Source organism: Malus domestica, chromosome 13 (genome assembly GCF_042453785.1).
Source record: "Malus domestica chromosome 13, GDT2T_hap1".
In the NCBI taxonomy this organism is placed as follows: Eukaryota; Viridiplantae; Streptophyta; class Magnoliopsida; order Rosales; family Rosaceae; genus Malus; species Malus domestica.
In genome coordinates, this window is record NC_091673.1 from 25,775,730 (window position 1) to 25,844,132 (window position 68,403).

Here is a 68,403-nt window from a genome sequence, read left to right on the forward strand (position 1 = left end):
GAATCCCCGAAACCATGAGAGTTGTTCTTCAAGATTGGAAAAACATCTTCAACCAAGTTTGAATAAATGGCATCAAGCCGTGCTAAAGGCCGAAAGTAGACAGGAAAGCGGCACCAATCTATACGACAAAGTAGGTGTTTTCATAAATTAATTTCCTATAATTTTTGTAATTATATTACATTTAATTTCATAAATTAATTTCCTTTATTTTTTGTAATAATATTTTCTAGGAACGCCAAGCAGAGCAATTATATATGGATGCCATGAAAAAACTCTTTACTCATCACAGTTGTGGGAAATTTGTAAAGGGTGTGTGTTATTTCAAGATCCACCTCAAGAAAGATTTGGTGCTACGCCGGTGTTTGGGTCAAATACAGTTGGGAATGAACAAGTATCTCTGATCATTGAAGAAACAAGGTTAGAAAATCCATCTCCGGGTCAATCTTCCATACCTAGGACTATGGGACGAAACAAGGCTTGAAAATTGAAGGAAAATGGGAAGGCAAAGGAGGAGTTAGCCTTTTGAGAGGAAATGGCTTCCTCATTGCGATTAATGGCGGAGCAAATTGCCATTGCCATGGAAGAAAGGAAGTGTAGACACGAAGAACGGGCAAAACAAATACAAGAATAGATGGATGATAGGAACATGGAAAGGAACACGAGGGATTATACTTGTAATACCCTAAAAATTTAAATATATGAATTATATATTCATAATTATGAAATGTGGAGAAAATCGGAAATGAATCGATTTATGGTTATGAAGAAATTAATTGAGAACTTTTAAGTTTTGGTTTTTGGAAATTATTAAATTTTAAGTATTTTTATGATTGAGATTTTATCTTAGTTTTGAGAATTTATATTAAGTTATTTGAGTTTAGTTTTAAATTAAGCTGCTTACGAAGTTTGAAATTTGGAAAGTAATTATTTAAAATCCGTAGACCTTTCGAGGTCACAATTTATATTTTGAATAGAGCTCGATCTTACGAACGCGTAGGCGCCAACCGTTCGTGAAACGGAGTTATAACGAAGAAGTTATTAACGTTTAAAATCAGGAATATTTTGGTAATTTTAAGTTCATTTAGAAGACTCCAGAAATCTGGAGCAATATGTTATGCCACGTGTGTGGCTATGATGAATGTAAAATAAATGATGGACGGCTGAGATTGAAAGAAAATAATAGAAAGGAGGAAAAGGAAGAAGGAATTAGGGGAGGGTGACCAATGGGGAGAGAGAATCAGGGAGAGAAAGGAGGGAAAAAAGAAACGGGGGATCAGGACCTGGCCTTTGGTGACCCGACCCGATCGGCACCCTTAGCAATTTCCGATGGGTTTTCACCCATTTTTCCGGTGAATTACACTAAACAATTACTTGGAAACCCCTCCACGACCTTCCCTCTTCCTATTACATCCTAAAAATATAGGGATTTGGAATTTAAATTGGGAGAAACTGCACAGTGGGGTGGAACAAAGCCCAAACTACATCCATCTCCACCACCATTAGACTCCCCTTGAGATCTGAAACAAAGCCCAAACAATGGTAGGGATGGCGGAGCACCAGAGGTAACGAATCGAGGACACCCATTTATAGGGTTTCCGGCGGGTTCAAGGCAAATTGGAGCCTTTCTAGGCCAAATTGGACTTGGCCACAGGTATAAAGTTTGCTCTACTCTTTGAGATCTTCATTTCTGTAATTTTGAGAATTTTTAGAAATAATTGAATTTTCCAGCGAGTCGGGGCGGCTGATCGCCACCCGCGACGGCGCACGGCCAGGGAGCCGACATTTGTGTTGTTATGCGAATTTCATTATTCTAAGTTTTGTTTTTGAGATCTAATTGTTATGGTTGAATATTAATATGATTGTGGTGTATGTGGAAGTAAATGAATAGTTTCGTATTTGGTTTGAACTTTTTGAATTGTGAACTACGAAATGCTTGATCCCTATTTAGGGTACGTAGGCAGTCTAACGAGACGTTAAATGCAGCCATAAAATATGTGAGGTTAAGTAAATTCGAGAATAAAGGTTACAAAATGGAAATTGGTCCATCAAAGGAAATGGTTCTAAATTGGAAGTTAAATTGTATGTTTTGCGTAAATGAATAGTGATTATGAATTACTCGTGGGATGAAGGAATTTATTTGGACTTGTTGACGAATCCTAATGAGTTAAGTTAGTATTTTAATTGTTTGTTTTGGTATATAAAAAAATGTGGTTAGTGTTGAAAGAAAGTAAATCATTGAAGTGAAGGAACGCAACTAATAATAATAAACTAAATAAGAGTTTTATTTTGGGCCTATCACCAATACTAATATTTTCCGAAATAAAATAAATATTTCGGGGTCGGGGTGTTACAATACTCCAATGAGTAAGACATATTTTGATAGGAAAAAGAGGGAAATTATGACCCAACGTGAGTTGTCTACATTTGACTATACTCCTACAGTAGCGGATGAAGATGATGATTATAGTCTTTAAGTTTAAGTTGTAGTCCTTAAATTTAAGTAGTTGTACTCTTTAAATTTAAGTTGTACTCTTTAATATTCAAGTTGTTGTAGTGTTTAAAATTATTAAGATTACATAAAGATAAGGGCTTGTTTGGTATCCTATTTTGAAAATTTTTATTATTTCTCAAAACATTTCTTAAGAACATTTCTTGAAAACAATTTTCTTTAAGACTCAAAAATTTGATTGGTTTGAAATTTAAAATTTTTAAATCTTACAACTTAAACTAGACAAAGAGATCTAAAAAAATGGGGTCGCAGGAGAGGGAGAAAGAGGAGAGAGGAGAAAAGAAAGTAAGAGATAATTGAAGGAAAGAGAAAAAAGAAAGAGGATCAGATCAGATAGAGAGGAAGATGAGTGAGAGAAAGAATCGAGAGAATGAAGAGACGAAAAAGGTAAAAAAAGAGGAGAGGGAAAAAAGAAAAGATAGAGAGATAGATTTGGAGTGAGAGGGGAGGAGGGAGCGAAAAGAAATGAGTGAGTTTAAGTTTAAAAACTCTAAAAACTCACTTTTTATGTTTTTAGAGAATAAACTATATTTTTTAGTCAGTCTTGAGTTCCGTTTATGAAAATAATCCTACCAAACAACATTTTAAGGCCTAAAACTTAAAAATTGTTTATAATTTTAAAAAGTTGGATTCAAGTAAAGTATCAAACAGGCCCTAAGAAATCTGGAAAGTTACTCACTTTAACGACACGTGTCACTTGAAATCCTATCCAAAAAATTATTAAGATTACATAAAGATAAGAAATTTGGAGAGTTACTCACTTTAGTGACCCGTGTTACTCAAAATCATATCTGAAAAATTATTGAGATTATATAAAGATAAGAAATCCGAAGGCTTATTCATTTAGCGACAAGTGGCACTCAAAATATGTTCGAAAACCTTATTTTAATATGGTAGTTTAATTCAATTAACCATATTAATTAACTTAAAATAATAAATTATTGAGGGGGCTAAAAAAAGCCCCATTTAGTTGGACATTGTATAAAATATGACCTGACTCTATTCATTAAAAAAAATAAAATAAAATAAATTCTTGTAAACATGGCCCTTTGGCCCTCTTTCGGTTGAAGATGGCCTAATTCACCCTCCTTCTAGCTCATCGATAAGATTGAGGACGCTCCCCAATAGTCTTATAAATAAAGGTCATGGCCCCTAAAGTTTAAGGACGTTCATCAAATTCAATCTCTACAATTACAAACTTCAAGTGATTCTTCAATCAATCACTCAACTACTTTTGAGAAAAACTCAAAGCTCCTCAACTCAACCCAAAGCTTTCTTCAAAGCTTCTCTGCCTACAACCCATGAGCTCTAAAACATACACAGCTATGCTATCTTGTATTATGATTTGGTTGATGATCATTCCAACTACCCCTGATCACTTCTATGAGGTCATGTACCTTCTTTGTCAAGTTTGATACTATCGTTATCGATGGACTCTTCTTGCATTATTCTTACTAGTTTTATTAATTCCTTACATTTTGAAATGTACTTACTTTCCAGTATTTCAAGTTATGTAAAGTGTCTCATCATTCCACGAGTTTCCTTTAAACGTTTGTAGTCTTTGCTTCAACAATGAAATGATTAACTCCAGTTTTTCCTTTCTACTTTCTCTTCTATTTACTTTTCAGGCAAACATACCACATTGGATTTCAAGCTTAAATCTCCAAAATATATAATCATTGTATGTTGGTAGTCTTCAACAGTGGCACGCCTATTTGTTACTTTCTCTCAAGTCATCTCTTACCACTGAGAATTAAAGCACACATGAGACAAATCATGTGGCGACTTAAGTCGGGCTCTATCTGATTTTTAACACAATAGATGGGGGAAGGTGGGGTTGCACTTGCATATTGTGTTTGCCTATGTGACGTTCTCGTAATTTTATTTTGTGCCACCATTATATCACATTTTTGCGGTAGGGAGTGGAACATTTATAACCTAGTTAAGTCTCCTATGTTGTAGTCTATATTTAGCTGAGGGGTGCATCATGGAGAGAAAAGAGAGTGGAGAATAGACTCGAGGAATTGTGTGTTGATTCCCCAACCCTTATGCCTTTATTTATAGTAATAAGGTGGAGAGAAACTTGCTCTCCAAGTAATACAAAGTCTATTAGGAAAGATCTTCTAGATCCCAAAGGATTCCTAATCTATCTCTACTTAGGATTTACACAATCACAATATGTACTAGAATATGTCACAACACTCCCCCTTGAGTTTGCAAATGCTCAAATAGATGGCGTATCAGATCTTCAGGTAAATGTAAAAGTAGTTGATGAAGTCGTCTCGTCTAGTCGGCACAAGTAGTGAATGTGAGTCTCAAAACAAACGGAAGAATGCATGGGTGGTAAAACTCACAAAACCTCGCTATAGCAAAACCCAAGGTGGGACAAAAGCCCATAGTCAAAGGAGAAAAGTGAGAAGTTGCATTAACTCAAAACTATACGTCTTCGGGACACAAGTAGAACGTACATCAGGGTATGACCAACCGAGGATGAGTGCCTCAACCTAGTCAGGTAGAAAAAATCTAGTTGGAGAAATGCTCCTAATCGTAAGGAAAAGTAGTACATTAAGGTTAAATGAGTATACTTCTGGATACACCCCCTGAGTTTAACAGAACTTCCAAATGAAACTACAAGCATTGTAAGTGAGAAAGTTACACATATCAATTCCTTAAACGAGCTTCTAGAAGGTAGACTTCGGCAGTGACGTCGTGTAGAGGTTGGCAAGGTTGTCTGGGATCAGACTACTTGACTTCAATCTTCTGATGCTCATGTTGATGTAGACACAATATGCTTGGCGTTGACTTCTTGGATGTATCATGATCTGTTCGACACATACGACGTTGTCTTCATGGATCGATATTAGGACTCAATGATGGATGAAAATTGCATGGAGTTTGAATATACTTAACAAGAGTTCTCGAACATATCTCTCATGTGATGAGATAAGTGAGTCTTGGAACAATTCAAAGGTTTCGCAACTAAAGGTCTATATCACGGACCACCAAGATATTGCGGTGTTCCGTAATGGTAAAGACATGACCATTCAGGAACGTACCTTGTGCAGTCAGATAGATAGTCTGATTTAGTGAATCCCACAAGGTAGGCATCATTTCGAAGATCAAGAGGGTGTGATCTATTATGAGATGCACAGGGATAGATAAGCCCAAATCCGTAGTAACGGAAAAATGTCTTTAACACCAAATTTGGTGGTGGCCTGTAGGCGCAGTGTTGCTTTATGCCAAAAGATTATCAGCACATAAGATGTCTGATTCTAGTGCGTTTGAGCTAAGTATAACAAACGCCAATTGTACTTAGATATGGTTGCCTCACGTTCCAATATGGAACATTGTGCTCCATCACTTCCGTAAAGGTTTCATTTGCATCTAGCGTACAGATGATCAAGGTATACTCGGACGTAACACCTTATGGGTCTAGTTCGAGGTTTGTTGTGAGCTTGCATTTTGTCCTTCATTTTTCAAATTTTTATTCAAAATTCGATTTTTTTTTTCTTTTTACTGGGTTTCAAAAATTGATTTCTTGTAGAGAAAATTAGGGGGCTTGCATATGCATACTTAGCTTGTATTGATATTTGAGATGACAATAGTGTGTACAACAGAATGTAAAAACCAATTCACTAATGTTTTGACAATAAAAGTGTGACTTGTACCTTTCTCCTTGCCTCCCCTCCTCTCCATTTATGTATTTATGTTTTATATATCTTTCTCTCGACTTCCATATCCATTTAAATAATGAACTTGAAATCGAATGATGCAATTTATGTACGAGGCTTGTAGCTCAAGTCATTAAGAGCAGCTTACGCACTTGACGCATACCTTTTTATAATTTCATATTGTGAAATCCTTGACATTTATGTTGGTAGTTTGGACTGTATTTCTCTTCATTATTTCACTAAAGGCAATGCAACACAAGCCCACCAACATCAAAGCCCAGATAGGGCCAGCTAGCCCAGGTTGGACTACTTTCATCAAAGCATGAGCTTATCCTTCATGAGCTCTAAAGCATTCATCCCGAGTTATATCCACATAAGTGACCAGGCTTCGGGAATCTTGCAGCTTATTTAACGCTTAAGGGACACTTCATCTGGCAGGCTAAACGACAAGACAGTAATGTATGAGCGTCAGAAAGCGCAGGGTTGAGCTACCCATCACGAAATTCAGTGGTTGTCATGGATCTAAGGTTGAAATTCAGTTGTTTTCATTGATCTAAGGTCATCTCTAACCGACCTGGCCAAATAGCTATAGGCCAAAATGTAGCCTGTTTTCACACGAAAACCGTCTCCAACCGAAGACTATGCCAAATGGCTTAAGGGCTCACTCGGCAAAAAATCAGACCTCAGGCCAGCTCGCCATAATCAACCAGCCGGCTAACCCAATTCTCTCAACCCAGCCCACTTGCAACGGCTACCTGGCGTCAGCGTCACGCCAACTAGCAACGGCTAGCTGACGTCAGGTTACCGTTGAAATTTTTTTAGAGGAAATTAAAAAAAATAAAAAATTCTAATATTTTTCCTATAAATACCTAAGTCATTCCTACACCATTTCTCACATCCTTTTCACCATTCCATACTATCTTACCTCATTTTATTTCAATTCTTCACATTCTATTCTCTTACCTCTTCCAATAATCTTTCTTATAATTTTTTCAATAATTTTGAAATTGCCACATCTTCAATCAAAGGAAGGGTTTGGACCCGAAAAGAAGATGAAGCATGGGTCTCAGAAGATAGTGTGAAGGGTAGTTCTCAAACAAGTGAAGGCATTTGGACTTGTACGTCCAAAAAATACTATGAGTTCTAGGAAGGCACCACTCCATTGAATCCTCGAAACCACAAGAGTTGTTCTTCACGATGGAAAAAACATCTTCAACCAAGTTTGAATAAATAGCATCATGCAATGCTAAGCGCTGAAAGTAGACATGAAAGTGGCACCAATCTATATGAGAAAGTAAGTGTTTTCATAAATTAATTTCCTTTAATTTTTGTAATTATATTACATTTTAATTTCATAAATTAACTTCCGTAAAGGTTTCATTTGCATCTTGCGTGCAGATGATCAAGGTATACTTGGACGTAACACCTTATGGGTCTAGTTCGAGGTTTGTCATGAGCTTGCATTTTGTCCTTCATTTTTCAAATTTTTATTCAAAATTCAATTTTTTTTCTTCTTTTTACTGGGTTTCGGAAATTGATTTCTTGTGGAGAAAATTAGGGGGCTTGCATATGCATACTTAGCTTGTATTGATATTTGAGATGAGAATAGTGTATACAACAGAATGTAAAAACCAATTTGCTCATGTTTTGACAATAAAAGTGTGACTTGATCCTTTCTCTTTGCCTCCCATCCTCTCCATTTATGTATTTATGTTTTATATATCTTTCTCTCGACTTCCATATCCATTTAAATAATGAACTTGGAATTGAATGATGCAATTTATGTACGGGGCTTGTAGCTCAAGTCGTTAAGAGCAGCTTACGCACCCGACACATACCTTTTTATAATTTCATATTGTGAAATCCTTGACATTTATGTTGGTAGTTTGGACTGTATTTCTCTTCATTATTTCACTAAAGGCAATGCAACACAGGCCCACCAGCATCAAAGCCCAGATAGGGCCAGCTAGCCCAGGTTAGACTATTTTCATCAGAGCATGAACTAATCCTTCATAAGCTTTGAAGCATTCATCCCGAGTCACATCCACATAAGCGACCAGGCTTCGGGAATCCTGCAGCTCATTAAACGCCTAAGGGACACGTCATCTAGCAGGCTAAATGACAAGATAGTAACGTACAAGCATCAGAAAGCGCAAGGTTGAGCTACCCCTCACGAAATTCAATGGTTGTCATGGATCTAAGGTTGAAATTCAGTTGTTGTCATTGATTTAAGGTCATCTCTAACTAACCTGGACAAAGAGCCATAGGCCAAAAAGTAGCCTGTTTTCACACGAAAACTGTCTCCAACCAAAGGCTATGCCAAATGGCTTATGGGCTCACGGGCTCACTCGGCAAAAAATCAGAACCCAGGCCAGCGAGCTCGCCATAATCAACCAGTCAACCAACCCGATTCTCCCAGCCCAGCTCACTTGCAATGATTACTTGGTGTCAGCATCACGCCAACTAGCAACGGTTAGCTGACTTTAGGTTACCGTTGAAATTCTTTTAGAGGAAATTAAAAAAAATAAAAAATTCTAATTTTTTTCCCTATAAATACCTAACCCATTCCTACACAATTTCTCACATCATTTTCACCATTCCATACTATCTTACCTCTTCCAATAATCTTTCTTATATTTTTTTCAATAATTTTGAAATGGCCACATCTTCAATCAAAGGAAGGGCTTGGACCCAAAAAGAAGATGAAGCATGGGTCTCGGAAGATAGTGTGAAGGGTAGTTCTCAAACAAGTGAAGGCATTTGGACTCGTACGTCCAAAAAATACTATGAGTTCTAGGAAGGCACCACTCCACCGAACCCTCGAAACCATGAGAGTTGTTCTTCACGATGGAAAAAACATCTTCAACCAAGTTTGAATAAATGGCATCAAGCTGTGCTAAATGCCGAAAGTAGACATGAAAGCAGCACCAATCTATATGAGAAAGTAAGTGTTTTCATAAATTAATTTCCTTTAATTTTTGTAATTATATTACATTTTAATTTCATAAATTAACTTCCTTTAATTTTTGTAATAATATTTTCTAGGAATGCAAAGCAAAGCAATTATATATGGATGACATGAAAAAACCCTTTACTCATCACGGTTGTTGAAAAATTTGTAAATGGTGGGTGTTATTTCAAGATCCACCTCACGAAAGATTTGGTCCTACGCCGGTGTTTGGGTCAAATATAGTTGGGAATGAACAAGTATCTCCTATCATTAAAGAAACAAGGGTAGAATCCATCTCCGGGTCAATCTTCCATACCTAGGGTTATGAGACAAAATACGGCTAGAAAATTGAAGGAAAATGGGAGGCAAAGGAGGAGTTAGCCTTTTGAGAGGAAATGGCCTCCTCATTGCGATTAATAGCGGAGCAAAATCCCATTTCCATGGAAGAAAGGAAGAGTAGACACTAAGAACATGCAAAACAAATACAAGAAGAGATGGATGATAGGAACATTGAAAGGAACACTAGGGATTATACTCCAATGAGTAAGACATATTTTGATAGGAAAAAGAAGGAAAATATAGCCTAACATGAGTTGTTTACATCCGGTTATACTCCTACAATGGCGGATGAAGATGATGATTATAGTCTTGAAGTTTAAGTTGTAGTCTTTAAATTTAAGTTGTTGTGTCTTTAAATTTAAGTTGTTGTGTCTTTAAATTTAAGTTGTTGTACTCTTTAATATTTAAGTTGTTGTACTCTTTAAATTGAAGTTGTTGAATCTTTAAATTTAAGTTGTTGTACTCTTTAATATTTAAGTTTTTGTAGTGTTTAAAATGATTAAGATTACATAAAGATAAGAAATCTGGAGAGTTGCTCACTTTACCGACACGTGTCACTCAAAATCCTATCCGAAAAATTATTAAGATAACATAAAGATAAGAAATCTAGAGAGTTACTCACTTTGGCAACACATGTCACTCGAACTACTATCCGAAAAATTATTGAGATTATATCAAGATAAGAAATCCGGGGGCTTATTCATTTAGAGACAAGTGGCACTCAAAATATATTCGAAAACCTTATGTTAATATGGTAGTTTAATTCAATTTTTTTTTTTTTTTGAGAAAAAGTACGGTATTCATTGAAGATTGAAACATGTACAAATTGAGGATAGGGTGCTTTCATTGGGCCTCAATAAAAACCTTGTCGGGGCTTTCAACCCAAACGAAAGGAAAAAGAGTGTCCCGCACCAAAATTAACGACTAGTACTATCCTCTAATAACGAATCGGAAATTACATCAAGAGGCTTTTCGAACCAAGAAACTGGGTGATCAACAATTAGACTAAACCTCACAAGGCGATGAGCCACCTTATTCGTCTCTTTACGATCACATGTGATTTTCCATTACATGAAATCTTGCAGGAGCCGCCTTGTATCCTCAAACATATGCCCGTAATGACCACTTTACGTTGCACCTGCATTTTGAATTGTAGAAATTACCATCAATGCACCCCCTTCCACTTGGACCTATTTTGTGACCCATCTATGCAAGAACATCGCTACTGCTCGTGCAGTAGCAGCCTCTGCGTGTAGTGCTGATCGCATGCTTACCTACTTGCTCACCTGTGCCGCCAGAAACTCTCCCTCCGAGTTTCTAACTACCATCCCATAACCTCCAATCGACCCCTTCTCATCCCATGCTGCATCAAAATTACACTTTATCTACCTAGAAGCCGGAGACCGCCATTTATATATTCTTGTCGAAGAGTTTTGCGATGTAACATCATTCCATTTTTTAAAGGGTAAATCGCCAAAATAGTCCCTGAGATTTGCATAACTCATCACTTTGGTCCCTGAGATTCCAAATCGATAAAAGTGGTCCCTGAGATTCCAAATCGATAAAAGTGGTCCCTGAGATTGTCCACCATCCATCATTTTGGTCTTTCTGTTAAATGTCACGGAGCTCTTGGCCGGAAGTTTGGGCAATTTTCAAAGCTTCGTAACTCAATCGTTTCTTAACCAAATTCGACCCATAATATATCAAAATGAAGATAGGAAAATGTAGAATACGATTATACCTATTTCAAAGCCCAATGGTTCCCAGAGATGACTGGAAAATAGCCTCAAAGTTGACTGGTCTGAGCGAAAACTGGAAAACTCGCCTAAAACTGGGTAAACTTTAAACAATCATAACTTCTTCAATACTCAACAAAATCAAGTGATTCAAAAACGAAAAGCATACTTCTTGATGAGACAAAGATAATGGTACCTTTTTCAACTGCTAGATCACCGTGTTTTGGCCGAAAAATGGCTCGAAAGTGGCTAACTCGAGACCAAGACAGCCACTTTCGAGTCGTTTTTCGGCCAAACCACGGCGATTTAGCCGTCGAAAAAGGTACCATTATCTTTGTATCGTCGAGAAGTATGATTTTTGTTTTTGAATCACTTGATTTTGATGAGTATTGAAGAAGTTATGGACGTTTAAAGTTTACCTAGTTTCTGGCGAGTTTTCAAGTTTTCACTTGGACCAGTCAACTTTGAGGCTATTTTCCGACCATCTTTGGCAACCATTGGACTTCAAAATAGGTATAATCTCATTCTACACTTTCCTATCTTCAGTTTGATATATTATGGGTCGAATTTGGTTAAGAAACGATTGAGTTACGAAGCTTTGAAAATTGCCCAAACTTCTGGCCAAGAGCTCCGGGACATTTAACGGAAGGACCAAAATGATAGATGGTGGACAATCTCAGGGACCACTTTTATCGATTTGGAATCTCAGGGATCAAAGTGATGAGTTATGCAAATCACAAGGACCATTTTGGTGATTTAGCCTTTTTTAAATTCAGCCAGCCACGTTTGTGCTTTGATTTGGGTATCCAACAGAGAAATATCAACACCATTCCAAATAAAATCATTACGTACCTTCTAAATACTCCAAACAAGGACAAGTAATAGCTCAAAGCTTTCCTGAGATACATTTTGCGCCATATACTCCAGCCACCCTCCAAATCCCTCCTCAATTAACCATATTAAATCAATTAAAATAATAAATTATTGAGGGGGGTAAAAAATAGCCCCCTTCAGTTGGAGATGGATTTTTTTTTGTCAAAGGGCTATGTTTTGGCCTATGGCCATTTGGTCCCCTCGGTTAGAGATGGTATAAAATATGTCCAGATACTATTCATAAAAAAAAATTCTACAGGGCTATAAGGCTAAACATGGCCCTTTGGCCCTCTTTCAGTTGGAGATGGCCTAATTCACCCTCCTTCTAGCTCATCGATAAGATTGAGGACGCTCCCCAAGACTCTTATAAATAAAGGTCATGACCCCTAGCTTAGGATGTTCAGCATATTCAATCTCAACAATTACAAACTTCAAGTGATTCTTCAATCAATCCCTCAACTACTTTTGAGCAGAACTCAAAGCTCCTCAGCTCAACCCAAAGCCTTCTTCAAAGCTTCTCTGCGTATAACCCATGAGCTCTAAAACATACACAGCTATGCTATCTTGTATTATGATTTGGTTGATGATCATTCCAACCACCCCTGATCACTTCTATGAGGTCATGTACCTTCTTTGTAAAGTTTGATACCATCGTTATCGATGGACTCTTCTTGCACTATTCTTACTAGTTTTATTACTTCCTTACATTTTGAAGTGTATTTACTTTCCAGTATTTTGAGTTATGTAAAGTGTCTCATCATTCCACGAGTTTCCATTAAACGTTAGTAGTCTTTCTTCAACAATGAAATGATTACCTCCAGTTTTTCCTTTCTATTTTCTCTTCTATTTACTTTTCAGGCAAACATACCACACTAGATTTCAAGCTTAAATCTCCAAAATATATAATCATTGCATGTGGGCAGCCTCCAATAGTGGCATGCCTATTTTGTTACTTTCTCTCAAGCCATCTCTTGCCAACTAAGAATGAAAGCACACTCGAGACAAATCATGTGGTGACCTAAGTCGGGCTCTATTTGATCTTTTAACACCAATAGATGGGGAAAGGTGGGGTTGCACTTGCAGATTGTATTTGCCTATGTGATGTTCTCCTAATTTTATTTTGTGCCACCATTATATCACATTTTTGTAGTAGGGAGTAGAACATTTATAACCTAGTTAATTTTCCTTTTTTTTTTTTTTTTGTTGAGAATGGGTCCTGCATTGTGGGGAAAGGGCTATATGCTTATGAGTCATTCGGCTATTCTCCAGTTAATTTTATAGTGGAAGCTCAAGTTTTTTCACTTTTCTTCTAAGCAAATAATTTTACGCAAGTGATCATTTTTCACAGTGGTGGAAGGGAGTTGAACCCTTGCATGACAGCATGGGTTCAAACCTCATCGGTAGCTAATTTAACATCTAATCTAACATCTAATCTAACAAAATTTATCGTTTGACAAAAAAAGTATTTACAAAAAAAAAAAAACATTATTTTTAGAGTTTAAAGAATAAAAAAAAAAAAACTTAAATGATAAGAGAGATTCGTAATCCATAGCTTTGAATTTTAGGAAAGTGATTCCAGTTCTCAAGTTCAATCAATACAATAGTAAATGACCAACTTTTTAACAGAGAGAAGAAACAATAACTAATAGTAGATTACGAAGTAGATGGGTTCCACAAATAATTGATAGAACTCATCTATATCTCGCAGTACTATAGCAATTATGTTATAGAAATCAAACTCGACAAAACTTATCTAAACTATTGTTGATACAACACGAAGTTAGTGAGGATTACAAGTATAAATCTTTGAAGATAAAATTCTGAAGTCCATCAGTTTGATAGAAATCCCGAAGGATAATAACTGATTGGAAGATAATTACAATGGAACAGCCAAAAGGCTTAAATAAATGGATTAGGACTCCTAAAACAACTCAAAGGACTCTAGTAATTAAAATGACATTAATTTGACATAAATCGGATGGAAAATCAAAAGTTCGATTTTTACTACAAACTTCAAAACACTAAATCAAATAATCATATCAGGAAAATAAGATCCCAATAGAATAATTATTTTGAAATTAAAATAAAATAAGAAATCAAATACACACTTGCCAAAGATAATATTTTCTTGAAATCTTCTCAAGCAACCTAAAAATTCCGATAAAATATTCTTCTTCTGTTACAGTCCTATTAGATTAGGAATGTGATTGTGTAAATCATAGTATATCTTGGAATATCTCTTATATTACTATTAGGAGTTGATTACCTATTAAGAGTTGTAATTCTAAAAGAGTAACGAATTAACCTTCTCTACTACTATAAATAAAGGCACAATGGGATGGAATATAACACACCCACAATTACACATTTCTCCATTCTCTCTACTATTGCCGCACCTTTCTCTCTCACTCTCTCTATGGCCTCCATAATTGTTCAGTAAATTATGCTTACAACACGTTATCAATATGCTCTTAACACTGCGCTAAAGAGAGTTTGATCTTCAATCAGGGGACTATTACGTTTTAATCATTCTTTTTGTGATTAATTTATTATTTTGAATTGATCTACATGCTATTGATTCAATTTAATTTTTTTATGTTGAACGTGATACAACGCATTGGAGATGCAATTCCGGCTTTCTGAGAAGGAACTTCTATAAATTCAAAGGTGTTTGTTGTTTTCTGTCAATCAGGTACGCTTAAAATAAAGTAAGATATTTGAAACGACCTTGAAGCATGAAAACATTCCCCATGTTGCATGAACCCTCCTATGTTTATATTTTCTTTCCGATATATATATTGTATATGTTTAATATATTTTGTCAATATATATATTTGTTCATGCAATACACAATTATGCTATGTGAAATTTATGATTCAAAGAATTGAAAAAAATTAGAAGCATGCTTTTTTTAGGGGTTCTGAAAACCCTAAAAATTTGAAAAAAAAATTGGGAATTCATGTCGAAGCCTCGGCTCGACGTAGCCTTGAGCCACAACTGGGACACCGTCATTTCGATGTCCAATGAAAGCAACAGCCCTTTGGGCATACTGCATGTGTAACAAACCAGGCTGGACGCCTGAGTTATTATCACTGGGCTTATTCCCTTATTCTCCCTCGACCCGCTAAATCCTACAACCATCTCAGCCTACACAGCAGCCGTGGCCTACCTCAATCAACCTACAGCTGTGAGCCCCTGCTCCTTAGGCCGCCCTGTCTTATGGGCTATATATATATATATATATATATATATATATATATATATATTTTTTTTTTTTTTTTTTTCTTTTCAGCCTTTGACTACAGCAAGCAGGCTGCTTGCTTTCGCAGGATATTGGGCTACCAGCAGCAACCTCACATGGCCCAACCTGCAACTTGCAACTATTGGGCTTTGCAAATTGGACATCAGCTAGCTATCCAATGCTGGGCTGCCTCTTGTTCTCGGCCCAAAGCCATATTTTGGCTTATTTTTTCAACCCCCGCCCATATTATTTTGGGCCCAATTTCATGGCCTTAACCAATCTTTTTTGGGCTTTTTCTTTTGTATGGCCTACAGCCATCTAGCTCAAAATATGGTCTGAATCTTTATGTTTTTGCTTCTACAATCGACCCTGAATGGTCTCGATCTATTAAATTAATTAAAAGTGACCTGTAGTCCATTAATTTGATAATTAATCCAAAATTATTGGCCTGAAGCCTACTTTTGGACATTAACGATTCAATATTTTATTTCTCTTCTTGGAACCGTTGACATACTTTTATAGTAACGAAGCTCTCACACTTAAGTTCTTGAAGAACCTCAAATCCACTACACTTAAATCAACATATTGCATTTTGTGTTCTTGCATGAACCTCTTTTTTTATGAACTAAATGTTCATAAACTAAATTGAACATGTAGTTTCAAATTTAGTGCCTTTGAAACCTGAAGATTTCATAAAACAATACACCCATGAAAACCTGACATTTTTCACAAAAACCATGTCTTAGAACTCAAATGTTCTAACTTTAATGCTTATGGATGATTCCTTCCCATATCACGAATCACAATCTTATTCTCTCCAATTCGGTGGATTATCGAATCGTCACAAGTTCAATTTCTCTTATTTGGACGTTTCTAACAGAAATCACTTTATGTGGGGTACAAGATGTGAATCTCCACTTGACTATCAAGAAGCTGAGAAACCATTGTAGCCAACAATGGCATGGAAGAGCTGAATAACCCTCTGCCATGATCTTCATTTGAAAACTTATGCCCGAAACATTATAAACGGAAGTACCTCTTGAACGAGGATTCCATGGCTCTTTGGCTGGCCCTTATGGACCATTTAATAATGAAAGACATTACTTAAAGCACACCATGATTACGTCCATGAATGAGTACAATTCGGAAATTTATAAATCTGACCGAATTTCGACTAAAGAATACTTTTCTCATCCCTCCATGTTTCTAACTCGCCTCTGAAGCAGCAGTGTAGAAAGTGGAAGTTTACCAAATTCTCGGATTTGATTACTACCACAAACGTGAGAGAATGGTATAGACTCAGTTCGGCTGAAGTCTACAGAATACCTTAACCTAGTTCGGTCAAAACGTACCGAATGGTGGTGCCCTACTTTGGCAGGGATGCACCGAACAGACCCTTCCAGCTTCGGTTGGAGCCTACCAAATCCAATTCGAGGTCTGTCTATCTCACAATCCAATTTCGAGTTTGTTTTTTACAACATATGGTAAAATCAAGGCTTGCCAAGGTGTGGCATCATGCCCGAAGCATGATCCTTGGTACCTAAGACCTAAAAATTCAAAGAATAAGGGATAATATTCCCAAACCTTAACCTTGCAGAATCTACTTACGTCTTGATGGAATAGATCATTGGTTATGCACTTGTTCGTGCCTTTACCAATGTCGTTGAGTGATAGGAGCATATTTAGGTGACCTAGTTAGCTTGTTTTCTTGCATTTATCTTGTTAGTTCTTAGTTATTTTAGTATTTTAAGCTATTTTCGTGTGTTTGTAGGTCCAAAGGGCTAAGGAGGCAAGAAAGTGCATTTTAGAGCATTTTGGAGCAACTTTGGGCTTGGAATGGATATCACATGCTTGGAGCAAGGGAGATGGATGAAATGGAAGACCTAAAGATGCTAGGATTCCTAATTGAAGGTGGATTCCTAGCAGAATGAGGATTCCTACTTACACAAGGATTCCTACAAGTAGAAGGAATGTTAAGCCAAGGTTTCCTACCTTGGTTTTAACCTTTCCTAATCCTAAAAGTCCCTAAGTTCCAGCAACAAAGAAGACTCCTAATCACATTAAGACACTAAATAAGAACTTCTAGAAGTCCTAAACCCCTTGCCGCACCTCCATTCTCCCTTTTTCTTCCTTGCCGTGCAAGGGAGAGCCTTTCTTTCCTATTTCCTGCACCAAATCACATTTCCTTTTTAATTAAAAGCCTTGCCGCATATCTCCTTACTCTTTCCTTTCATTTCTGATTTTGTCTTCCTTTTTCTAGTAGTTTTGACTTAATTTCTGCTAACCTAAATAAGTTAGGGTTTTGATTTCCTAAAACCTTAAATACTTCCCTTTGCTGCAGAAAAATACATCATTCTTCCCATCCATTCTCCAATACACACATCCAGCCACACCCTTACACTCTCATCACCCATCACTCATCCACCACCACAATTCACCACAAAAATCATCAACCATACCTTGTGTCGTAGCAAAGAGGAAGAAGGAGAGCCCTTGGACGTGTTTGCCATTCAAGTTAGAGTTGCTGGAACATTTTTAGGTGTAATCTTTCTTTTGTTTTCAATGTTTAAGTTTAATAATCTTTGTTTTGCGAGTATGAGGAACTAAACCCCTCTTAGCTAGGGGGAATTTTGAAACCATGACTATACTTGTAGTATGATTTGATTACATCCAATTGTAATTTCATAAATTGTGAATTCAATTTACTTATCTGTTTGAATTAAAACTTGTTTGTGTATGTGGGTTGAGAGTGCACACTAAATTTACATGCATAAATCTGATGCTAGGATATAAGGGAGTTTCACTTAATCGTTATGAACTTATATTCATAAGTAGTGGAGGTTGCTAGTCACAATCGTGTTAAGTAAATTTCTGGCATAAGTATCATGCGCTTTCATAGTTACGAATGCCTTGTCAATACTTATGATTTTCATAGAACTTAATGATCTTTGATTGTATCTCTATTATGCGCTTTCATGTAAGGAACTTTTGAAGAAGAATTTGATTGCAATGCACTATTTCCGTCCAATTCAATGACATAAGGAAAATCTGAAGGTTAATTTAAGCGTACCTAATTAATCTGGGGTGTTGAGATTTATGGTTTATTGAAAGAAACAACTGGAAATCGATTTGTATGCAAGTGTGTCATGTGTGGAGAAGAACCCTCTAGCTAGCCCATCATCCATCCAATTTACCCAATTTCATCCAAACTTTGTTTTAGTTTACAATCTGTTTGTTTTATTTTCAAATTCGTCAAAACCAAATCCCCCTTTACTTTAGTGTGTGTAATTAGTTAGAATGTGTTTTAGTTTGTGTTTTTAAGTGTTTTGAGTCAAGTAAAAGTCAATTTTCGTCTAAAGTCATTCCTAGTGTCTGTTTTGAGTCAATTAGCTTGTTTTGTGCTGTTTTGAGTCATTTGAGTTGTTTTAGTGTATTAGAGTTTAGTTTTGCATTATTTGAGTCTAGTTTAGTGTTCCAAGCTTAGTTTTACGTTTTCAAGTCAGTTTCAAGTGTTTTAGCAATCCTCCTAATCCCCGGCCTAGAACGATCCTTACCTACATATATACTACAATTGTCAACAAGAATGTTTAATTTGTGTGCTTATATATTTCGCATCAAATTTTTGGCGTCGTTGCCAAGGATTAGCAACTTTACTAATCCCTTAGATCTTTTCTTTCCATTTATTTTAATTTGTTTTAGTTTCTGACTTTGCTTTGTTTTCTTGTTTTAGGTACTAGTTTATGACTCGAAGTTCTCAACCTGTTAGTGAGCACATCCTTGACTTTGACGACGATTTTGAACGAACTTTGAGACGAACGAGGAATCAACAAGAGTCCCGACCACCTCAACCTGCATCAGATCTTGAAAAAGATGAAGTACAAGTAGAAGAGGAGGCCACGACTCAGATTTTAGAAGAAGTACAAGACATGGCAGTGGACAATCGAACAATCAAGAAGCTTTCTGCTTCAGGATTGGACAATGCTGCACCCCTATGCATTCAATACCCCACGGCAGCTCAAGGTAAGACCGAGGAGTTTGAATTGAAGTCCAGTTTGTTGCACCACATCCCCAAGTTCCATGGGCTATCCATGGAAGATCCAAACAAGCACTTGAAGGAGTTCGAAGTGGTGTGTTCAAGCATGACTCCTGTCAACGTCGATGGAAGCATATTGAAGATGAAGGCTTTTCCCTTTTCTCTCTTGGAAAAGGCTAAAGATTGGTTGTATGAACAAGCCCTCAATGTCACAGCCTGTCCTGAAATTTCATTTATCGTGGATGTGAATTGACGGAATTGCCCTTAAAGGTTACTAAGGTATGTTGGAAATATGCCCTGAAAGTCAATCTTTGGAAGAAACCTTTCAGAACAATAAATGGATGTATAGATGACTCTTATACATCAAATGGCAAAGATACTATTTAGGACTATCTCTATAAACGATCTAGTCCTGGTGAATTCATGGACAATGGATCGATTGAAGAAGTAATCTAATGAAGTTAGACTACAGAGACCTTCTTCACATAACCATCATGTCCAAAAGGTTCTTGGTCATAGGATTGTCGGAGGGATACTGACAATGCATAGACCGGTACATACTATGTCCGCTTCGATTAGAAGGATGGAAAGTCTCATCCCATTCGTGTAGTGACACTAAGACAAGTATGTAGGTGCTCATTAAGGGAATGAGTTCACTGAACACAATCGAACGAGAGTACTTGCATGGAGGTCTACTCATATGTCAAGCAAGTAACTCTAATAGTTGGAATAATGTAAGTAGTCTTTTGACCTGAGGCATCATCGTTGTCTTGTGGTTAAGTACTTGATCTTTGATTATGTCAAAGTCACTCCATCCGCGGGTGTCCACGGCATAGTCGGGGTTAAGCCACTTAGTCATGAAGGCAAGTGAATGCGCAATAAGGAATCTCTAATCCTCATTAAGAGAGGATGAATACTCTAAGATATGATTCTGGAATCTTCGGTCGAAGTATCGAGCGTAATAAAGGAAAGCGTTCCTATACGACTCAATTGAATCATATAAGAAGGAATAATCACATTAGGGGTTTGACATAATATATCCATACCCTAGTGATGTGATTGAGAGCATTGTTTTAGAGAAAGATCGAATTGCATTGTAATTCCAACTGAATAGGTTCTCCGAACAACTTCTACATTAGCTTGGGTAGCCATGATATATGGTTAGATGTCACTCATGGCTTGTGAGTTCTTCTAGATGATTAAATGTAGTCATCAAAGAAGAAGGTGAATTAAAAGTAAGTTTTAATTCACTAAGTGATTGGATTAAATATAATCAATTGGATTGGTGCCAATCACCTCACTGCCTTGCTAATTAGAACCTAAAACGATTGTTCACCAATACACTCTTGTAGTGAGTAACTAATGGATGATGGAAATGATTAATTGGATTAATTAAGTGTTGTGATTAATTAGAAAGTCTAAAGAAATCATAAAAGCGATATAAGATTGTTTTGGGCTTAAAGAAACGTTCGGGGTTTAATTGGGCCCATTGGGCCTAAACCCATTGGGCTTTTATTCAAGCATTGGATGACTTGAAATAAATAAAAGCCCAAAGCCCAAACAACACAAAGGGGGCCAGCCAAAGGAGGGAGAGAAAGGTCAAATGTTGACTTGTTTCTTTTTGGCTATAAAAAGAACTTTATAGCAAATGTTTCATTAGGGTTTTTTTTAAGTGTTAAAAGAACAAAAGACAAAAAGAAAAATATCTCTCTAACACTTAAAGGGCCGGCCACCTTAGGTGGATTTAGCTAATCATCTTTTCACCCATTTGGTTATTCCTTCATCCTTCTCACTACACTAGTGGGTGAGGATCTTTAGAGGTTTTCAATTTTGGAAACTTGAAGAGAACCTAGGAGCACTCATACTAAACAAAGTGGAGGAGGCAAGGAAGGAGGCTAGGCTCAAGGAGTTCAAGGAGCAAAGGGCTTGGAGGTGGTCCATCCTTGGTCTAAGATCTAGATCAAGAGGTATAAAACTACTCCTAAACTTTGTTCTTATATAAATTTGTTTTTGATGCATCTTTCATAAACCTATGCATCTTGAAGGGGATTTACATGACTAGAGCTTTGATATTATTTGATAACATGCTTCCGTTGCTTTCGTATATAAATCATGAATTGTATATGCATGCTAGTCACTAGAAATCCCACATGAATCTCATAGAATTCCCTTCAAGGTATGTGTGACTTTTTTATTTGAATAAAACATACCTTCCTAAGTTTTTGGAAAGTTAAGTTGGATTAAAAATCATGTGCATTTTGTGTGGTTAGGGTCTTAGGAGGATCACACATCACCTAAAGTACTTCTCTCTCTCTCTCCCGTGGACTTCCTCTCTCTTTCCCCTCTCGGTTTCTTCTTCCCGTGCACTGTGCACGTAAGGACAAAGGTGGAACTTGCCCATTTCTTCACAGATCGAGACTGAAAAGGTAAGTTTTAGAATCCTTGCAAGCTTGTGAGTTTATTGGTACCATTTTTGGAACTTAAAACCTTCGAAAACTCATGAAATCCGAACCCTAGTATTGAGTATTGTTCATTCAACCTAGTACTTCACCTTGTGGAGCTCCGGAGTTGTTTGTAAGAAAGAAAGATGGAACTTTGAGGTTATGTATTGATTATAGGCAATTGAATCGGGTAACGATTAAAAGCCGTTATCCATTGCCTCGTATCAATGATTTGTTTGATCAACTTAAAGGTGCATGTGTGTTCTCTAAGATTGATTTGAGATTTGGCTATTATTAGTTGAAGATTAAAGATGAAGATGTACCTAAAATGGCTTTCAAGACCCGTTATGGACATTATGAGTTTTTGGTGATGCCATTTGGATTGATTAATGCACTTGCAGCTTTCATGAGGTTAATGAATGAAGTATTCCAGCAATATCTTGATAGGTTTGTCATTCTTTTTATTGATGATATTCTGGTATACTCTAAGTCAAAAGCAGATCATATTCGACATCTTAACTTGGTATTAAAGAAATTGAGGGAACATCGGTTGTATGCCAAGTTTAGCAAATGCCAGTTTTGGTTGAATCAAGTGACATTTTTGGGACATGTAGTGTCGGCACAAGGAATTCAAGTAGATCCTCAAAAGGTAGCAGCAGTGGAGAATTGGGAACAACCACGAACCATCATAGAAGTACGGAGTTTTCTTGGTCTAGCAGGTTATTATCGACAATTTGTTCAAGATTTTTCTATGATTGCTTTACCACTAACGAAGTTAACCAGGAAGGATGTTAAGTTCGAGTAGGACGAGAATTGTGAGCAAAGTTTCCATCAGCTGAAATATTGCCTCACTCATGCTCCAGTATTGGTACTTCCTGATGAAAGTGATAACTTTGAGATTTACAATGATGCTTCCTTGAATGGTTTGGGATGTGTCTTGATGCAGCATAATAGAGTGATTGCCTATGCTTCTCGACAGTTGAAGATTCATGAAAGGAATTATCCTACTCATGATCTTGGGTTGGCAGCCATTATCTTTGCTTTAAAGATTTGGAGGTATTATCTCTATGGTGAGAAATGTAAGATCTTCACAGATCATAAGAGTCTTCAGTATCTTTTTACTCAGCATGATCTTAATCTTCGTCAGGAAAGGTGGATGGAGTTACTAAGTGATTATGACTGCACTATTGAGTATCATTCGGGTCGTGCAAATGTGGTAGCTGATGCACTGAGTAAGAAACCTCAAGATCAACTTAATGCTTTGTATGCTTGCCGTGTTCCTCTTTTTGCAGATTTGAGAACTACTGGAGTAAAGTTGGAAATAGAAGAGCGAAGAGAAGCTTTTTTTGCTAGTTTCCAAGTCAGGCCAGTTTTGGTCGATCGTGTACTTCAAGCTCAGATGATTGATGAAGAGATCCAAGAAATGATCCAATTGAGAAATGAAGGGAAAAAGAAAGACCTCAGGATTCGAGAATCGGATGGCATGCTTATGCAAGAGAACAGAATGTATGTGCCGAATAACGAGGAATTAAAGAAAGAAATTTTGGATGAAGCACACTATTCAGCTTAGGCGATGCATCCAGGAGGAAATAAGATGTACCATACCATTCAACCATTTTATTATTGGCCGGGTATGAAAAGAGAAATTGCAGAATATGTAAGTAGGTGTATTGTTTGTCAGCAAGTCAAAGCAGAAAGAAAGAAGCCTTTTGGACGGATGCAACCACTTCCTGTTCCTCAGTGGAAATGGGAAAATATAACTATGGATTTTGTGTATAAGCTTCCACGTACACATAATGGATTTGATGGTGTTTGGGTGGTTGTAGATCAGCTTACCAAGTCAGCACACTTCATTCCAGTGAGGGAAAAGTATCCCCTGAATAAATTGGCTAAGTTGTTCATCACGAAGATTGTGAAGTATCATGGAGTTCCAGTGAATATTATTTCTGATCAAGATCCAAGATTTACTTCTAAGTTTTGGATAGCTTTTCAGGAAGTTCTTGGTACGAAATTGCTTTACAGCACTGCTTATCATCCTCAAACAGATGGACAATCAGATAGGACTATTCAGACGTTAGAGGATATGTTGAGATCTTCAGTGTTGCAGTTTGGTGATTCTTGGCATGATCGCCTAGACTTGATGGAATTTGCCTACAATAATAGTTTCCATTCGAGCATTGGTAAGTCACCATTTGAGGCACTTTATGGTAGAGTTTGTCGTATGCCATTGTGTTGGTCAGAGGTTGGCGAAAGAGTGCTAGAGGACCCAGAGATTGTGGATGAGACTACTCAAAATGTTCAGGTGATTAAGTCTAATCTGAAAGTGGCCCAGGATCGACATAAGAGTTTAGCAGATAGACATGCCACTGATCGAGTATATGATGTGGGTAATTTGGTATTCTTGAAATTGTCACCTTGGAGAGGTGTAGTGCGGTTTGGAAAGAAAGGCAAGCTAAGTCCTAGGTACATAGGACCTTATGAGATCATTGAAAGGATTGGTGAAGTTGCTTACAGATTGGAGTTGCCTCTGGAGTTATCTAAGGTACATAATGTGTTTCATGTCTCGATGCTTCGACATTATGTTTCAGATCCTTCACATGTGATTCCTCCTCAACCTTTGGAGATTAATCCGAATTTGACGTATGATGAGGAACCAGTGACTATCTTAGATTGGAAAGACAAGGTTCTAAGGAATAAGACAATGAGCTTGGTAAAAGTATTTTGGAGGAACCACTCAGTAGAAGAAGCTACTTGGGAGACAGAAGATCGAATGAGAGAGATGTATCCATGGTTGTTTTATGAGTATTAGTGGATTGATTGTTGTATGAATTTCGAGGACGAAATTCTATAAGGAGGGTAGATTGTCACTGGCCATCCCGAAATTTTATTTATCGTGGATGTGAATTGACGGAATTGCCCTTAAAGGTTACTAAGGTATGTGTGACTTATTTATTTGAATAAAACATTCCTTCCTAAGTTTTTGGAAAGTTAAGTTGGATTAAAAATTATGTGCATTTTGTGTGGTTAGGGTCTTAGGAGGATCACACATCACCTAAAGTACTTTTCTCTCTCTCTCCTGTGGACTTCCTCTCTCTCTCCCCTCTCGGTTTCTTCTTCTCGTGCACTGTGCACGTAAGGACAAAGGTAGAACTTGCCCATTTCTTTATAGATTGAGACTGAAAAGGTAAGTTTTAAAATCCTTGCAAGCTTGTGAGTTTATTGGTATCATTTTTGGAACTTAGAACCTTCGAAAACTCATGAAATCCGAACCCCAATTTTGAGTACTGTTCATGTGGACGTAAATATGGTTGTTTCAGGGAATTTGAAGCTCTTAGGAAGCTTTGTGAGGTTCTAAAGAAGCTCAGAGAAGAAGAATCGAAGGAATTGGACGTAAGGATCCCTAGTTTTTCTAATCCCCGAATTGGTCACTATTCATGACCTTTTAAACCCTTAAGTTTTTGTGAATTTTAGGACCATAGCAAGCTTAAAGAGGTTCTCATGAACTTCGGGGTACTTCGTTGGTAGAATTTGGACGTCGGAGGACTAAGAACGAAGCTTTTCAAATTTGGTCAGAAATTTCGAGGCTTTTTCCGGTGAATCCCCAGCTAGTTGGGGGTCGAAGCAAGTATGTATTTGTTTATCTCGTCGAGATCTTCATTTTGATATAAAGAGCGTTGAAAATAGTGAAGAAATGAGTGAGTTATGGCGATTTGAAAATAACCCAGAAACCGGCGACTTTTCCGTCACCGGCAAAACCAGTCCCGCATCTAGAAGTGGGGGATGACGCGCATGAGGGCGCGTAGCACCGTCCCTTTCCCGGTGCGTGCGGCGTTGAAAAATTATTCTAAAAATATCTCGACGTCCGTGACGTCGAGTAGGTCACTATGGTATATTCATATACCCAAATTGAGCATCGTATGAGAAGTTATGACGTATTGTTGGTTATGTGCTTTAAAATAACGTTTTTATAGTTTTTTCGCATATAGGTGAGACCTATCCCGAGGACGAGCGCATTCATGGGCATCACGGGGGTTACGACCATTCGACTTACCAGTGAGTGGGCAGTTATTTTCTGTATATACCTATATACTACAGACTTTTCCCAGAAATTGAATTTAAATGAAAGTATGTTTTAAAATGCCATGCATACCTATTATATGAAATATATGAACTAGTATTTGATGCATATATGTTAAATGGTGTTGTGGATGCACATGTGAGTATCAGGTGAGTTTTATGTTGTTCATGTGATTTATTGTTTGATGTGATTTATGTTGAGAGCTCATAACCTGCATCCCTGGTGTTAGTGCTTATATTATTCACACCGCACCACACGCTCACCTTGGATCCAAGTAGGTGCATATCTTATAGATCACTAGAGGTGGTTCCGACATGTCGTACAGACCATTAGAGGTGGTTCCGACTTGTAGGTGACTTTAGATTATTATACAGCTATTGATGAGAGAAGCACTAGAGCGTATTCTTACACCATTCTTGTCGTACAGGCTACTTCAGATAGTTCCGACTTATGTGCAGAGTAGTGTCGTACAGGTCACAGTTGGTGACTCCGGTTGGATTGGATATTGAGCTATAGAATTAGCCGTACAAGACAACTGCAGAGTCTCCGGTTGATTCCTTATTTCACCTGTTATATTGATGCATATTTATTATGTTTTGAAGCATAGCATGGCATATTTCATGAAAAGTGTTAAAGACTTGTGATTTGAGTTATTTGCTGTTATATATGGTTATATATATATATATATATTATTTTCTGGGAAAGTATACAGGTTTTACAGCGAAGGGTTAGAAGTATTATTAATTGAATTATTTTCGAAAAGCTTTGTTTTACTGACCCACTCAATCTTGTTTTGCGCCCCTCCAGATTCTAGTTAGCAGTGTTGGTGACTCACGAGGATTTCCACGGCGTTATGACAGACTACTTAAATGTAGGACTCACCTTCGGATGTTGTACTTTAGTAATGGTCCTACTTGACTGCACTTAGTACTTATGCTCTGATTATGTGTGTTTCACACTTAAACTCACTCTAGCATGTTAGTTGGATTTTATTACTAGTGGTTGGTTTTTTATTCCTTCGTAATTCTTTTACCTTTTTGCTTCCGCGTCGCACTTTTGGTTACTTCACGCCCACGTGACGGCCAGCACGCCCTAATTTTAGGGTCGGGGTGTGTCACCCGAAACTGTCACATCTTGGGAGAGCATGAAACGGGCGTTCTTGGAGAAGTTTTTCCCAACTTCTCGAGTCATTCTTCTACGCAAAAGGATTAGTGGCATTCAAAAAAACCGAGGTGAATCATTTCCAGCATACTACGAGCGATTCATGACCCTTGTTGCCTCATGTCTTCAGCACCAAATGAAGGATGAGCTTCTTCTTCAATATTTCTACGAAGGGCTTCGACCAATTGAACGCCAAATGTTAGATGCCTCAGGGGAAGGAGCTTTGGTGGATAAAACACCCACGGCTACTAATACCCTAATTGCCAACCGAGCCTTGAATGCTCAACAATATGAAGGTGTTGGACAAAGAGACACCCCACGACATCAACATGTGAATGAGGTAAGTGCTATTTCCGAACTTCAAAATCAAATGGCTAATTTTACTACTCTTCTTTCACAGGTGGTTGAAGGACCAAAGGTACAAAGTGTAGCTGCTTGTGGCGTGTGCTCAATGCAATGACATCTCACGGATAAGTGCCCTTAATTGATCGAGAATGGAGGGTGGGAATCTGCCAATGTCGTGGGGTTTGGGAGCCAACACCAACCAATGAGTGATCCTTTCTCTAATACAGACAATCCAGGTTGGAAAGATCATCCAAATTTCAATTGGAGAGAGCCCCAACAAAACCAACAACAAAGTGCATTTAGGCACAACCTCCAGGTTTCTATCTAAGACCATTTGCACCAACTCAACCCTAACAACAATCTGCCCAATCTAACTCAGGTACATTAATGAATGATGATAATACATTTAAGTTACTAACTACATTGGCGCAGGGAATGCAAACACAAGCCAAGGAGATGGATGAGTTGAAGAAGCAAATGGGGCATATGGCAGAATTCATGGGTCAATTCAGAGAGCAAGGCAAATTGCCAAGTGCAACCATTGTTAACCCAAAAGAAGGATTTGAATCTGCAAAGGCAATCATGTTGCGAAGTGGAAAACAGGTTGGAACAGCCCCACAACCATCTAAATCAGCCCCAACAGAGGACGAGAAGTTGCAATTCGAGAAGGAGAAACAAGAGCAGGCCACGGCAAGGGTAGAACCACCCTTGCCGTAGCCACCTAAACACCCTCATTCGTCCTTCAAAGGTAAGGAGGTTCCAAATTTGATTATTTCTAACGTTATTCCTCCAAATGTACCATTTCCTCTCATATTCATGCAAATAAAGAAGAAGGAGGCTGAAAAGGACATCCTGGAAACATTTAGAAAAGTACAAGTCAATATACCACTTTTGGATGCAATTAAGCAAGTTCCAAAGTATGCCAAGTTTTTAGAAGAACTTTGCACCACTAGGAAGAGAATTTCGAACAAGGAGGTTGTCAAGGTAAGTGAAAATGTTTTAGCCATCTTACAACGTAAACTGTCCCCTAAATGCAAGGATCCTGGTAGTTTTACAATTCCTTGTGTTATTGGCAATAATCGTTTTGAACATGCCATTTTAGACTTAGGTGCATTTATTAATGTCATGCCTTATTTAATTTATGCATCTATGAACTTAGGCGAGTTGAAAAATGATGGTGTGATTATTGAATTAGCCGATTGATCTAATGCTTATCCAAAAGGAGTTTTGGAAGATGTTTTAGTGTAGGTTAATCACTTAATCTTTCCGGCGAATTTCTACGTGCTTGAAATGGAAGAATCAGACCATTCCCTTTCATTGCTAATCCTCCTTGGAAGACCATTCATGAAAACTGCTTGCACTAAGATTGATGTGTTTAATGGGACCTGGACAATGGAATTTAATGAAGAAGTTATTCATTTCAATCTTTCTGAATCTATCAAGTATCCTAGTGATGATCATTTGTGTTTTCCTATTGATGTAGTTGATTCCTTGGCGCAGGACCATCTTGAACAATTGAATGAAGATGCACTTGAATTGTTCATTACAAGAGGAATGGAATTAAAAAACAATGGATTAGCAACAATGCACACCCACGACATGCATGGAGAACATCTTGTCGTGCCCCCTAATGAAGATGTGATTGAGATAGTAGCTGCCTTCGAATCATTACCATCACAATCTGGTAAGTTTTTGGACCTAATTTCAATTTCGGTTTCGGCTAATAAGTTACTTCCTTCAGTTGTGTAACCACTTTCCCTTGAACTCAAACCATTGCCAAGCCATTTGAAGTATGCTATCTTGGGAGACCAAGAGAGCTTCCTGTCATTGTCTCTTCCTCACTCACGGCACAAGAAGAAGGAAAGTTGGTGAAGGTGAAAGGAGTACAAAACAACAATTAGGTGGACGTTGGCCGACATCAAAGGAATCAGCCATACCACATGTATGCATCGTATACTTTTGGATGAGGGGTCTAAAAGATCTCGAGAGGCTCAACGCCAACTCAACCCTTCAATGATGGAAGTTGTGAAGAAGGAGATAATCAAGCTACTTGATTGTGGAGTGATTTATCCAATCTCGGATAGTCGTTGGGTTTCGCCGGTGCAATGTGTTCCAAAGAAATCTAGAGTAACTGTGGTGACAAATGTAGAAAATGAGTTTGTGCCTACTCGAACCCAAACAGGTTGGAGGGTTTGTATCGATTATAGGAAGCTCAATGCCACCATAAGGAAAGATCATTTCCCTTTGCCCTTCATTGATCAAATGCTTGAAAGGTTAGTGGGTTATGCATTTTATTGTTTTCTTAATGAATATTCAGGTTATAATCAGATTGTGATAGCCTCGGAAGATCAAGAAAAAACCACTTTCACGTGCCCCTTTGGTACATTTGCTTATTGTCGCATGTCATTTGGTTTATGTAATGCACCTGCCACATTTCAAAGATGCATGATAAGCATATTTTCATATTATGTTGAGAAGATTATTGAGGTTTTTATGGATGATTTCAACATTTTTGGTGATTCATTTGATGGTTGTTTGAATAATCTCAGTTTGATTTTAAAACGATGCATTGAAACTAACCTTGTTCTAAATTAGGAAAAATGTCATTTCATGGTTAAACAAGGCATAGTTTTAGGTCATATAATTTCTGAAAAAGGAATTGAGGTTGACAAATCAAAGATAGATTTTGTGCGCCACTTACCCTCTCCTACTTCGGTTAGAGAGGTTCGTTCTTTTCTTGGACATGAAGGTTTCTATCGAAGATTCATCAAGGACTTCTCAAAGGTTTCCCAACCTCTTTGCCGTCTTTTTAAAAAAGAAATGGCCTTTGAGTTCAACGTGGAATGTGAACTAATGTGTGATGCATCCGATTATGCAATTGTAGCTGTTTTAGGCCAAAGGAAGAACAAGAAGCCGCATGTTATCTACTATGCATCTCGGACATTGAATGATGCTCAATTAAACTATTCTACCACTGAAAAATAACTTCTTGCCATTGTCTTTGCTTTAGCTAAATTTCGATCATATTTACTTGGTACTAAAGTTATTGTTTTCAATGATCATGCAGCTTTGAAGTTTTTGCTCACCAAGAAAGAAGCCAAGCTAAGGCTAATTCAATGGATGCTGCTTCTTCAGGAGTTTGACATCGAAATTCGAGACAAAAATGGGAGTGAAAACGTAGTGGCTGACCACCGAAGCCGTATGGTGCGTGATGAGAAGTCCATACCCATTACTGAAACATTCCCTGATGAGCAATTGTTGTCCATTAAGGTAAGTGAGCCTTGGTATGCCGATTTGGTGAATTATTTGGTGGCTAAACAAGTTCCAAACACTCTAAATAGAAACCAACGTGATAAATTGAAAAAGGATGCTAGATTTTATTTTTGGGATGATCCATACTTGTGGAAATATTGCTCGAATCAGATTATACGTAAGTGTGTGCATAATATGGAGTTCAATTCCATTTTAACCTTCTGTCACACTTATGCATGTAGGGAACACTTTGGGACACAACGCACAGCCCTTAAGGTTTTAGAATGTGGATTTTATTGGCCAACTCTATTTAAGGATGATAGAACCTTTTGTATGTCTTGTGATCGTTGCCAAAGAATGGGTAATATAAGTGCAAGGGATCAAATGCTGCAAAATGTCATACTTTCTGTCGAAATTTTTGATGTTTGGGGCATTGATTTTATGGGTCATTTTCCTTCATCACATGGTTTCCTTTATATCTTACTTGCTGTGGATTATGTGTCGAAATGGGTGGAAGCAAAAGCCACCCGAACTAATGATTCTCGAGTGGTTGCAGATTTCATTAAAACTAACCTATTTGCAAGGTTTGGAATGCCAAGAGTAGTCATAAGTGATGGAGGTTCTCACTTTTGCAATCGAACCATTGAGGCGCTGTTTAAGAAGTACAATGTCAACCATAAGGTTTCTACACCTTACCACCCTCAAACAAATGGCCAAGCCGAGGTTTCGAATAGAGAAATCAAGTAGATTTTAGAAAATACTATTGGGCCAACAAGGAAGGATTGGAGCTTGCGTTTGGATGATGCACTGTGGGCATATCGTACGGCATATAAAACACCCCTTGGCATGTCCCCATTTCGGCTTATCTATGGCAAACCGTGCCATCTTCTCGTAGAATTAGAGCACAAGGCGCATTGGGCTGTCAAAACAATCAACATGGACCTTGATGCTACTGGAATTCATAGGAAGCTCCAATTGAATGAACTTGAAGAGATTAGGCACGAGGCTTATGAGAACGCTCGAATTTACAAGGAGAAGACAAAGGCTTTCCATGACAAGATGATTCGTGGCAAATCATTCTCCATTAGGCAGAAAATGTTACTCTTTAATTCCCGCCTTCGATTGTTTCCTGGTAAGTTACGTTCTAAGTGGGTTGGCCCATTTGTTATTACTAATGTCTTTCCTTATGATGCAGTCCAAGTTCAAAGCTTGAAAACAGGACAAGAATTCAAAGTGAATGGACATCGGTTAAAGGCCTACTATGAGAATTTTGAGGAGCATGTTGTGGAGGATGTACCCCTCCATGCCGTACGCACTAGTGAAGCTTAACATGGCAGTCGTCCGGCTGGAAGACGTTAAAGCAAGCGCTTCTTGGGAGGCAACGTATGCATTCCACTTAGGAACGATGAAACTTTCACTCCAAAACCAGATTTGCATTCCTCAAACCTTCTCTTTTACTGTTTTATTTTGCCATGTTTTGTTAGTTGTTTGTTTGTTTGCTTATGTGTGCGTTTATGTTTTAAACATTGAGGAAAATGTTTGGTTAAGTGTGGAGGGGTAAACAAGCTGTTTTTGCATGATTTTCGTGGGATTTTATCACCTATCACTTCTAATGTTGTTACTCACTGTTTTAAGTGTTTTTAGTGTGTTTTGGTGTGTTTTAATGTGTTTTGAAGTAAAATTCCGAAAATTTGAAAAAAATTCTGGAAAAAGTGTTTTGATAAACCCAAAAAGAGTTGTTTTTGTGTGTTTGTTTGTGTCTTAGGGTACCTTCCAACACAACGATGAGGATTTGGTTTTTAAGTGCATGACTGTTAAAGAAAGTTACAAGCATGGATGGAAGTTTGATATGCTCTTTGGTTTATGCTTGGTTGTAGTTATAGTTTACAAATTCACATGTACTCACAAAAGGAAAAAAAATCAGTTTTTGTAACATTCTTGAAGGAAGGAACTCAAACTAACACTACATCCCTGAGAGACTTGAGCCTAAACGTTTATTTGGAGAGTTATTAATCTATGCATTCTTGTTTTCTAAAGTTGTTGTATGATCTCATTATTCTTTGCTTGGTTGCTACTTAGAATGTGTTTCATCATTACAAACCCAAATACTAGAACTCATGCCCGTTCCATTCAAAGCATGAAATTGATTTGCATAACACATATTTAAGATGAAGTTGTTTAGTGAACCAAAGCCAAATAGCCGAACCCACCTTTGTCATTTGTTTTGTAGGTTTAAGCCCCGTTGAGCCTTGTTTAGCCTATTTTCTTTGTTAACCACATTATCCTTACATAGCCTAGAATAGGACTTTCCATACCTTGTTCTTAAAGAATAGTGAAGCATGACTTAGAGTGAATTCCTTTTGATCAACATATGCAGAAAAGTAAGTGTGGGGGAAGAATGTTTCAAAGTGTGTGTTTTGTGTGCCAAAGACAAGGGCACGACAATAAAAAAAATAAAAAAAGAAAAATTCGTGGAAAATAAAAAGTGAGAATGAACTCACATGTGTTGGTTGTTGAAGAAAGGGTCCAAAAGTTTGAATTTGATCCTAGGTGTTGCATGAATCTTCCCTTGTGTTTAAAAGTTGATTTTTGCATTCAAAAGTGAATTCTAAGTGTCAATTTCATTACTTTACTTACTATTTCTTTCAGAACCTTTGTTGTTCCTTACCTTTCTTTGTTAGCCAACACCCTTAACCCCGTTACAACCATTGACTTCCATCTTGAGTGTTGTGTGTTTCAATATGTGGAGTTTAGAGTTGGTAAGAGCATATGATATCACTGGTTCTCACGTCTAAGTAGTGGCATTCCATTCATGAGATTATACATATATATACACACATTAATAATTCTAGAAAAGTGATTTCTTTGCTATAACATATGTGAGTACTAGTCTTCATGTTTACATCAATCTTCTCACATATACATAGTGTAGGGAGTGTAGTCAGAAATTCTTGTGTGAAAATAAGAGTGTACTTAGTGAGGAATTGAGTGAACTCTCTAAGGCATGTTACTACATTCAAAACGTTGTTTTAATTGATTAAATGCGAGCTAGTGGATGGTAACTATGATTAAGTATGTGCTCGAGGGTAAGGATGGCCAAAATCTGTGTAAGTAATGATTTTTAGCATGTCATGTTCATTGGAAATCCCTGAGGTAATTGTTGGAAGGTCTAGATTGTGTTTTGTTTCTTTTGTTTGTTTCATTTTGCTTGAGGACTAACAAAAGCTAAGTGTGGGGGAATTTGATAGGAGCATATTTAGGTGACTTAGTTAGCTTGTTTTCTTGCATTTGTGTTGTTAGTTATTAGTTATTAGTTATTTTAGTATTTTAAGTTATTTTCGTGTGTTTGTAGGTCCAAAGGGCTAAGGAGGCAAGAAAGTGCATTTTAGAGCATTTTGGAGCAGTTTTGGGCTTGGAATAGATATCACATGCTTGGAGCAAGGGAGATGGACGAAATTGAAGACCTAAAGATGCTAGGATTCTTAATTGAAGATGGATTCCTAGAAGAATGAAGATTCCTAATTACACAAGCATTCCTACAAGTAGAAGGAATGTTAAGCCAAGGTTTCCTACTTTGGTTTTAACCTTTCTTAATCCTAAAAGTCCCTAAGTTCCAGCAACAAAGAGGACTCCTAATCATATTAAGACACTAAATAAGAACTTCTAGAAGTCCTAAACCCCTTGCCACACCTCCCTTGTCCCTTTCTCTTCCTTGCCGTGCAAGGGAGAGCCTTTCTTTCCTATTTCCTGTACCAAATCACATTCCCTTTTTAATTAAAAGCCTTGCCGCATATCTCCTTACTTTTTCCTTTGATTTCTAATTTTGTTTTCCTTTTTCTAGTAGTTTTGACTTAATTTCTGCTAACCTAAATAAGTTAGGGTTTTGATTTCCTAAAACCTTAAATATTTCCCTTTGCTGCACAAAAATACATCATTCTTCTCATCCATTCTCCAATACACACATCCAGCCGCACCCTTACACTCTCATCACCCATCACTCATCCACCATCACAATTCACCATAAAAATCATCAACCATACCTTGTGCCATAGTAAAGAAGAAGAATGAGAGCCCTTGGACGTGCTTGCCATTCAAGTTAGAGTTGCTGGAACGTTTTTAGGTGTAATCTTTCTTTTGTTTTCAATGTTTAAGTTTAATAATCTTTGTTTTGCGAGTATGAGGAACTAAACCCCTCTTAGCTAGGGGGAATTTTGAAACCATGACTATACTTGCAATATGATTTGATTACATCCAGTTGTAATTTCATAAATTGTGAATTTAATTTACTTATCTGTTTGAATTAAAACTTGTTTGTGTATGTGGGTTGAGAATGCACACTTATTTTGCATGCATAAATCTGATGCTAGGATATAAGGGAGTTTCACCTAATCGTTATGAACTTATATTCATAAGTAGTGGAGGTTGCTAGTCATAATCGTGTTAAGTAAATTCCTGGCATAAGTATTATGCACTTTCATAGTTACGAATGCCTTGTCAATACTTATGATTTTCATAGAACTTAATGATCTTTGATTGTATCTCTATTATGCACTTTCATGTAGGGAACTTTTGAAGAATAATTTGATTGCGATGCACTATTTCCGTCCAATTCAATGACATAAGGAAAATCTAAGGGTTAATTTAAGCGTACCTAATTAAACTGGGGTATTGAGATTTATGGTTTATTGAAAGAAACAACTAGAAATCGATTGTATGCAAGTGTGTCATATGTGGAAAAGAACCCTCTAGCTAGCCCATCATCCATCCAATTTACCCAATTTCATCCAAACTTTGTTTTAGTTTACAATCTGTTTGTTTTACTTTCAAATTCATCAAAACCAAATCCCCCTTTACTTTAGTGTGTGTAATTAATTAGAATGTGTTTTAGTTTGTGTTTTTAAGTGTTTTGAGTCAAGTAAAAGTCAATTTTCGTCCAAAGTCATTCCTAGTGTCTGTTTTGAGTCAATTAGCTTGTTTTGTACTGTTTTGAGTCATTTGAGTTGTTTTAGTGTATTAGAGTCTAGTTTTGCATTCTTTGAGTCTAGTTTAGTGTTCCAAACTTAGTTTTACGTTTTCAAGTCAGTTTCAAGTGTTTTAGCAATCCCTAATAATCCCCGGCCTAGAACGATCCCTACTTACATATATACTACAATTGTCAACAAGAGGGTTTAATTTGTGTGCTTATATATTTCGCATCATTGAGGGGTACCGTTCTAGTAGTTAATATGTGTGACTAATTTTGCTCCACCAAACACCATTGGAAGAGCAAAATTTTGGCATGGATGACCTTGTTGGCCAAATTCCTTTACTAAACCATTTACTTTGTGAACATCTTTCCATGTTCTTGGATCAAGTTTGGTGTATGTTTTACTTATGGAGAATCTTATTGATATTGTCCTCAAATATGAGTTAATTGAATCTTGTTTCTTAATACATGTGACCGAATTCAATTAAACATGTGATTAGGTAGGAATGTGGGGAAGTTAGTTATCTAGATGAATGCATACTACGCACACTAACTTTACACCTAAATCACATCTCTAACAACGACTTCAGGTCTATCCAACCTGATTAAGAGCATTGGCACGCTCCTCATTGTATGAATGGTATTGCATCACCATTTAAGGGACCTTAAATTCTTCCTGTCGTTGAGTTTTTAAAGATATTCGAGAGAACAATGATCATAATTGAAACCATTGATGAAAATAGAGTGGAATATCTTTGCACCACCTCCAAAAATGAGCCTAAAGCTTTGATTTGGGGCCAATGAGTTGTCTCCCAACTGGGAATACACCACATATGGTTGGCCTGGAGCCTGGTGATTCGAGCAGTTTACTTGCTTTGGCATGACCTTTTGGGACACTTAAGTCGAACAATGATGCTACGACGCATCTCCTTACCCGAAGTAAGGATCTTGTGCCTACAAGCACACTTTGCCAAGCCTGCTTATTAGGGAAATTGATTTCTATATCATTCCTAGCAAAGATACGAAACGACTCGTTTTTCGCAGTGGATTCAAGGGAATATATGTGGACTAATCCAACCAAAATGCGGACCATATAAATACTTATGGTTTTGGTTGATGAATCGACAAACTGGTCACATGTTTGTCAACACACATTGCTGCTAAACCTCTTGGCCCATTAAGGGTTCACCACCCTACTTATCCCTTAAAGTCCGGGAGCCTGGATAATGCCGGAGAGTTTATATCGACGGTTTTCGATAAAGTATTGCATGTATTTTGGGTTTATAATTGAACATCGAATTCCCATGATTCACCCCAAATAGCCTCACCTAGCAATCATAAAGCGCAATTTAAATGATCGTCCGAATTTCGGTGAACGTACCAAGTTTTCAGTTTCTGCCTACGGCTATGCAATCTTGTATACAACTATGTTGGTCCGCCTAGAGGCTTATTGCCACCCAACCTATATGACGTTATAGTTGGTTACTGGGTACGAACCTGACGATTTTTGTATTTACACCTTTGGGTTTGCATTCTATGTGCCAGCTTGCGCCGCCGCAACGTACCAATATGGGTCCTCAAAGAAGGATGTGTATCTTTTGTCGATCATGATTCTTCTTCACACTAGCTCTTTTCAAGCCTTTGCACGCGATCTCTTTACCGCTCATTTGTTGGTTGTCACTTTAATGAGATAGCCTTCCCACCGTTAAGGGGAGATAAGAACGTCAACGTTCTTGGATAACAGCACGAATTTGCATGGGCGTTGCCCATTATGTTTCATCTCGATCCCCGTACCACACATGTATGATAAGTAAATGCGATGAATTCTAGATTTCATAATGTTGCTCCAAACGCATTCCTCTAATCTAGTTAAAGTAACAAGATCATATACCAACTGCAAACATGTCTACAAGGATAGACGTACTCAACGGACGTCGAGTCAACATCCCTAGAGGGTGTGCCACCCCTGTTGGACGGTTAGGTACACCGGCGAATAGTCAATCAATCTGTTTTGGCCTGGAGCATGACAAATCATTCGTTTCGTTGGATTCACTTCCCTGGAAGAGGAAGACACGGCACAATAATGAATCTACACTCGATCGTTGTCTCAAATCATTTCCATCTTATGAGATTAATCCAGATTACACCCGAGACTTGAAGTTCTTGGTCCAGTATACAAGTTTAGATGAGCTAAATGGAATTGAAATGAGATTACCATCGATGATGTTTTCACTTATATGGTAGTTACCGACATAAATGAAAAGTGACGATATCGAACCGTGTTTTATTGATTAAGTGACAATGTAGAATTGATTGGACAACTGAAATTACAATCCATATCAACTTCCTTACCAAAGTGTGTTTAGACCCATAGTTCCCACACTGCCCAAGGTAAACCTGTTGTGTTACAAGTGGGAAAGGAAACGTTATGAGATGAATGATATAGTGCATTATGATGCACACCTTACGACAGAAGGTTTTTCTCAAATGTCCTGTGATTGATAGCAGCATTATGAAATGTGGTTAGTGTTTTCTCATTGGGGATATAGATACGGAGATTTACATGTAAGTTCTCAAAGAATTACGTGTACTGGTTCAAATAGTTCCAAAACCACGGAACACCCTCTTAACTTGTTTGAGGTGTTCACTTACAATATGACGGATGTGGTATACCCGTCAAAGTGATTATTTGATCAGTCAGAGATATGAATTATGCCCTTGTGTGTTAAACTATGAAGTCTTATTTTCGAATTGCTAGAGTTATAGTTTATGTCGTTAATACAAATCTCACTAAGACTTTAACAGAGCTTGAGAAAACTGCCTCGCACCTGAAGATGGAATTTGAGATGAAGGATCTTGGGAAAACTCGTTTATGCCTTAACCTAAAGTTAAAGCATTGTTCTGATGGTATTTTGGTCTACCAGTCGAACTACACCCCGAAGGTGTTACCTTTGAGTATACCTATGATCGTCTATACATTATATGCAAATGAAACCCTTCAAGAGGTTATGGAATCCGAAATTCCATATCTGAGTTCAACTTTGCACTTCGTTGTACTTAGCTCATTGTATTTAGATAGGACATCTCCTTCGCTATTAATCTTAGTAAAGGTGCAGCACCGCGCCTACACACAACCATTAAATTGGTATTAAAGACGTACCCTGAAGGTATTATGAATTTGGGCAAATCAAATCCTAACGCATCTCGAGCAGATCAAACCCGCACAAGGCAAAATCCCCGAATGGTTATATCTTTACCGTTAAAGGATATCACAATATCTTGGAGGTGCACGATATGACCTTAGTTGCGAAATCTTCGAACCGTTCCAAGACTCACCTTACTTCATTATGCCACAAGTGAAACATGGTTTGAAGTTCTCGTTGAGCATATTTCGAAGTACTTGTTGTGTTTTCATCCATTGTTGAGTCCCAACGACGATCCATGAAGATTATGCCGCATGTATCAACTCGACCAAGCCATGATACATCAACGAAGTCAACGCCAAGACATATTACATCTACATCTACATCAGCAAAGCATCTGGAGATTGAAGTCATGCAAACCGATCCTAGACAACCTTGCCGACCTTTACATGACGTCACTGCCAAAGTCAACCTTCCTGAAGCTTTTCCAAGGAATTGGTATGCCTAACTGTTCATATGCAATACTTATAGTTCTCATTTGGAAGTTATGTCAAACTCAGGGGGAGTATCCAGAAGTATACTCACTTGATCTTAATGTACACTTTTTCCCTACGATTAGGAGCATTTTTCCCACTGGGTTTTAGCTACCTAACTAGGTTTTAACGAGGCACCCATCCTAGGCTGATCATACCCTTGTGAGCTTACCTACTTGCGTCCAAAAGATGTATAATTTTGACTTAATGCAACTTCTCACATTTCTTCTTATTCTATTGGTTTTTCTCCCACCTTGGGTTTTACCATAGCGAGGTTTTGTGAGTTTTACCTTTTTATGCATTCTTATGTTGATTTGAGACTCGCATTCGCTCATTGTGTCGACGACTTCATCAAATGTACTTGCTTTATCACTGAAGACTTGATGTGCCATTTACTTGAGTATTTACACACTTAAGGGGGGAGTGTTGCAATCCTATTAGATTAGGAATGTGATTGTGTAAATCCTAGTATATCTTTGAATATCTCTTATATTCATATTAGGAGTTGATTACCTATTAAGAGTTGTAATCCTAAAAGGGTAATGGATTAACCTTCCCTACTACTATAAATAAAGACACAATGGGGTGGAATAGAACACACCCATAATTACACATCTCTCTTCTCTCTATTATTGTTTCACCTTTCTCTCTCTATGGCCTCCATAATTGTTCAGTAAATTATGCTTACAACATCTTCCTCTTTTAACCCCATATTTGATATTTGGGTGGAGTTTTTGTCTCGTGCGTCATTTCCTGTTAATTTTAGACCACTTACTTTTCTTTACCTTTCTTCGTAGAATTTCACCCCATTCCTATCTTACATCAGATTCCTCCACTTGTAAGGAACTCGACCTCGAGTTCTCCTTAAAACGATCTTGGTAGCTAGTAGACAAGTCCCTTGTTAAGCAAATAAATTTTTCAACTCGAGAAGCCGAACTTTTAGTGCACTTAGGTGGGATAATCATGAAGTTAATTTCATAAACAAGATTAAAATATACCAAATGATTATCAAAATATTTTTCCTTCCCCAAATTTTTTTTGGCCAACAATAGAATTTAACTCCAATTTATTAGATTGTTGATTCTCTAAAGGCATAACAAATTCAGAATCACCCATTTCTTGAGTCTCCATGTAACAACTTGTCCCTAATTTTACGATTTTTATAATTATAATGGGAATTGATGAAAATGCCCCTTGAGGTGAGATTGTTGACTTTCGTTGATCGTTATTTTGTGGCGCGTATGAGCTATTATCTTATCGTATTTTCGGAGTACGTGGCACACCTCGACCTAAATCAGGGCGTGTTGGCCGTCGCGTAAGAGTGACGTAACCATGTGCACAGTGCGGAAGTAAAATTGATATAGAGACATACGAGTGAATAAAAACAAAAAAAAAAAACCAAACTACTAGCAGTACTAGCTAAGCTAAAGTGCTAGTGCGAGATTAAGTGTGAAATACACAACCAGAGCATAAATAACCTAAGTGCAGTCAAGCAGGACAAGTACTAATTATACAACACCCAAGGGTGATCCTACATTTATGATGTTCTGTCAGAACCACCGTTGAAATCCTGGTGAGCCACCAAAGTACTTCTACCTAAAACCTGGAGGGGCGCAAAAACAGAAAGTGTGAGTGGGCAAAAACAAAGCTTTTCAAAATCATTTCATTTCTCAAATGTTCTAACCCCTCACCGTAAAACATGTATAATTTCTCAGAAAATATAATATATGCTATATCAAAATTCATGCTCAGGATGAAAGTCCATAGAAATATACCATGCCAAAGTATCTCAATGAAATGCTATAAATAATCCAGTTAAAATATATCAATGCCAGACATCATATCAGCTAGATCCACCTAACGTGACCTGCATGGCAATCTATATCTCATAACCAATCTCAATCATATCAAATTCTGCACACAAGTCGGAACCACCTAAAGTGGTCTGTACAATAGGACTAGGTGAAAAATAAATATGCTCTAGTGTTACGATCATATGAAGATTGTGCGAATGATCGCAGGTCACCTATGAGTTGGAACCACCTAAAGTGGGTACAACAAGCTTGTGCACCTAACTTGGATCCAAGGTGAGGATATGGTGCGGGAGGTGAACATCACGTGAAGGTCTGTGCCCTAACTCCGGGCGGAAGCACTAACACCGGGGTGCAGGTTTATGAGCTCTCAATACATCATATCGTATCTTGCATAACTGAAACAATCTCATATATTTAATTTATTAACTTACCTGGCACTTACCTGTGCGTCTGCAGCACCAATAATAAATATATGCAACTACTAATGCATAAATAAAATAGGCAAATACTTTGCATGGCATTTCAAAACGTATAATCATTCAAATTCATTTTCCGGGAAAAATCTCAAGTATATAGGCATATACGGAAAACCAAAAGCCCACTCACTGATATGTTGAAGGGTCGTAACCCCCGAGCCTCGATTGATGACGCTCGTCCTCAGGATAGGTCTCACCTATATGCGAAATAACTGAATAAAAGTTATTTAAAGCACATACACAAAACTAGGAAATAACTTCTCATACAATGCTCAAATGGGGTGTTTGAATATACCACCATGACCTACTCAACGTCAGGAGCATCCCCATAATTTTAGAAAAAAATTTCATGACCCCACATGCCCTCACGCGCGGGCCAAGGCACGGCCATATACGCCCCCACGCGCAGGCACGTGCTTGGCACACCTAACGGAAACCTCAATGTTGTTAGGGAATATTCCGTTAAAAAGTAGCATATGCCGTTAAAGTTACCTAATGGCGTCAGAATATTCTGTCAACTTTGACGGAATATTCTCCTCCTTCTTCCTTGGTTCGCTAGAGTCCGGTGCCGGTGCCGCTGCGATCGCCGGTTTCTGGAAAATCTTTAAAGCTTCATATCTCACTCATTTTTGCACCAAAATCCATGAAATTTGAACCAAAATGAAGCTTAAGGCTAGAGGAACAAAACCTTACCACTTTTAGGCCTTGAAATCCACGGGATCTTGCCTGAGAGACCTCGACAATCCGGCCAAAATTTCAAACTTGTCAAACTACGCTTCCCGACGTCCAAATCACTCCAACTTTCTTCCTCGAGCTTCATGAGGGTGTGTTAAGGCTCCCTCTAACCTTAAAACTCCTTGAAAACTTCACGATTACGTTTGCATGAACAATACCTTAACTCGGGAATTCTGGTTCTCGGGTTTTCGAAGGTTTCACGTCCTAAAAATGGTATGGTTGAATTCTTGGGCTCGTAAAGAACACAGTCATTACCTTCACCACCTTGATTCGTGCACAAAATGGTTGATTCACGAATTGACCGTACAATTGTATGGAAGAGGAAGAAAAACCGAGAGGGAAGAGAGAGAAAGATAGTCAACGGGAGAGGGAGTATGTGTGTGGTCTTGATTTTCTTACAACCACCCAAAACAATTAGAACCTTTAGTTCTAATTGGGTCCAAAAATTTAGAAACTTAACATATTGGACCACCTCTAAAAGCATGTCACACACAACACACCTCAACGTCCAAGGGAAAAATAGACATTTCACACTGACGATAAAATAATTCGGGACGGACTGTGACATGTGACAATACGAATAGCTAGGTGAAAATATAATACTATAACCAAACTCAAACTTTCATTCTCGTTCCATACAATACTATAATATGATATCCTTATAAAAACATGGAGTCAAATATATATATATATATATATATATATATATATATATATAATAACATCACGCCAAATATACATATATAATAACATAAATTTAAAATAATTGTACTGAAATTAAAATTAAACATAAAAGAATTTTCACCTACGTATTTGAAACATCACGTACTCTGAGAATACGATAAAATAATAGCTTATACGCATCACAAAATGACAGTTAACGGAAGTTAACAATCTCGCTTAAAGGGGCATTTTCGTCAATTTACCCCATTAAAATTATAAAAACTGTAAAATTAGGGATGAGTTGTTACACTCCACGTGTGGGAAATCATTCTCAACAAGCAAAATTTCTTGTTATTTTTCTTCTCCCCTAACATCCACCATTTCTTGGCAAAATTAAATTTTAGTCTCCATCAGCGTAGCTTCTTTTCTAATGATTGATTGGCCCGTTCTTGCCAAATACAATTTGTAGAAATCAGGAAAGAATTTCTTAACAATTAGTCGCTTCCACCAACGTCAAGTTTGGATAAGATTTTTCCCTTGTCACCTAGATTCTGCATTTGATCCCACCATAAACGCACATCACCATCTAAATAAGAAGTAGGCATCTTCACCATCTTCCTTTCCGTAATTGGTCGTGTCTTGAAAAGTTTTTCTACATCCTCAACCCACAAGAGAAACCTTCAATATAATCACTTCCAGGGAAAATAGAAATATCTTCAACATCAACTAGAAATATCTTTAACCTTGAATAGATAATCGAAGGGTGTTTGACATGAAGGACAATTAGTATTATGGTTTGCATTTCTCTCCACTTGTAAGTAAGAGGTCTCGTATTCAACTCCCATGAATGGTGAGTCAAAATTTTCATCTTTAAATATTGTTGTAACTGAGAGATCTCAGATTCAACCCTAGCCGCCCCTCTTCTTTCTTTCTTGCCCAAAATCAAAGAATCTCACTTGTCCCATATCTGTAGACCCCTTCCTTCGGTTTCTTATTCTCCAAGCTACAATGTAGTAGTGCTTTATTTAGGTTTTCTAGTAAACATAAGTCAGATGGTTCCATCGACAGGTTCAAAGCATTGCTAGTTTCAAGATAGTTTCGCTAACAAGAAGAAATTGATTTCCATGACACTTTCAATCCACTAACTAAGACAGTCAGCAAAAGACTTGTTATCTCATTGTTTGGTTGCCCGGTTCCAACTGATTTCAATTTCTAAGGGAGAAATGAAATTATGGACAACAAACGGACCAAGTTCTAAATCTACCCTCCTTAGGTCATGAAGAACAAACAGACCAAATCTTAAATCCTTACATTTGTATGTGAAGTTGTGTTATGTGTCATTTCCATACCAAATAAACTCCTTTATAATATGTATATACTATTTAGAGAGTGTGTACACTAAATGTTTTTATGTCTAACAATCATACAAGAGCATAACGTTATTTAAGTGGTGGAAAGGTTAATAGTTTAAAGATCTAAAATGTTATATGACTAATAAGAAGAAAAAAAAATACAAGTATTTAAACTACAGATTAATAGAATCTTATTTATCAATCACAAAGAGTGAAAAAGGTTATTTAGTATTCTATCACAATAAAAAAGTTAAGCATAGTAATGTAATTTCACAAAACAAAATTTTGCTTTTTTTTTTTGGTTTAAGCATCACTTACATGGATTTTAATATCTCTAATTTAAAAAAAAAAAAAATTAAACATCTCTCTCCACTCACACGTCTTATCTCACTCTCTTCTTCTCTTATTCAATTTTAAAAACAAAAATAAAAAATTTCATACTCTTGATACGTGGATATATACTTATAAATGTATAACTAGCTTAATAACCCAACATAACGATGCGATTATGTTTTAGATAAGATATTGGACAAGGATTGTCTGCCCTCCCTTTTTCCATGCCCTCCTGTTTGTGTGATCACGGTTAAGTTACGTCAACATTTTAGATTACTATTCATTTTTGTCTTATTATCTTTATAAAAAATAATATAAAATGTTGACATGGCTTTACCGTGACCACATAAAATAGGAGGGCATGGAAAGACCCTGTTTGTGTGATCACGGTTAAACCACTCAACATTTTATATTACTATTCATTTTTGTCTTATTATCTTTATAAAAAAATAATATAAAATGTTGACGAGACTTAATCGTGACCACACAAAATAAGAGGGCATGGAAGGACATGCCCTCCTGTTTGTGTGATCATGGTTAAGCCACGTCAACATTTTATATTACTATTCATTTTTGTCTTATTATCTTTATAAAAAATAATATAAAATGTTGACGTGGCTTAACGTGACCACACAAAATAGGAGGGCATGGAAGGACCCTGTTTGTGTGATCACGGTTAAGCCACGCCAACATTTTATATTACTATTTACTTTTGGCTTATTATCTTTATAAAAAAATAATATAAAATATTAACGTAACTTAACCGTGACCACACAATAAAAAAGCATGGAAAGACATGGAAAAAAAAGGAGGTAGACAATCCTTTTCCTAAGATATTTTGTTATAGTACAACACAGGTTTCGTTCCCATGACAGGAAAATATTAAAAGGAAGAAAGGAAGAAGACAAGAGGAAGTTTCACGAGAGAGAAAGAGGTTTCCTAAGTCCTAATTTTAGTGACAGAAACTTGGCTGTTGCTCTGCTGCTGCTACATCACTGCCTTTCAGTTTCTCAGGCAACATCAACAACAACAAAGCCGATTCTCGAGAGAGAGATCGGTCCTTTTTCAGAGACAGAATGAGCAGCGACAAGGCTCCGAATCCAATCGCTGCATCTGCTGCAGTATCCCCCACAAATGCATCCAGTAATACTACCACTGGCGGTGGTGGCCCTGCTGCCGTTGCTAATTCTAACGTAAGCCTTCATCCCGGCGTTGAATCCTGTAAGGGCATCAATGGCCTTGACAAACTCGTCCTCCATGATCCACGAGGCAGTTCTGCTGAGGTATTCCCCTCGGAAACGACGTCCTTCTCCCTTATATCCCTCTTTTCCTTCGTTTTGGCTTTGCTTTTTCTTTTTCGTTTGATCGAGATCTGATGCTTGCTTGATTTCATTTTCTGTTTTAGAATTAGAAATGGAATTATTCGATTTTGTTTCAATATCTTGTTTGTTAATTTGGACTTAGATCCCCGTTTGGTGAATCTAGGGTTTATTGATTTGCTGCGTTCTGATTTGTTCGATCTGTTTGGGTGGAGTTCTTGAGTAACGAGGTGATGAGGAAATCACGAGTGATTGATTTTTTATTTATTTATTTATCAGGCTAATTTTAATCTTGAACTAATTGTTTTCAGGGAAAACAATGTGTTTTTCCACGGTTTCGGAGTGAGAACTTAAAGAGCAGGAATCTGTTTATTAGTTACTACCATGAAATTTCCTTGTACAAACCTAAGCCTGCGTCATCTTTTACCCTTTGGAGGATTGAGAAGTGTCTTCGATTGATAAGAGTAGAAACCGGTTAAGTGTATTGGTAATTTCCCATTTTTGTACAAATTTGGAGGATCAAGAAGTGTCTGCGGTTTTATTAATTTTACTGTTTTTTCGTATTAGAAACTAGTTGTTGCGGTCAAATCTGGACAAAAATTCATATCATGGAAGGACTAAACTCATAATTTCCTTTTGGAGTGTAATTCAAGTCTGATTGGTGAGGAACAGTAGGTCCACCAATAGCAATAGGATCTTTCCAAAGGTTTTAAAGTTCATGGAGTATTAACTAATCTGCTATGACACTTCTTTTTTTCTCTTGCTAAATAGATATTTATAAGTAGATGCACAAAGTTCAGTCATTTCAATTGGAAGGAAATTAAGACGAGTATCTTATATGAGAAAGCTAGTGGTGTTATGTTGTGTACATTACCAGATTTATTATCAAATCGAATATTTTTTTTACCTTAAAAACACTCAAATAATTTTGATTTTGCCTGTTCACGGGACATGTATCCAATGTGATTTCGTACTTAGTGTTTGTTAATTAATCTGATAAGTGCGATAGTCTATTAATGTTTCTGACATTAGCCTACTGTCTTTTGCCTATGTAGAATGCCAATTTGGTTCACTTCTCTCCCTTGATGACACTTGAATTGGGATACAATTACTTGAGTGCATGCTAATGCTTTATTTTTCATTTACTGCTTGATGATGATTTTCTTGATGCTAGTCTTGCTCTTTCTAGATTTAAACACTAATATATTAATTGGTATTGCACCCTGAGTTATTATTGGTCTGCATAGTTTCACTTTCTATGTTTGTTTCGTTTTAGAATGTAATTTCAGGCTGCAGAAGCATATTTCCAAGGCTGATTACAGTGGCCTTTCAACTTCTGTTGCCTTATAGTTATTTGTTTTTGGGCTTTTCAGGTGTATTTGTATGGGGCTCATGTAACTTCATGGAAGAATGATCATGGAGAGGAATTGCTATTTGTTAGCAGTAAGGTGCTATGCAGCAATTTATGTTAATTCTTTTTATCTATTATTTTTTTTAGGTGTAAATTCTCTTGATTTTTCCAACGGACATCACTGAAGGAATTTCCATTTCATTTTTTGTTTCTTTACAATGTTGTGTATTATCTTTAATGGGGATTCTTTTTACATATTTTCTTTTTCTTGTTCATAATTTAGAAAATGCTTTTAACCATTGTATTCATGTATCATAGCATTATTTTGGATGAAAAACTGCTAATATGATATGTGTGCATTAAACGGATGGGAGCTTATTGTATTGTAATAACAAACCTTTGAAAAGGATGGAGTGCATGTTGGCATTGTGGTACTGCATTATGTGGAGTGAGCAGTGTCGGCATACACCATTATAAAGTTATGTCATCCAAATTTTTGCTTATCAACTCAGTTTGTTTCTTATTCTTTTAGTTTTAGGTGGGCTTTAAGATTTGGTCAGGTTGCTTTTGTGACTGTTCTGTGCTCCTGGGAGGATAATTAGGATGTTGATTATAGATTCTTGGAAGTCTGGCAACACTGTTTTTCATTAGTGTCATGAAACATGAGACGACTAGGGATGACAGTTTTATCCGTGATGCTCAATTCTCTCAGCAACCCACACCGAATGGGGAAAGCATGGGGTTGGGGACGACAATCTTTTTTCTTCCAAATAGGGTTGGGGTATGGGGGTGCAGACTGAGGTCCCTGCCCCATACCCGTTCTCATCCCCATCCTTGTTCCCCATCTGGTTTTTTATTTTATACCATATCTTCTGTTTAACTGGATTTTGCTATCAAAATTTGTAGAAAGGGATATAACCTTAATTACTATCATGCATTTCACAATGGAAAGGGGACTGATAATACTTTGTGGCATATTTCTTCCTCCTTTTATTTTTGCCCTTCCTTTATTCACCCAAAAACAATTCATCTGAGATGTATATATGTTATTTCTTCCGCAGGCTATCTTTAAGCCTCCAAAAGCAATTCGTGGGGGAATCCCGTTATGCTTTCCGCAAGTATGCACTCCTTTCTGATGGTCTTTCCTGCTTTATTTGATTGTTCATCCTCGTGAAGGGAACTTGTACGTTGTTTATGCAGTTTTCAAATCTTGGTCCTCTTGATGCACATGGATTTGCTAGAAACAGATTTTGGAGCATTGACTCTGATCCATCTCCGTTCCCAACAAATAGCCCCAATAAAGTTTTTATTGACTTGATCCTTAAGCCTACTGAAGAAGATATGAAGACCTGGCCTCACAGGTGAATACTGGGAAATATGTTGATTTATTATTTGTTAAGACATTGGAGGAAGATTCTAATTGGAATCTACATAACTTCTGTTTTTTCGTCAACTTTAACTATAAGGTTTCTTTTACTGGATTTCATGTTCAACTGAAGTTATGAGTTCCGGCTGCGGGTAGCTTTGGGACCTGGAGGAGATCTGACATTGATATCCCGCATCAGGAATACCAACACCGATGGGAAGCCATTCACATTCACATTTGCATATCACACTTACTTCGCTGTTTCAGATATCAGGTTATTCATCCACTTGATCTTGTAAGAAATGCTATTTATTTAGCCTCTAAATAAACCAAACAAGTAAAGGGACTCCAAAATTGATAGCTTTTCATCTCATTTTCTGCCTAAAATACTCCTGAATTTGTGAGCATAGTATAGGTATCATTGTTGTAGGTGTTGGAACTTTTCTTTCACTCCATAAGTGATCAGAGTACGACGCATAAACATATCTCGTCTGTCTATGGTTGACTATGCTGCATTGTGGCAGAATGTTTGACTGAAATAGCATGATAACTTAAAATGTACTTGGTCGCATCATTATGAAAATAACTTTGAAGACAAGCTCAGAAAATGGGTAAAATTAAAGCACTTTTTAACTGATGAGCATGTGATATTCTGCGAACGTAGCCATACTGGAAGGTGGGCTGGATCGCCTCCTTTTCAGTGAGAGCTAATGCTTGTTGGGTATTTTGTAAAGAGGTTCCATGCAATACAGAGGATACAATTATAAAAGTGTGGTTCGCTCCTTGTATGCTGAATATAGATGCATGTCTATGTTTATGTAAACTCTATAAACCTAATTAAAATATTTAAAATGATAAGATTATCCCATAAAAATTTAAAGTTAATCAGATCTTATTAACTGCGAATTGTGCAATATGACAGTCAGAAAAGAAAAACCGTTGTTTACCATCGATGCTTGCCCTCAATTTAAATGCCATATCATGTAATATACAGTTTAAAGGACAACAACAGTTCTGGATGGTATTGAAATTTTCTTTGTGCTTCTGTTCAGTGAAGTTCGCGTAGAAGGATTGGAAACCTTGGATTATCTTGACAACTTGCAGAGCAGGAAACGTTGCACTGAACAGGGCGATGCTATAACATTTGAGTCGGAGGTAAGTTGAAGTCTCTCTCAATTTCTGCGTTTATTAGTTTTGTTAATTTTTCACTTTATTTTCCTAATAATAATTAGGTGGACAAGATATATCTGAGCACTCCTACAAAGATTGCAATTCTGGATCATGAGAAGAAGAGAACATTTGTAATACGCAAAGATGGTCTTCCAGATGCTGGTTAGGATTAATATGTTCAATCTTTCATATTGGAGTTATTCCTGCTGCAGTCTATTTTCTTTATTTTTAAAATTTCCGGAGTCCTGACTGAAGCTTATAGTGGCTTTATCATAACTAACAAGAGAACAGAGTGAATTGCTCTATCCTATGACTCCCGAGATAACTAGGATTAATGGAGAGAACTCTTGTTCTTTCTTCGTTCTTTTCAAAATAGTAGCCTCATTGGTTTAAATGTTATTGATCTATGATTTGATTAATTTAAAAGTTGATAGTGAAGAAAATTTTTAAATTTATCAACATCCACCGTCTTCAGCCATGTTTTACCTTAAGTCCTACACTATCATATCTTTCCTAAATCTACAACCAGTTTTATTAGGTCTTTATGTTGATTAAGTCACTCTAATGATCTTCGTTGAATATATCCAAGTTCCACAGCCGGTTCTCTCATTTGATTCTTGGTTAATAGAAGTGAGATGTTTTTTGTTGATAAGAGTTATAATGTGAAATACCTGCCCTCGTAGTGTTTGTTGGAATTGTATTCTGTACTGTATAGTGATTTAAATTTTTTCCCCCATTCAGTTGTATGGAATCCCTGGGATAAGAAGGCGAAGGCTTTGACTGACTTTGGAGATGATGAATACAAGCATATGCTGTGTGTGGAGGCTGCTGCTATTGAGAAACCTATAACATTGAAACCTGGAGAGGAGTGGAGAGGAAGGCAGGAGCTTTCAGCTGTTCCTTCCAGTTACTGCAGCGGGCAACTTGATCCTCGAAAGGTTCTTCAGGGAAGCTGAAAGTTCCATCATTCTGGCCTATACTTTGTACAGGTACGTGTGCTGAGAGTTCAAACTAGTAAATATCTAATCATACATCTGGTGCTGGCCTTTCACTTCACCACGAATTGTCTGATGCATCAAGTAGACCTAACTTGTAAATTCAAAACATAAACATTACAATGAATTCATACTTGTCCTTCTAAGATGCCTATACTTGTTTTTCGTTGTTTCATTTTTCTGATTGAACTGTTGCTATTTTGCATGATCAGCTCGTGTTTTACTATTTGGTAACAAAAATATTAGCTCGTATGTACTGTTTTTTTCTTTCTAATGAACTAATTCTATCTGCTTCTATTTTTCTTTCCAATGAATTGTTAGTAAGCAAAATGAAGGGGAAATTGACTACTAATAGTTTCTTTTCAAAGGTGGCAGCCAAACCTTTAGGGCTCGGTTGGTACACATGATTAAATTGGAATGGATAGCTTATTAAATTAAAGGTATTTTGAAGGGAGAAATTATAACATTATGACCACCTAGAGGTAGACCTGTAAACAGGTCGGGTTTACTAGGTTTGGGTCGGGTTCAACCCAACCCATTAAGCTAACGGGTCATCCGAACCCAACCCATTAAGCTAACAGGTCATCCGTTTCAACCCGTTTCACCCGTTAACCTTTTATTTTTATTTTTATTTTTATTTTTTATTTTTTACATTCTGTAAGAAAGAAATCTTTCCAATAGAATAAGGTTCAGAGAAATACCAAAAGGAACCACAAAACAAAAACCAACTCTAATTATGATTCAAAACCATGAACTGGGTTCAACGCCACAAATCTATCGAATACATGAGCATCTCCAAATCCAAAATTAGCAAAAACAAAGATCAAAACCCCAAATTGATGACATGGGTAAGCATTAATTTCATTCCAATCAATAAAATCCACACTTTAAGAAGAACCCATAAACAAAAACATAAGAAATCAGATCCAAAATAACAAAAAACCCATATTTTAGAGAGAGGGAGAGATAGAGGATTACCAGGAGCAATCTTGAGGAGGGACAAAAGAGGAGGGCAATCGCAGTTGCAAGAAGGGCAAGAGATTTTAGAATCCCCCAACTTTATGGTCTTCTTGAAGATGAGGGAGATAACCAGAGCTAGAAGTGAAGGAGCACACCGATCCGGCGATCCCTCAGAGAGCAACGGCCTGCGTGAGAGAGAGTGGAGAGGGACTGAGGGTTTAGTATTGAAATTACACAAGTCCTCAATAACGGGTGAAACGGGTTTCATTGGTTCACCCAAAATGACCCGTTATTTAACGGATGATTAACGGGTTGACCCGTTAACCATCCGACCCGTTTATCACTCACCCGAAAAGTAATTTTAACGGGTCGGATTGAAAATGCCAGGTATACCTAGAGGATAGAAGATGAATTACTCGTGAAGAAACTTATTAACAGAAACTAAAGGGATGTTGATGCATCATTTAGTTTGGAATGTGATTTTGCTTATGGGTAAAGGTTATGGAGTAGATTGTTATGGTAGCAGGGGGTTTGGGAATTTGTTCAATCGACTCATATTCTCATAATAACTCCGCCGTGTAAGTTTATCTTACATTGTCGGTCCTAAGCCCGGATAAAGGAGGAGGGGGAGGGCGTCAGGTAGTCGACAGCCGGCACTCCATGATCACGTCGAATCCTTATGAAAATGAATCCAAAACGAAATCGCGCTAAAGCTAGGGCGTCACCCGTAAGTGGCGCGCTGTGTGGCCTGAGCACAGTGATAAGTGAGCAAGGGTCGCTGTATCTCCATCGGCACCCGGATGCAGTGTTAAATGAGCAAAGGGGCTATAGAAACTTCTTTTCGAACGACTCCACTCAAAGTTGTTTGGGAGCATATGCTCCTATCAACTTTACACGGGACACACAAAAGAAGTACTTTGATCCTATTAGACGGGGAAGGGTGAAGAAGCTAGGACAGAAGGGTAGAGTTCAAGAGAGCAAAATGCGTTTAGGAACGTGGAATATAGGAACCTTGACGGGAAAATCTATGGAAGTAGTAGAAGTTATGATGAGGAGAAGGATAAATATTATGTGCCTACAAGAAACTAAGTGGGTTGGTCGTAAGGCAAAGGATCTAGAAAACTCAGGGTTTAAACTATGGTATTCGGGCACAAATAGAACGAGAAACGGTGTTGGCATCATCGTGGACAAGACCTTGACACAAGATGTTGTAGATGTCAAGAGGGTAGGAGATAGAATCATGGCAATCAAGATTGTAATAGGACAAGAACTTATCAATGTGATTAGTGCGTACGCACCTCAAGTAGGGTTGGATACGAGTTCGAAGGAGAAATTTTGGGAAGACCTTGGAGACTTGGTGCAAGGAATTGCTCAGACAGAGAAGTTATTTATAGGAGGAGATTTAAATGGACACGTGGGCAGGGAGACAGGCAACTATGGAGGTTTTCATGGTGGCCATGGTTTTGGAGAGAGAAACGAGGATGGGGAAGCTATCTTGGATTTTGCAATGGCATATGATCTCTTCTTAGCCAACACATTCTTTAAGAAGAGAGAAGAACATGTGATCACCTACAAGAGTGGGTCGTCAAAAACACAAATAGATTTTCTTCTAATGAGGAAAGGGGATCGTATAACTTGTAAGGATTGCAAAGTTATACCAGGAGAGAGCGTGGCTAATCAACATCGCTTGTTGGTGATGGATGTACATATCAAAAGAGTGAGAAAAAAGAACAAGACTTGGAAGTGCCCAAGGACTAGATGGTGGAATCTAAAAGAAGAAAAACAAGCCATTTTCAAAGAGAAAGTAATCACCCAGTGTGTGTGGGATAGAGAGGGGGAAGCTAACCAAATGTGGGATTCCATGGCTAGTTGTATCCGAAAAGTAGCAAAAGAGGTATTAGGAGAGTCCAAGGGCTTTGCCCCACACCAAAAGGAATCTTGGTGGTGGAATGAGGAGGTACAAGCAAAGGTGAAGGCTAAGAAGGAATGTTGTAAAGCCTTATACAAGGATAGGACCGATGAAAATGGTGAAAGGTATAGAAAAGCGAAGCAAGAGGCGAAGAAAGCTGTGAGAGAAGCTAAGTTAGCGGCTTATGACGATATGTATAAGCGACTAGATACCAAAGAAGGAGAGTTGGATATCTATAAACTAGCTAGAGCAAGGGACAAGAAGACAAGGGACCTAAACCAAGTGAGGTGCATCAAGGATGAGGATGGAAAGGTTCTTGCTATAGAGAACGCGGTTAAAGACAGATGGAAAGGTTATTTTCATAATCTTTTCAATGAAGGACATGAAAGGAGTGCTTCTTTAGGGGAGTTGAGTAACTCAGAAGAGTGTAGAAACTACTCTTTTTATCGTAGAATCCGGAAGGAAGAAGTGGGTGTAGCTTTGAAGAAGATGAAGCATAGAAAAGCAGTAGGCCCAGACGATATACCAATCGAAGTGTGGAAAGTTTTGGGAGAGACAGGTATAACATGGCTCACTAACCTTTTCAATAGGATTTTGAAAATGAAGAAGATGCCGAATGAGTGGCGAATGAGCACTTTGGTGCCTATCTACAAGAATAAGGGCGATGTACAAAATTGCATGAACTATAGGGGTATTAAGCTAATGAGTCATACAATGAAGCTCTGGGAGAGAGTCATTCAGCATAGATTGAGGCAAGAGACACGGGTTTCGGACAACCAATTCGGGTTCATGCCAGGGCGCTCAACCATGGAGGCAATCTATCTCTTACGAAGATTGATGGAAAGATATAGAGATGGGAAAAAGGATTTACACATGGTCTTTATAGATTTGGAAAAAGCGTATGATAGGGTCCTAAGAGACATTCTTTGGAGGATTTTAGAGAAGAAAGGAGTAAGAGTAGCATATATCCAAGCTATACAAGATATGTATGAAGGAGCAAAGACTGCCGTAAGAACTCATGAAGGACAAACCGAAAGCTTTCCCATAACTGTAGGATTACATCAAGGCTCATCCTTAAGTCCTTACCTTTTTGCGTTGGTAATGGATGAGTTAACAGGACATATTCAATGTGATATTCCTTGGTGTATGCTTTTCGCAGACGATATAGTGTTGATAGATGAAACTCAGGAAGGGGTAAATGCAAAGCTTAACCTTTGGAGAGAAGTGTTGGAATCTAAAGGTCTTCGCCTAAGCCGATCAAAGACAGAATATATGGAGTGCAAGTTCAGTGCAAATGGAGGCCAAAACGAGTTAGGGGTGAGGATCGGAGATCAAGAAATACCAAAGAGCGACCGTTTTCGTTATCTAGGATCTATCTTGCAAAAGAACGGAGAATTAGATGGAGATCTCAACCATAGAATACAAGCTGGATGGATGAAGTGGAATAGTGCATCCGGCGTGTTGTGTGACCGCCGTATGCCACTGAAGCTCAAGGGAAAATTTTATAGGACGGCAATAAGGCTGGCGATGCTGTATGGCACATAATGTTGGGCGGTGAAGCATCAACACGTACACAAAATGGGTGTAGCGGAGATGAGGATGCTTCGTTGGATGTGTGGGCACACGAGAAAGGATAAGATTAGGAATGAGGATATCCGGGGTAAAGTAGGAGTAGCCGAAATTGAAGGAAAGATGAGAGAAAATCGGTTACGGTGGTTTGGACATGTGCAAAGAAGGCCTACTGACGCTCCGATTAGAAGATGCGACTATGGGACAGAGGTTCAGGGCCGAAGGGGCAGAGGAAGACCTAGGAAAACTTTGGAAGAGACCCTAAGAAAAGACTTAGAGTACTTGGATCTAACAGAGGACATGACACAGGACAGAACACAATGGCGTTCTAAGATTCATATAGCCGATCCCACTCAGTGACTTGGATTTTCCAAGTCTCCAACCAAGAAGTTTTCCTCACTCGGGAAATTAAGGGAACACTACCTCAACCTATATGCTCCACTCACAAAGCTTCAACATACAAACTTCAACAAAAGAAAATTCAAAGAACTTAGCGAAGAAGACTTTGGTGTATTTAACAGAATACGTTGAAATGAAGGAAAGCTTATTTATTGATATCCCCTATAAGTTACAAATATGTACATATACTTGAGTCAAAATAAACAAACAAGAGGGAGCCTTCACAAAGGTTGCTTAGGAGAAGTCTCAGCAGGCGGTAGAGCCCCAGAAAGAGAAGGCACCGGAAGAGGATCATTTGGAGCCTCAGTACTGGACAAAACCCTAGAAGGAGGAGGCATCAGAGGTTGATCATTTGGAGCTTCATTACGCGGTACAGCCCCAGAAGACGAAGGCAATAAATGCCTTTGGAACAAACCCACAAATCTCTGATGATCAAGTAAAACCTGACTATCAGATTCCTTCATCTGGTCAAGCTTCCTCTTCATGTTTGTAGCATAGTCATGTGCGAGCCGGTGCAACTGTTTATTCTCATGCTTGAGCCCTCTAATCTCCTGTTTGAGACTCATCACTTCAGCCGCCAATGATTCAACTTGGCGGGTTCGAGCAAATAGGCGTTGGGCCATATTAGACACAGAACTTGCACACTGAACACTGAGAGCCAGAGAATCCTTAACAGCCAACTCATCAGACCGTTTGGAAAGTAGTCTGTTATCTTTGGGAGTGAGAAGGTTCCTGGCCACTACCGCAGCGGTCATATCATTCTTCATCACGAAATCTCCAACGGTAAGAGGACCAGTAGGGGAGACGAAGGATGGGCGCCATATGTTGTCTGGAGAAGACGGGGCTGCCTCTTCAACAAGGTTCAAGTCAAAACGACGGTCGGAGGGGCCAGACATTTTCAAAGGTGTTGAAGAGAGAAGAGGTCGGACAAATCAAGATCTTAGAAGTGCAAGAATAGAGCTTCTACTGGTGGATATTCAAGTGTGCTTTGGAACTTAATGTCAGCCCCTATAAAAATCTGCACTCGACGAAGCTTCAGAAATCGAAGAGGCGCCTGCTCAGAAATCGAAGAGGCGTTTGCTTTTTCAAAAGCTGGGCTGCTCAGAGACCACGAGGGTCGATCTCAGAAATCGAAGAGGCGTTTGCTTTCTCAAAAGCTGGGCTGCTCAAAGACCACGAAGGCCGATCTCAGAAATCGAAGAGGCTTGCTTTCTCAAAAGCTGGGATGCTCAGAGACCACGAGGGCCGATCTCAGAAATCGAAGAGGCACCTACTTTTCCAGCCTTGTCAGCACCTGTCACACGCACACTCAGCTTTGCGAAAATTATGGGCATTCTGTCGAAGATTTCTGACGAAGTAGAAAGCACATGAATCGTACTGTTCAATCACCCAATTCCCACACGCAACAGTAGCTCATGGGTACCACAGATAACTTTGCCAAAGTTCTCTGACAAAGTTGAGACACGTGAAGCTTGCAGCTCCCACTACATCGCTCTGACCAAGAAGGGTAAAAGAATTGCAAAGAAACAACACTAACAAAGTTTAAACACATAAATTTTGAAGGTCTAGCTACCATATTATTACCCACAAGGGTAAAGGAACAGTACCACTGCTGGATAATTGGAAAGTCCCGGTGTGTCAACCTCTGTGCTTCGTGGCAAGGTAGACTAGCAAACATGCCCAACCTGTACTCACATTCGAGAAAACACTCCCAATAAGATTGCTTGCTCCAAAATCGAAGAGGCACCGCCCTCCGAATCTCGAGAGCCAGACTCCCAACATGATTACTTTCTCAATAATCGAAGAGAGGGTAAAGGAACAGTACCACTGCTGGATAATTGGAAAGTCCCTGTGTGTCAACCTTTGTGCTTCGTGGCAAGGTAGACTAGCAAACATGCCCAACCTTTACTCACATTCGAGAAAACACTCCCAACAAGATTGCTTGCTCCAAAATCGAAGAGGCACCGCCCTCCGAATCTCGAGAGCCAGACTCCCAACATGATTACTTTCTCAAAAATCGAAGAGAGGGTAAAGGAACAGTACCATTGCTGGATAATTGGAAAGTCCCTGTGTGTCAACCTCTGTGCTTCGTGGCAAGGTAGACTAGCAAACACGTCCAACTTTTACTCACATTCGAGAAAACACTCCCAACAAGATTGCTTACTCCAAAATCGAAGAGGCACCGCCCTCCGAATCTCGAGAGCCAGACTCCCAACATGATTACTTTCTCAAAAATTGAAGAGACACCACTCTCCGAATCTCGAGAGCCAGACCCCCAGCAGGATTGCTTTCTCAAAAATCGAAGAGGCATCGTTCTCCGAATCTCGAGAGCCAGATCCCCGACAGGATTGCTTGTTCGAAAATCGAAGAGGCACCACTTTCCCAACTTCAAGAGCTGGATCTCCTTGGATAAAGCTTGTCTGTAATCTTCACACGCAACATCAGCTTTCCAGATACCACAGACCATTTTTTCAAAGTGCTCTGACAGGGTTAAAACATGTGAAGCTGACAGCTCCCACTACCGTGCTATAACCAAGCAGGGTAAAGGAATAGCATTATTACTTGATGTTAGGGAGACTCCTATATATGTCGACCTCCATCCCTAACGGACAGGCAGACCTGCAAAAATGCTCAACCCTTTCTCTTATCTGAGAGGGCACTCCCAACGAAGCTTTTCGAAATATTCAGCTTTCTTTCCCCCCGATAGTACCTCTGTAAACAAGCTATACTAGAGCAAGAATATCTCATATCATCAGGGTTAAAAGCAAGAGTATCCCATATCATGCTTTTTCTGTCTTTTCCTTTGGCCTTGTTCTTACCTGCAAGACAAGGAGAAAGAGAGCAATCAGTCAGCACTTGGAATCAAGCTTCCAGCCAGGAACTGACTGCCTGGAACCCCTTACCTGATTACTTACCTGGCATTGCTCTCGAGTACTCATCTTCAACATCTTATGCTTCCAGGGAAGATACCGCATCTGCCTGAGGAACAAATAGGGCAAGTGAGAAGGATACAAGGAAGCATGTGGAGACAAGCGTAACAGCACACGTGCCGATACATCCACTACTCTGTCAAAAGCAAAAGTATCCCATATCAGCAGGGTCGAACGTACTCTAGATTTGATGGACTTGTTTTGACCCTCAAATTCTTCAGTCGGTCTTATACTCTGGAGGAAACCAGAAAACCCTCCAGCCCAGTTCAAGAATAAGCCTGTGGAAAGTTACTTCTTCAAAAGCAAAAGTATCCCATATCATCTCTCCTCATTTTTCTTCTCTTTATCCTTCATGCTGCCTGCAAGATAGGGAGAATGTGAACAATCAGCCGGAGCTCTGATTGCTTACCTTGTCTGTCACCTCTTTCAGCAGATCCCCTAGCTCGGCGACTTGGGGGACTCCTACTACATGGTTTGTATCGCGCTTGACCAAGCATGAAACTACAAGTAAGCTTCAAGTGAAATTGATACATTACCTTGTGCATCTCCACCAGTTACAGATACCACCCCTGGATGGAGGAAGAGTACTTCCAGAGAAGATGCCACATCTACCTATGAGACAGATAAGGCAAGTCAAGACGATACCACACTCCGGTACTTAGAAGTTTCGTGGCTACGAGATCATTCTCCCACAATATTTCCTAATGTCATTTGTACTAAATCATTCACTTGTACTCACTAAAGGAGAGCTTGAACCTATGTACTTGTGTAAACCCTTCACAATTAATGAGAACTCCTCTATTCCGTGGACGTAGCCAATCTGGGTGAACTACGTACATCTTGTGTTTGCTTTTGTGTAAACCCTTCACAATTAATGAGAACTCCTCTATTCCGTGGACGTAGCCAATCTGGGTGAACCACGTACATCTTGTGTTTGCTTTCCTATCTCTATCCATTTATATACTTATCCACACTAATGACCGGAGCAATCTAGCGAAGATCACAAAAAGTGACCGTTTTCGCTACCTAGGATCTATCTTGCAAGAGAACGGAGAATTAGATGGAGATCTCAACCATAGAATACAAGCTGGATGGATGAAGTGTAAGAGTGCATCCGGCGTGTTGTGTGACCGTCGTAGGCCACTGAAGTTCAAGGAAAAATTTTATAGGACGGCAATAAGGCCAGCGATGTTGTATGGCACAGAATGTTGGGCAGTGAAGCATCAACGTACACAAAATGAGTGTAGCGGAGATGAGGATGCTTCGTGGGATGTATGGGCACACGAGAAAGGATAAGATTGGGAATGAGGTTATCCGAGGTAAAGTAGGAGTAGCTAAAATTGAAGGAAATATGAGAGAAAATCGGTTCCGGTGGTTTGGACATGTGCAAAGAAAGCCTACTGACGCTCCGGTTCGAAAATGTGACTACGGGACATAGGTTCAGGACCGAAGGGGTAGAGGAAGACCTAGGAAAATTTTGGAAGAGACCCTAAGAAAAGACTTGAGTACTTGGATCTAACGGAGGACATGACACAAAACCGAGCGCAATGGCGTTCTAGGATTCATATAGCCGACCCCACTTAGTGAGAAAAGGCTTTGTTGTTGTTGTTGACTCATATTCTCAGAATAGCTTTTCGAGGATTCGGGAGTACAGACGGGTTGGTTTCATGGACGTGAACTGTTAAAATAGATGATGTCGTTTGTTTTAATTAGTATGATTTCAAATATTGTTGGTGATAGTCTAATAGATCTTTCGTTCTGCAGGTATGTTGTTGCACATGTACATCGGTCGGGACAACAAATTCAGCCCGCTATTTTCGCTCCGAGAATTTTACTGTGTTGGGTGAAATGATCGATTCATGAGTACATATGACTCGATATAATATGTTTTTTAAGTCGATAAATTTTTTTTAATTTTTTTTTTTGGGTGTGGAAGGAAATTAACTCGAGTGGAAATGGTCGGCACTTGGTCCGGTGGATGAGAGTACGTGTTTCTGTTAAACGAAATTTCAGTGAATGTTCTTTTCGATTTTTAGATTCGATTTTATTTGGTTTACGGTAATTCCTTCTTATCTTAAAATAATATGTAGAGTAGTGGCACTGTATGTTTTCTCCTGATAGAAGAGATGAAATTTGGTAATTTTCATCCATAAATGATATGCATCTCCTTCTCTATTTACAAAAAATATAGCGAGATGAAATTTGAACATATAGTAGCAAAAAATATAGCAATTTTTGCCGAGATTCATGTGAGGGATAAATCCAAATGATATTTCTGTCAATTAGATCTGGCAGTAGGCCCATGTAGACTTGGTAAATCAGTCCATAACAGGTAACTCGATAACGATTCTTTTTGTTAGCGAGTTATGTGTTTTGTATTGAGTTAAGGGGTCACGCAAGAATTTATTAGGCCTAATGTCTTGACTTGGCAAATTGGTTGTGTTTGTGTCGTTTTGGTGTCATACTGATTATCTTTTCAGGTTTTTAACTGCTGACTTGATAACAATCTAACTTATTAATAAGTTTATAACAGGTGAAATGATAACGACTTGACTAGTTAACATGTTATCTCGGAACTTATTATTTTCGTATCATGTTAACAAATCGTGCAAAAAATTACTAGGTCTAGGCCCATGCTCGACTGCACTATGGTTGCATATTGAGGGGCTTGCCAGTCAAGAATCCACCTTAATTATCGTTTATGTAAAAGTAAAAATCTGTCCGAGCATCTCAAATGACATAGGTAAATGCGTACTCAAATTCGTGTTGATGAGTTGCATGGTATAACTTTGCTCCAATAGTGTAGGCCATCGAGTAGGCAATTTTGTTTATTATTATTCATATTAAGTAGGCAATATTGCCTACACATTTAATAGACAAATTGGGTCTCACATCTCTTTTCGCACTAAAATACTCTTTGTGGTCCCTCAATTAGATTGTGCTGTATTGTTTTTGTTAGGAACAAAGGATGAAAATAAATAATCTAATACAATTTTGCAAACTTGGGTTGCCTAATTCATTGGAGTGATCAAGTTTCCATAAGGAAAAATGAGTAGGAAACATGCCACATAAGCCTGTATGGTACACTTTTGTCTACTTTGTTTGTCTACACTATTAGAGATTGGCACACCCCAACCCAGATATCCAAATGACACATGTATGGCATATGCTGGCCGACATCCAAGGGTGACGGAAGCCATGAATATGCGAAAATATGAGAGGACAAGTAAACCAGAAAGCATACAACAACTCTAATCACAAGGAATTTGCAAAACATTAAGAGGCAAAAATAATAATAATTCAATTTAAACATGTAAGAACAGAGTATCCAACGTTCACAAATCTGAATAAAAATGTACGAATGTATCCAGAGCATACCACAAAACGAAAGTGCAGAGAAAGGTAAAACAACAAGTGACAAATGATCATAAATGGAAGTCATACTAGAGTGGAAGGATGCAAGGTCACTAGTAGGGAAATGCCTCGATGCTTGGGTCATACTCTTCATCACTAAGTTCTGAGGGGGTTTAAAAATAGAAAATGTGAGTGGACCAAAATTTATATTAATACTAATAATACGAAAACCAATTTCTTACTGAACATACTAACCCCCTATTTTGAAAACACACACACACACACACACACACATATATATATATATATATATATATATATATATATATAACACTACATTGTAGTTTTCTGAAAACTCTACATGCCATGAAAACGTTAAAAATCAGTACGTATAAAACTGTATGACACTGGGTTACGCAGTGAAGAAACATGGCATGCCTCATCACTCGAAGGTGAAGCTGTATGACTCCGGGTTACGCCAAAGAAGAAATATATAACATCACACACCAGCACTAGCCTCGGGCTAGTGAAGCTAGGGGTATGTCATCAATCTCATCAACTCCTCATTTGCTTGAAGGCAGTACCTGTCCATCATCCGAAGGTGAAGTTGTACGACACTGGGGTACGCCAATGAAGAAACATGGTAGGCCCCATCACCTGAATGTGAAGCTGTATGACTCCGGGTTACATTGGAGAAGAAATATATACATAAATATCCTCAATTGTGTCCTATGGCCATAGACATCTACATACCCGTGTTGTGTGGATGTGTTGTATGATAGCCTGCTAGATAAGTACCAAAAACACACCTCAAAAACTCATATCAAATCCAGAAGCGAAAACCCAATATTTCATAACCTTTAGTAAAATGTAAATTCGATAAATCAAAAATATCCTGTAAACCATAAATGTAGAAATCTGGAAAATATAATATAAAACATATTCGATGCATGAAATATGAAATGCATGCAAGCCTAATATTTCATAAAAATATGCGAGTTTAGAAGGGGTCCATTCACAATTATTCCACTACCGATGAGCCGCTCGAACTAGGGATGACTGGATCACTTCCAACTGATGAACCTAAACAAAAATGAAGGCCATTTAGTAAAACTCTACTAAAATGATGGAATTTGGAAAAATGGACAACAGATTCGGATTCGGCACGTCGAAAAACCTAAGAGGGACCTTAGGTTCCCCCATGTATCGCCGCACGTGGCAGCGACCCGAAAGGCCAAGCACCGAGATGGGTCGCCGGAAAGTTCGTCGAAAAAAGTCTTTAGTTCCGCCATGGATGACTGCATAACACATTACCTTCGGCGGAGGCGTGTGTGCTCCACGCCCAACCATAACGCACACCCACGCGCAGGCCACGTGTCGGCCCAAGAAGTTAGGTTTGGGTTCAGGTTGGATCCTGGTTTGGCCTGTGAATAGGTTATTGGGTTTGGTTTAGGCCTGGCTCTGGTTTGGGCTGGGTTTAGAGTTGGGTTGTGGATCACGGGTTGGGTTGACCGGGTTTTAGGCCGTGGATTCGGTCGGAATTTAGGCAATATTTCCCGAGCTCTATTCAAGCTCGATTCTACACCATTTGCAATGATTCAAAAGCCAAAATGAAGCTTGGCACTAGGGGAAGAGATTCGTACCGTTTTGGAGTTGGCCAAAAATAAGCTTGAAAGCCGAATGACCTCGCCGGAAAATACGGAAAGGAGTTTCTAAGGTATATATGTGTTCAACAACCACAAAGACTACTAAAATGTCCCTAACTTACTCCTAAACATGATCTACGAAGATTTGGAGTTGTTAACAAGCTTACCTCGTCGGAAAACGACGAGAACTCGTCGGATCAACGCTTAGCACATTGAACGTACTGTGCAACAAGGGAAAGAGAGAGAGAGAGAGAGAGAGAAAACAAGGGATATCTCTGCGTTCAAGGTTTGTAGGACTTGCACAAGAGGAAGTGATGGTGGTGTGGTGGTCACTGGAGGGAAAAAAGAGCTGAAGATGGTCTCAGTGGTGGAAAGATAAGAAGGAAAAAGAGTGGTGAGGGAGAAAGAGTTATAGAGTGAGAGAGAGATCACAGAAGAGGAAAGAAAAGGGGCACCAAAAATAAGGTGCCATGTGTCAGCCATGTAGAGGTCCAAAGTGGAGAAATATCTCAACTTGTGATATTACCAAAATGCCCCTTATCGTTCAAAAATCATAGGAGCTTCGTTTTAACTCCGAATATGATTCCGATCACAGCTACACGTTCGTATCAACGAGAGCTACGAAAATAAAATAAATGGAAAATTCTAATACACTAACGGATGAAAGTCAACGAAGTCAACCTTTCTGTCATTAAAGGTATTTTCGTAATTTTAACTAATTAAAATGAAATTTTCGAAACGGGTCATTACAGAGATGCTGGAAATTGAATAGGTTAATTCGTTTTAATGAGTCACGTAGGCAAAATTATCTCCAATGGTGTAGTCAAATTTTGTGCACTCCCTAATATTAGTGATGTTGCCTACTTCAACGTGAGTAAAAAAATCAAGCCCTCTCTTTTTAATAAAATGCAAGCATACTTCTCTTAAATAATAGTATAGATTTTTTTTTGTAGAGAAATATGACATACACCTTAAGTGGTAACAATGCTCACTACTTCATTAATCATCGTTAAATGATTTTAAGTTTTGAGATCTGAGTAGTAGATTGATTAAATCAAACTCATCCAATAATGATCAGTGGGGTGGTGATTAAAGATTGAAAGAAATAATAAAATAGGACTTTACCTATTTGGTCACCCCTAGTCAATTTTGCCTATTTTAGCAAGTGGTGATTGTCTTTTAGGCTATTGGGTAAGGCCCTCATCTTTAACCCACCATGTCCGGGTTCGAACTTTGTTGCCTCCCCTTAGTATAAACTAGCCTTTTAGCACCACACCAAAAAGTAAGGGTGGGCATAAAAAATCATGGAACCGAGAAATCGAATTGAACCGGGAGTAAAAATAGACAAAAGCTGTACTGACTGAAAAAGTCAACTTAGGTTCAAAAATAAGACCAAATCGGTTCAGACCCAATTTCGATTTCGATTTTCATTTTGGCCGAACCGACTAGAACCAAATCGAATCGGCTAAATTAGCTTTGTTGATGCACAAAATCAGTGAGGACTTTGGTACAACAGAAAGTGTTAAGTTTGTGACCTTCGCTAGATTGCTCCGGTCACTAGTATGGATAAGTATGTAAATGGATAGAGATAGGGAAGCAAACACAAGATGTACGTGGTTCACCCAGATTGGCTACGTCCACGGAGTAGAGGAGTTCTCATTAATTGTGAAGGGTTTACACAAGTACATAGGTTCAAGCTCTCCTTTAGTGAGTATAAGTGATTGATTTAGTACAAATGACATTAGGCAATATTGTGAAAGAATGATCTCTATTTATAGAAGAGAGTTTCTAGTTTCATTCTGACATTGACACGTGTCGTGTTGTGATTGGCTTCTGATATTGACACGTGTCGCGCTATGATTGGCTTCTAATGTCGACAAGTGTCGCGCTGTGATTGGCCTCTTGGTTGGAGGGAAACTCTTCTGGGTCCTTGAAGGTATAACGTTGACCGGTGCTCAGTAGTTTCGGGATTGGTCAAGTATGGTACAAACAGTGCTCATTTAAGTTCCCGAATGAAGGAAGCTCCTCGGTTGGGGACTTACAAGATCCAAGCCATTGAGTAATCACGAAACTTCTAAGTACCAAAGTGTGGTATCATTTTCACTTGCCTTATCTTTCTCATACGTAGATGTGGCATCTTCTCTGGAAGTACTTTTCCTCCATCCAAGGGTGGTATCTTTAACCGATGAAGATGCACAAGGTAATGTATCAATTTCACTTGAAGCTTACTTGTAGTTTTAGGCTTGGTCAAGTGCGATACAAAACCCTATAGTAGGAGTCCCCCAAGTGGCCGAGCTAGGAGATTTTCCAAAGAGGTAACAGACAAGGTAAGCAATCAGACTTCCAAGCAAGCAACCTGGATCGGAGGTTCGACTTCGGCTTCCGGTTGATTGTTCTCTTTCTCCTTGTGTAGTAAACAGCAACAAGGATAAGGAGAAGCAAATGGAGAAGAGATGATATGAGATACTTTTGCTTTTGAAGAAGTAACTTTCCACAGGCTTATTCTTGAACTGGGCTGGAGGGTTTTCTGGTTTCCTCCAGAGTATAAGGCCGACTCAAGAATTTGAGGGTCAAAACAAGTCCATCAAATCAATAGTGCGTTCGACCTTGATGATATGGGATACTTTTGCTGTTGACGAAGTAATAGATGAATCGGCACGTGTTCTGTTGCGCTTTTGACCTATCTGTTCCTCAGGCAGATGTGGTATCTTTTCTGGAAGCATAAGATGTTGAAGATGAGTACTCGAGAGCAATGCCAGGTAAGTAATCAAGCAAGGGGTTCCAGGCAGTCAGTTCCTGACTGAAAGCTTGATTCCAAGTGCTAACTGATTGCTTTCTTTCTCCTTGTCTTGCAGGTAAGAACAAGAGCAAAGGAAAAGACAGGGAAAAAGCCTGATATGGGATACTCTTGCTTTTGACCCTTATGATATGAGATACTCTTGCTCTGGTGTGGCTGGTTTGCATAGGTATTATTGGGGGGGGAAGAAAGCTGAGTATTTCGAGAGGCTTCGTTGGGAGTGCCCTCTCAGATATAAGGAAGGGTTGAGCATTTTTGCAGGTCTGCCTGCCTGTGGAGGATGGAGGTCGACATATATAGGAGTCTCCCTAACAATAAGTAGTAATGATATTCCTTCACCCTTTTTGGTCGTAACAATGTAGTGGGAGCTGCAAGCTTCACATGTTTTAACTTTGTCAGAGCACTTTGAAAAAGTTGTATGTGGTATCTGGAAAGCTGATGTTGCGTGTGAAGATTACAGACAAGCTTTATCCAAGGCAATCTGTCTCTCGAAGTTCGAAAAGCGATGCCTCTTCGGTTTTCGAACAAGCAATCCTGTGTGGAATCTGGCTCTCGAGATTCGGAGAACGGTGCCTCTTCGATTTTTGAGAAAGCAATCTTGTTGGGAGTCTGGCTCTTGAGATTCGGAGAGCGGCGCCTCTTCGATTTTTGAGAAAGTAATCCTGTTGGGAGTCTGCCTCTCGAGATTCGGAGGGCGGTGCCTCTTCGATTTTTGAGCAAGTAATAATGCTATTCCTTTACCCTTCTTGGTCATAGCAATGTAGTGGGAGCTGCAAGCTTCACATGTTTTAACTTTGTCAGAGCACTTTGAAAAAATGGTATGTGGTATCTGGAAAGCTGATGTTGCGTGTGAAGATTGCAGACAAGCTTTATCCAAGGAAATCTGGCTCTCGAAGTTCGGAGAGCGGTGCCTCTTCGGTTTTCGAACAAGCAATCCTGTTGGGGATCTAGCTCTCGAGATTCAGAGAATGGTGCCTCTTCGATTTTTGAGCAAGCAATCCTGTTGGGAGTCTGACTCTTGAGATTCGGAAAGCAGTGTCTCTTCGATTTTTGAGAAAGTAATCCTGTTGGGAGTTTGGCTCTCGAGATTCGGAGAATGGTTCTTCTTCGATTTTTGAGCAAGCAATCTTGTTGGGAGTGTTTTCTCGAATGTGAGTAAAGGTTGGGCATTTTTGCCAGTCTGCCTTGCCACGAAGCACAGAGGTTGACACACATTGGGACTTTCTAGTTATCAAGCAGTGGTGCTGTTCCTTTACCCTTGTGGGTAATAGTAGGGTAGATGGACCTTCAAAATTTATGTGTCTAAACTTTGTCAGAGATCTTTGGCAAAGTTATCTATGGTACCCGAGGAACTGATGTTACGTGTAGAAAGTGGTGCCTCTTCGAAATCTGGAAAGTGGTGCCTCTTCAGAATCCAAAGAGTGGTGCATCTTCGATTTTTGAATCAACGGCCCTATTGCCTTTTCTTTTATAAAGGCACCAATTGTGTGTAAGGAGTACATTCAGAGAGTTATTGCTTGTATGACTTTCCCCTTACTTTAGAGATTTATTGCACCTCATTTCTCCTTCATCATTTCTGAGAATGTCTGGCCCATCCAACTGTCGTTTTAACTTGAACTTTGGTGAAGAGGCAGCCATGCCTTCTCAAGACAACATATGGCGCCCATCCTTCTTATCCCTTATTGGTCATCTTACCGTTGGGGACTCTGTGATGAAGAATGATATGACCGCTACGATGGTGGCCAGGAACATTCTCATTCCTAAAGATAACAGACTACTTTCTAAACGGTCTGATGAGTTGGCTGTTAATGATTCTCTAGCTTTCAGTGTTTAGTGTGCAGGTTCTGTGTCTAATATGGCCCAACGCCTATTTGCTCGAACCTGCCAAGTTGAATCATTGGCGGCTGAAGTGATAAGTCTCAAACAGGAGATCAGAGGGCTCAAGCATGAGAATAAACAGTTGCACAGGCTCGCACATGACTATGCTACAAACA

General features: G+C 38.5%; 2 protein-coding genes and 1 long non-coding RNA gene across 5 annotated transcripts; 2 read left to right on the top strand and 1 right to left on the bottom strand.

Annotated features, from left to right (window-relative positions):
- The first annotated feature begins 31,565 nt into the window (after positions 1–31,565).
- Positions 31,566–31,958, top strand: LOC139190899 (uncharacterized). The gene is made up of 2 exons (XM_070811389.1): positions 31,566–31,761; positions 31,825–31,958. Exons 1-2 carry the CDS (start codon positions 31,566–31,568, stop codon positions 31,956–31,958), a joined length of 330 nt encoding a protein of 109 aa, XP_070667490.1.
- Positions 31,959–40,650: 8,692 nt separating this feature from the next.
- Positions 40,651–42,550, bottom strand: LOC114820740 (uncharacterized). Of its 2 annotated transcripts, XR_003768189.2 has the most exons (5): positions 42,255–42,550; positions 42,054–42,154; positions 41,857–41,987; positions 41,692–41,758; positions 40,651–40,874 (listed from the first exon to the last, which is right to left on the bottom strand). It is a non-coding gene; the product is annotated as an uncharacterized lncRNA (long non-coding RNA). The 2 variants fall into 2 exon arrangements; XR_011574824.1 differs by having other exon boundaries at positions 41,857–42,154.
- A 2,924-nt stretch (positions 42,551–45,474) lies between these two features.
- LOC103424047 (putative glucose-6-phosphate 1-epimerase) lies at positions 45,475–60,674 on the top strand. 2 transcript variants are annotated; one of them, XM_029091391.2, is made up of 9 exons: positions 45,475–45,927; positions 47,337–47,411; positions 48,376–48,432; positions 48,515–48,675; positions 48,814–48,954; positions 49,733–49,835; positions 49,913–50,012; positions 50,592–50,839; positions 60,377–60,674. In XM_029091391.2, the coding sequence occupies exons 1-8, from the start codon at positions 45,721–45,723 to the stop codon at positions 50,804–50,806; spliced, it is 1,059 nt and encodes a 352-aa protein (XP_028947224.2). In that variant the 5' UTR covers positions 45,475–45,720; the 3' UTR covers positions 50,807–50,839; positions 60,377–60,674. The 2 variants fall into 2 exon arrangements, with proteins under 2 accessions (XP_028947224.2, XP_070666498.1); XM_070810397.1 differs by lacking the exon at positions 47,337–47,411 and having other exon boundaries at positions 45,513–45,927.
- Positions 60,675–68,403: the final 7,729 nt, after the last annotated feature.

Coding starts and splice junctions, on each gene's coding strand:
- LOC103424047 (XM_029091391.2), top strand. CDS start 45,721: ATGAGCAGCGACAAGGCTCCGAATCCAATCGCTGCATCTGCTGCAGTA. Junction 45,928..47,336: donor CACGAGGCAGTTCTGCTGAG/GTATTCCCCTCG, acceptor TGGGCTTTTCAG/GTGTATTTGTATGGGGCTCA. Junction 49,836..49,912: donor CTATAACATTTGAGTCGGAG/GTAAGTTGAAGT, acceptor AATAATAATTAG/GTGGACAAGATATATCTGAG.
- LOC139190899 (XM_070811389.1), top strand. CDS start 31,566: ATGGACCTTGATGCTACTGGAATTCATAGGAAGCTCCAATTGAATGAA. Junction 31,762..31,824: donor CCGCCTTCGATTGTTTCCTG/GTAAGTTACGTT, acceptor CTTATGATGCAG/TCCAAGTTCAAAGCTTGAAA.